Here is a 70,063-nt window from a genome sequence, read left to right as displayed (position 1 = left end):
CAATGTTATTAGTCCACAATCGATAGTCCACAGTAACAGTCCAATAATTCATATATAGTTTAATATACAATATTCGAATTAATTAATACGTGTCGTGACCCGTATACGTCTCAGACTCGATCACAACTCAAATTATATATATTATTGAAATCAACCTCAACCCTGTATAGAGAACTCGATCATTACTGCATATAGAGTGTCTATGATTATTCCAAATAATATATATAAATGCATCGATATGATATGTCAAAACCTTGTATACGTGTCCCGATATTTAAAGTGCGTGAAATAAATATAGAAATTAAATGACGATAAATAAAATTGCTAGAATATAAATTGCGATAAATAAACTGCGATAAATAAATTGCGATAAAATAAAATGTATTACGGAATTAACAGTTAGTTAGAAACAGTTAGCTAGGATCTTGTTAGCGTGGTTTCTTAACAAAATTTCATATTGTTAATTAGTCTGTTTCTAATCAATTTTTATTGTGTCCATTATTTCTTCATTATGCCACTTGTTGGATTCTGATAGGTCAAAATCCGAATATAAAATTGAATAAAAATGGTTATTCTGCGGTGAACGGATACGTATATCGGTGGTTGTAAGTAAGATAGTAAATGACTGTTGAATCGGATTCGAAGAATGTACAGTGTAACTTATTAATGTGAAATCTAAATATTCCTCGGGTATTACCTACCCGTTAAAATTTTTTCATCATTAGCAGTTTGTACGAAAGAACTTTTAATTACAATCCTTATAAAAATATATACATATATATTTTCTTCAGATGTAATCATGGATTTAATGAGTTAACATAATATTAATCTGATCTGATTTTCGGTTGAAACTAGAATGAATAATTTCTAAAACTTTAGAGATTACATAATCGCCATTCGAAGGAAGATAAATGATGTAGAACGATGATTATACTCGAGGTACAGAATAAAATGTTGAGGCATGGATTGTTGATGGTACTGTGTTGTTACTGATGGTACTGTTGGTGCCGGTGATGTTGCTGAAGCTGGTACATTTTGCACCATATTTTCCAAGGCTACAACTCGGGTGCGAAGCTCGTTGACTTATTACTGCGGGATGATTGTCGGTAGGAACGAGCGAATGAATAAGGTTTAGAATTTTAGATAGAATATAATCTTGGCGAGATATTCGGAACATGAGTATGAAAATGGTGTTTCGAATGGGTTCGTCAGTAAGTGCTTCAGGTTCATCATCAAGAGTGCAGGTTGGTGGGTGGAAAGAATCGCCTTCTTCTCGTCTCCATCGGTTAAGTCGACTACGAACCCATCAGATAAATTGGGGATGACCGATTGGTTGTTTCATTCTGGTGACGCTGCTTTCGGAGCTGAAGTGGGACTCCATATCGGAATTCAAGGGACTTGAACTAGTGGTGAGTTCCATTGCGTACGATTGTATAAAGGATTTTTCGATATGAAATGATTTTCGGATATCGGATGATATTCTAATTACATAGAATACCTATACATAGTACATAAGATCCCGTAGATTACGAAGGGAATTAAGGAAACGTGTTAGATAAAATCTACAGTAACAGATACGCTAAGATATGAGTTAGCAGATACGCTAAGATATGAATTTTGTCTATACACTATTCATGCAATCAATGCAGTAAGATATGTTTAGACTAAAAATGATAAGCAGGTAAATTTTGACAAGAATGATAAGCAAAACTTTTGACATGCAGACCAAGTTCAAGTCCAGACTCATTAATATAACCTAACAACTACTAGGTCGAAGTCCAGACTTCACTAATGCATCCTAACAACTACCTGTTAGACACACTAATGTTGACCTGGTTCGCTAAGACCACCGCTCTGATACCACATGTCATACCCCGTCCTAATCTATCTGGACGAAGTCACCAACATCTGGTTCCATTGCAATGATCGAATCCAAATAATGTCTTTAAAATGAGCAAATGCACAGCGGAAGGTTTCTTTCATACCTGAGAATAAACATGCTTTAAAGTGTCAACCAAAAGGTTGGTGAGTTCATTAGTTTAACATAAATAATCATTTTCATCATTTTAATAGACCACAAGATTTCATATTTCCATTTCTCATAAACATACGTCCCATGCATAGAGACAAAAATATCATTCATATGAATTGAACACCTGGTAACCGACGTTCACAATATGCATATAAGAATATCCCCATCATTCCGGGATCCTCCTTCGGACATGATATAAATTTCGAAGTACTAAAGCATCCGGTACTTTGGATGAGGCTTGTTGGGCCCGATAGATCTATCTTTAGAGTTCGCGTCAATTAGGGTGTCTGTTTTCTAATTCTTAGATTACCAGACTTAATAAAAAGGGGCATATTCGATTTCGATAATTCAACCATATAATGTAGTTTCGATTACTTGTGTCTATTTCGTAAAACATTTATAAAAATTGCGCATGTATTCTCAGCCCAAAAATATAAAGGGTAAAAAGGAAAATGAAACTCACCATACTGTATTTTGTAGTAAAAATACATATGACGATATTGGACAAATGCAGGGTTGGCCTTGAATTCACGAACCTATATCATTTGTATACATATTAATACACATAATCGTAATCGAATACGTTTATATATATAACCTGTTAATGATATTATTTTTATATTAATAATATATTTATTTTTTTTATTTTTATTTTATATAATCCTTTTATATGATAAAATATTTTGTTATGTTATATAGGCAAATTTTATATATTTAGTTTATATGTTTTATATCACTAGTATTCATTATAACCTATTAAATAATACTAATTTATATTAAGGTTTATATATGATAAGATATATACTTATATTAATTGGTATATCTTATATATAGCTTAGTTAATACCATTTTAGTAACAAAAATATGGTGTTAAGTAATTTTAATATTATTGTAATGTATTTTCTAAAAAATATATGTTCGTAATAATACCAACATGATAAGAATGGTAATATTTATGATAGTAATAACAATAATAGTGTTAAATTTTTATTAATGAAAAGATAATAACTTTATAAATTTTCAATTGTAATGATACTTCATTTTAATCATAAAATGATAATAATAATAATAATAATAATAATAATAACATTGTTAATATTAATAATTTTTATCATAACTTCGAATTGAATTTCTAGACTTTTATCTACAGTTTATATACTTAATTTCATAATCATATTCACAGTAATAATAATAATCATACTTATATCAATAATAATATTAATACTGTTAAAATTTGATGATATTACATAATAATAACTAAAATGATAATAATAGAAATCATATTATTAATATAACAATAAATATATTTATTAATGATCATAATAACAATAATAATACTAATAAAGGTTATGATACTTATATTCATGATGATATTAATAATAATTGTAATACTAGTAACGATTATAATACTAGTTGTAATATTGATAACTAATGATAATAACAATAATAACAATGATAGTAATAATAATAATAATAATAATAATAGTAATAATAATACTAATAATAATAATAATAATACTAATACTAATAATAATAATAAATAATAATAATGATACAATTGAAACTACCTTAAAAGCTCAAAAAGAGAGCAAATCGCCCAAGCCGGGAGTTGAACCCGAGACCTCTCACTCCCACTCTACACCCTTAACCACTCGACCAACCTTACTTTTCTGATAAATTCCTGTACTCAATTTTATATAACCCGTAATGTTAGTCTGTTCTTCTTCTTCTCACGCACTAGTCGACCAGTTCAAGTTTAAACATCAGATTAACAATTTCGTTGATTCATTTAAGATTTGTAAACAACAACCAAATTTAGAAAGATTGTTATTAATTAAAGAAAATAAAAATAAAAATCCAACAGCTAAAGCTGTTGCTGTTCGTCGCATATCAAAAAAAAAATATATGATTTTACAAATGAGAACGATTTAGATAAAACTTTCAACACAATTTGTGTTTCAAATAGCTCCTATAAACTATTGGGCATCTCAATTAATCCTAAAACATAACAGAATGATCGAATTTTATCAAGAACACAAACGTTTGACTTTTAACAATCTATCTTTGACTCGAAAATTCGTAATCGTTCTTAGGAATTGAAGGTTGAAATTTTGGAGAAAGTTTGATTACGTCATTCCTAACAAAACTACATTTTTAGTTTTTGAAAATTGATACAAAATCAGACTTTTGATAAAATGGGTTACGAACAGAGGTTACAAGCATTTCTGAATAAAATTCAGTTTAATTTTGCGGACTTAATTAGATATCTGTTGTTGTAATTATTTTTGATAGTGAAAAGAAATTTGGAAGGACCGAATGAATCACCTAAATCCATCGAATATAATGAAAACGTGGGTCGACAAGAATTTCCAATCAGAGGAAGAAAGGACATGAAGCAGAAAAATAAAAAAAAAATAAAATAATAAGGTTTGATGTCGATTGAAAACAGATTTTGTTTATATTGATAATCCAACTTCGACTTAACATCAGATTAGAGACAGGGAAAACAGTTCGGATAGGGATGTTAAACAAACTCAGAATCTCTATTTGATTATATTCAGTATTTTAGTTAATAATATAAATATAAATATAAATATAAATATATATATTAATAATAATAATACTAATTAATAATAATCATATTTATTATTAATAACAATAACAATACTATTGATAAAGATAAATAATAATAATAATATGGTAATATTAATAATAATAATAATAATAATAATAATAATAATAATAATAATAATAATAATATTCTTAATAAAAATAATAGGTTCAATAACAATTAATACTAATAATAAACAAATTTACTGCTTTTTAATAATATTAATAATAGTACGAATATTATAACAATAATTAGAATCATAATTTTATTACTAATAATAATAATAATGAAAGTAACAATAATAACAACTTATATTATAACTTGTAATTAAATTTAATATATTAATATTACACATTATTAATTATGTAACATTTACTAATTATATCTATATTTATTAATTATATCTATATACACTAACATATAATATTTATACCTTTTATATATAATCCAATATATATATCATAATAATTATTTATAGAATCCATATACATTTATGTATAGTTTTATTTTAATTACAAATTAATTGTTCTTATATCCTATTTTACATATTAACTTTTAAATATTTAAATTATATTTTATTATTTTCAATCATTATTATGTATATACTTATATTTATATATTTGTTTACAAACAATTGTTCGTGAATCGTCGGGTACAGTCAAAGGTTAAATGAATATATGAACACGGTTCAAAGTTTTTGAGACTTCAACATTACAGATTTTGCTTATCGTGTCAGAATCATATAAAGATTAGAGTTTAAATTTGATCGGAAATTCCCGGGTCATCACATATATATATATATATATATATATATATATATATATATATATATATATATATATATATATAAAATTTTGTCTTTAAAAAGTATTTTTATTTTTTAAGATTTTAAAATACAAGTTTATTATATTTTATATAAATGTTCTTTAAATATTTTCTATAATTTAAAATCAGAAAATTAATATATATATATATATATATATATATATATATATATATATATATATATATATATATATATATATATATATAAAATTAAGTTTGGGCCGAGTTAGTTAAGAAGTCTAAAACATTTCTGGAAAATTGGGCCATGCGATCGCATGACCCAGAAGGCAAAACTCATGCGGTCGCATGAGTGAATGTGACAGGCCACAAACCTCAGACGCATTAGTTACGTAGGGTTTAATATTTTTATTATTAGGGTTTAATTTAAATATTAATAATTTGTATCCAGTTTTAATTTATATTTTGTAATATTAAGTTTTAATATTATTATTAGATATATAGATTAATACTTTTATAAAATATAATATATAATATAATATATTTATAAAATTTATATTTTTATCATTTTAGTTATAATTTGTATTTTTATCATTTATTTCATAATATTTGTCGTTCGTAATATATAGTTTTAAGTTTATTTTTTGCCATAGTTATTTTTATATTTCTAGATTTTTAGACTTTCCCGTAAAATCCCTTAAGTGCTTTTTCTTTAGAATTAAGATTTAGGCGCTTTAGAATTTTGCGACGCCGTTTATATATTTTAGTGCCTAAATTAAGTTTATTTCCATTTTTTAAATAAAATTCCTTTTAAGCCTTAATACCTTTAGGCGCAACTTTTTAGATATAATTTTTAGACTTTTAAGTTTCGACGTTTATTTTTCGACTTCTTCGACGCGCTTTTTCTTTTTCATTTCTACGCTCTAGTTTTTAGGACATAGATTTTTATTTTAAATTTTCGACGAAAAATTATAAAAAGCGATTAAATTGATAGACATCCAATTTTTTGGTTCATAGTAATAGTTGGATTTGTTAGTGGCGAGTTGTGGGCTTCCGATTTAAAGGGTCCTGGCTACCTGCTGCTTCTATTGGCTATTCAAAACGTGAGCAAAATCAGAAAAGTCTATTAATTTGATAACTTATATAATTTTTATTTTTATAACTAATAGGATATTCAGTGAATGCACCGAGCAAAATGTTCACCATCTTTCATACGTTCACCACCTGTAACTCGATCAAGACATCTAGCCAATATTATCGCCGTTGATTTTTCTTAAAATCATCATCTAGTCGAACAAGTACTCCAATTCAAATTTCCGATAATCCATCTTTTGAGCCCGACTTCACAATTGAGAACCCGGAGGATATTCAAAGACAATTCCAAGATCCTGAACTACTAATCATTCCTCCTGAACCACAAACCATTAAATCAGAATCTTCTAGTGATTCGAATTCAACAAATTCAATTATGGAAATGACAGAACCTCAAAGTATGGAAGACCGAATGAAAGCCACACGCACGGGCCAAGGTCACGCCATTATTAAGCCAGATGTTAATGCGCCAGATTTTGAAATCAAAGGATAAACCCTACACATGGTCACTAATCAGTGCCAATTTAGTGGTACAACAAAAGAAGATCCAAATGAACATCTTCGAACTTTTAATAGGATTTGTAATCTATTTAAAATCCGAGAAGTTGAGGATGAAACTATTTATCTTATGTTATTTCCCTGGACTTTAAAGGGAGAAGCCAAAGATTGGTTAGAATCATTACCTGAAGGAGCGATTGACACATGAGATGTTTTAGTTGAGAAATTTCTTAAAAGATTGTTTCCGGCATCTAGAGTCGTGAGACTTCAAGGAGAAATTGTCACGTTCATGCAAAAGCCAAATGAAACGTTATATGAGGCATGGACAAGATTCGGAAGGATGTTGAGAGGATGTCCTCAATACGGTTTAGATACTTTTCAAATAGTGCAAATATTTTACAAAGGCGTTGACGTCCCCACACTAAAAGACATCAACACAGCAGCTGGAGGTACCATTATGAAGAAAACCGCTACCGAAGCTCACAAAATCATTGATAATACAGCCTCCCATTCTCATGAGTGGCACCAGGAAAAAGATATATTTCATTCATCTAAAGCAGCTAGAGCCGATTCTAGCCATGACTTTGATTCCGTTTCCGCAAAAATAGATGCTTTCGAGAGACGAATGAAAAAGATGACTAAAAATATTCACACAATACGAATCAGTTGTGAGCAATGCGGTGGACCACACTTAACGAAAGATTCTCCCATTGAAAAACCGATGGAACAACGAGAGAATGTTTCCTACATTAACCAAAGGCCGGGAAATAATTATCAAAATAATTATCAACCGCCAAGGCCAAACTTCAATCGAAATCAAAACATTCTTTACAATCCAAATGGACCCAACAATAACTCGTATAACCAACAAGGTCTGAATAACCAACCAACTCAAAACAACACATTCAATCAACAAAGACCTAGCTTGTATAAACCACCACAACAAACCGAAGAGAAAAAGTCAAATCTGGAAGAAATGGTACAAAAGCTAGTTGAATCTCAAACACAATTTATTGCAACTCAAACCCAAATGAATGAGAGGTTTGATCAGTCATTTAGAACTCAACAAGCTTCCATTTTGAATCTAGAAAAACACGTAGGTACTCTTGCTAGCATGATGAGTGAGAGGGAACAAGGAAAGCTACCGAGTGATACTGAAGTAAATCCTCGGAATAAAAACGTTAACATGGTTTCAACAAATTCTAAAAAACCAGCTCCAGAAGATGGAAAGGTTTTAGATGTGAGTAACAATGAAGAAGTTACAACACCACCACCACCCGAGTATGTAAAGCCAGTGGTGGCATCATACAGACCACCCATCCCGTTTCCAAGAAAAGGAGTTGAGTATGAGCAAGTTATAGGTAATAAAGTTTGTGATACCTTTGGAAAGAAGAAAAAGAATAAAAAAGTACAAGAAACAAAAATCGTAAAAGTAAACCCGGTGAAGATAGTTCCACCGAAACTTTCACCCAGGTTGGGTGATCCGGGTGAATTTATTGTTCCTTGTCTACTTAGTGATTGTGTTATGTATGATGCACTAGCAGATTTAGGTGCGAGTGTGAGTGTTATGCCTCTTTCATTGTATAAGAGATTAGGAGTAGGTGAGTTAAGTCCAACGGAAATGAGTGTTCGACTCCTTGATAAAAGTATTAAGCACCCAGTTGGAATTGCTGACAACCTACCCGTTCAAGTAGGTAATTTAAACCTTTCTGGTCGAATTTATTGTCATTGACATAGAAGAGGACTCAAACATTCCTCTAATTTTAGGTCGACCATTCTTAGCGTCCACCGGGGCGTTATTTGATGTAAGAGAGGGTAGAATGACACTTAGTGATGGTGACAAGTCGGTCAACTTTGTGATTCGAAAGTCTAAATCTCCACCAACCAAAACCGTTGAACCAATAAAAACGATTGGTAAGAACCATGTTGTTTTACCAACTCCAACGGTAGTGCTTAACAATAATAAAATGCCTAAGTGTGGGGAAGATGAAGTAACACCTAATGATAACTTGATAACAAAGAACCTCGTTGTTGATACGAAATTAAATGACCCCATTATTAACAGTTCAATGAAAAAACTTTATAAACGGGTTTACGATGCTAGAATTAAGGGGAACTTTACGTTATGTAACCGGTTAGTATCCAATCTGTCGCCTAAAGAAAAGGAGAAACTAGTTAAATTTGTAGATAATACAGAAGAAGACGGCCACTGGCTTAAAGCAAAAGTCACAGATATGCAAGTTGATTATGGTCCAAAAGAAATTGACGATAAAGTTAATCACAATTTCGACACCACAGCTACCTAAGTGTGGGGAGATTCAAATGTTCTAAAAAGAAAATGCTGTCTAGAGTTAGTTGTTCTGTTCTCGTGTAGTTCCGAGAATGGAATCCGATTGGTCTTTTCTACTAGCAGACACTAAAGAACTAGTTTTCTCCCCCATTCTGAATTTTTTTTTGTAGGTTTTGCATGAAATTACTACGCTTTTTAAATTTAAGTTTTGTGTGAATTTAAAAAAAATTACTTTATTTCATTAAATTTAAAAAATGATTTCTAAAATTCGTCGTGAGTTAAACACTATGTCATAGAACTAAAATTGCTTTACCCAAGGACGGGGAGAAAATTTTGTTATCATTATTTTAATATTATTGATTTAAGGTATGCCAAAAATATTATATGAACGTGGGGTTATATACCAAACTTCAAAAATATGTATATATATATTTTTGTATTTTATGTTATATACAAAACAGGGTAAAACAACGCACTTTCAAAGACTGACATTAAGTTCATCAAAAGCTACTAATTTTAACAACAAGACATAAAATATCAAATGTGATATAAAACAATATGTTTGCAAACTCGGTATTTTTAATCATTTTTCTACGCTAATCACCCTCATGAATTTAAATTTTTACTGATTTCTTGCAAATGAGGGCATTGCAAGATCTCAAGTGTGGAGAAGGGTTATAAATTCTCTCGGGTTTACACTTGGTTTAATTGGTTTAATTGCCAAATTTTGTGAAAATTTGAAAAATTTTCAACTAAATGAATTCAAAATCATGTTTATATATATTTATGAACGATAAAACTAGGTGATAATACCGAAATTATTGTTACCTCGGAAAGGACATAAATTGAGAAACAACCCAAAACGTTTGAATTCATTTAAAATGGAATAAAGGAGAATAAAAAGGCAAAGAAAAGAAATAAAATAAAAGCTAAGTGTGGGAAGAATGCACCAAGTTCTTTAAAACATATATAACATATTTTTGTACAAGATTATTTTAGGTACTTTTATTTTGGACTAAACTAATCAGTTTTACCCGATTTACTGTAATATATTTGAAAGAAAGATGGATCTACACGATGAATCAATTCCATCATAGAAAGGAAGTAAAGTCTTCCGAAAAAGACACGCTCTTCTTGATTTAGGTCAGGAAGTTGTCGTCCACACCAGCTTTAGGTTGACAAAAAAGCTAGAAAAGTCATCTCTAAAATCAGCAGGAAATCCACGGACCTCAGCATCAAACAGGGTCGTCAAGTGGTCTGACTTATCCTAACCATGAGAGGATCAGTCTCGTAAAATGGGGAGGGCGCCGTGCAAATTAGCTTGATAAGACTAATGAATCAGACCCCCATAAAAGGATAATCTCCTAAAAGATTAAAAATCAGCTTTTAAGCCTGATATTACTCAATCCTTGAGATTAACCTTAAAGATTGAGATTACAAACTCATGGAATTCGATGATATCTAAACTCGAGCTTGAACGAGAAAATATTTTGATCAAAATTACAAACCGATTTGTTTTCTGAAAACCCATTTTCAATGCGTTCATTACTGTTGAACGTAAAATTCTAAGAATTCACCGGAATTCATTAGGTCACCTGAACTAAATCGGGTGTCAACCGTAAGAACGGTGGTTGCATAGTATGGTCGAATACAGGACCTTGTGCCAGACCAAAAAATTATAGGGTGATCTTTACTATTGCTCCTACAAAAGATAGTAACTGCATCCGACACGTTTTAGACCATGATCATCTGCATGTCATTAGACATCGCCTTGACAGTTGTTTGTTCAACGCTTTCCTTTACAACCGAATGGTAGTTTAACAAAAGGTAATATACGGAGCAAGTATACTGGACGTGTGCTTTCCTAATACAAGGTTAGCAAGTGGGTGACACAAAACCTCAAGTTTTGAGCTAAAATTTTAAAATCTGAAACCCACAAAACCCACAAAAATATTTTGCAAACACCGGTGAAGGGTTATTTCAAAAAACTTATCTAGGGTAAAAGCTAGAATGAATTTTCAAAAGATCAAATGTTTTCATAAAGATCCAATTTCCTTAAAGGATCTAAATTTTATAAGTCATGTGGGACTGTAAACCACATCGTTACTATCATTGTTTATACCGCCGTATCAAAATCACTGATGTATAAAGTGTGAGAATAAAAAAGTGATTCGAGTGAAGTGTGATTTAATTTCAAGTTCTATATTGCTTGAGGACAAGCAACGTTCAAGTGTGGGAATATTTGATAGTGTTCTAAATGAACATATATTTAGTATCAATATCCTTCCAATATGTAAAGCTTTTAGTTGTAATTGTTCTATTTTCAAGTAATATTTGTTTAAATAAATAAGTGCGAAGACAAAAGAAGAAAACAACGATTTGAAGACGCAAATGACCAAAAAGCTAAAACGTACAAGTTACAATCCAAGTGGTTCAATTTATTGATGAGAAACGTCTAAAAATTACAAGAGTACAAGTCGCGGAACGCAAAGTACAAGATATCTAAGCATGCGAAAAGGCGTTCAAAAATCCGAAACCGAGACATGAACCAAGCATCAACGCGCGAGTCAACGGACCTAAAGTTACAAGTCAACTATGCACATGAATATAATATATATATATATATGTATATATATATATATATATAAATTATATATATTATATTATATTATATAATTAAATATTATGGCGACAAACTAAAAAACAAATCAATGTTAGCTGGCCAGCTTGCCCATGCGAGTGCATGGGAAATACACTGAAATCTCATGCGAGTGCATGAGCTTCAGGATCCAAAAAAGTTGTATAAATTGGCCAGTTTTCTGACGAGAACAAACACCTTTTTCAATCTTTCTTTCTCTCTATGTAATATATATTTATAATTATAATATTAATTATAATTAAGATTAATAATAATTTATGGTTTAGTTGGGTTATTGTAAGAAATGTTTTACGGGTTTTAAAGTCGAAACTCTGTCCGTGTAACGCTACGCGATAAATAATCACTGTAAGCTATATTCTTCCTTTTTAAATTAATGTCTCGTAACTAAGTTATTTTTATGCTTATTTGAGATGAAGTAATCGTGATGTTAGACTAAATATTAAGACGGGGTTATTGGATTTTGTACCATAATTAGGGTTTGGACAAATGACCGACACTTGTGGACATTGAACTATGGACCATTAATAGATGGGGGGCATTGTCTAATCGAATGACAACTCATTGGAATCTGTCGAACCTATCTTCAAATTAGTTAATCTAATTATTATTAAGATTATGTATGTCCTATTTAGTGACGTTCATACGACATCCTTTACAATCATTTAATTAATTATTCGGGTTGAGTAATCGATTATTCAAACTGATCAAGTGGGTAAATTAATATTCATATCTCATTAAAACATGGGTGGATTACATACAAGGGTAATTGGTGTAATTGTTAACAAAGTATTAAAACCTTGGATTACACGCAGTCGATAACCTGGTGTAATTATTAACAAAGTATTTGTGACGATCGCTCCAAATCCATATGGACGAACACGTCATTCATTGATTTCATTGCGAGGTATTTGACCTCTATGTGATACATTTTGTAACATTGCATTCGTTTGAAAAGGTATTTCATAAATGAATATATAAATTCCAGGTTTTTTTACATCTGATGATTCCTACGTATAGACATTCACCATTTAAATGGTTTACAATAATACATCTGTTGACAATACAGTCAAAATAAGATACATGGTAATGGTTTGATGAATGCAAGTTTCTTGTATATAGCATGTATGACTCCAAGCACATAACTTGTATCACGTATGAGCAAACAGCGGAAGACTTCTAGAAACCTGAGAATAAACATGCTAACAAGTGTCAACACAAAGGTTGGTGAGTTCATAGTTTTAATATTACACATAATCCGTATATCAATGTGGATTACAAAAGTTCAGTTGTTTTATTCAAAACGTTTATCAATAGGTTTTACATAAAAGGTGGATCACAAGATTTCAGTTGTTTCATTCGAAACGTTTATCAATCGGTTCTACAAAATTGAGCACCCTGGTAACTAAACTTTAATGCTTATATAATTTGTACCCTTTGTATAATCATCTTAATAATACACGCAAACCAATGTGTACGCTTCTCAAATAGCATACGTCCGTTAAAAGGCTAGTGCTCTAGCTCGGATGGGGATATCAAGCCTTATGGATCCATATACTACTACTCGCGCCCACCAGTTCTTATAACTGGCAGTTACTAGTTACCAAAGCTAAGGGATTTTCGGTTCAAACTCAGTGTAGAATTTAGTATGTACTTGTATCCATTGCGTTTAAAATAAAGTGCATGTATTCTCAGCCCAAAAATATATATTGCAAAAGCAATTAAAAAGGGAGCAAATGAAACTCACGCATATAAATATTGTAAAACGGTTAATAAAGCATTTGCATGTATTCTCAGCCCAAAAATGTAATGAGTAAAAAGGGATCATATGAAACTCACGCATATAAATATTGTATATCGGTTAATAAAGCATTTGCATGTATTCTCAGCCCAAAAATGTAGAGAGTAAAAGGGATTTTATGAAACTCACAGTTTAATATTGATATACAATATTGCAGGAAAGCACGTAGACGCATCGGAGATGATAAACACGAGGTTTGATTCACAAAAATACCCCCGAACATTACCCATAATTTCCTTGGCAATAACTCATATTTTCCTTAGCTCTTTCCCGCTTTAAAACATATTTTGAAAATTACTTGGACAGCACTCCGTCGTAATATTTTTTTGTACATTATTATTTTTGTATCGCAAAAATAATAACACTAATAATAATAAAAAAATAATAAGATTAATAATAATAATAATAATAATAATAATAATAATAATAATAATAATAATAATAATAATAATAATAATAATAATAATAATAATAATAATAATAATAAATAAATAATATTACGGAGTATATATATATTTGTGTATGTGTGTGATTTAAATCGAGCGAAAATACTGAAATTTATAGATGTGGCCTGAAATCTGGAGTCATGCGACTCGCATGGAAATGGCCTTCTGGCCATGCGACTCGCATGAGGACCAGGGACAGCTCACATTGTTTTGGCTCCTAGCTTGTCGACATAATTAAATATTAATATAATATATATAATTTAAATAATTAATTATATATTATATTAAATTCACGTGCATAGTTGACTTGTAATTTTTGTTCCGATAAGTCGTACGTCATCACTCGACTTATGTCCCGGTTCTGGTTTTTCGAATGTCCTTTCGTACGCTGAGAAAACTTGCATTTTACGTTTCGTGACACGTACCTTTGTCAAGATATAGCCTTAAGTTATCCATAAACTATACCACTCATAGTATATCTTAAACTTTCGAGTATTTTGGTCATTTACTTCTATAAATCATCGTCTCGTTATTTGTTAAAAATACATTTTAAAATAGTGTTTTACTGTAGCAAAGTTACTGTAGCAAAGTCAAATTTTACTGTAGCAATTCACTGTAGCAAAGTCAATTTCGCTGTAGCAAATAGTGATTTTCGAAAACACTGTAGCATTTTGAGTAATGTGGCAATTTGAAAACACTGTAGCAAATTAGTGTTTAACTGGTTCATCTTAAACGCTTTAGTTAACTTATCTAAATATCAATTGAATCAATAAACGAATGTTACTATCGTTTATTATATATATGTATATATCTTTTTAATATACATAAATCAGTTTTTAAATACACATTGGACGTTATTTATAAATAAATTTTAATAATAAATATTTCAACTTATCATATACATTCAAATAGATATTTAAACCAATAAGTTTAATGTACGGTATCACACAATTAATACATTGTTACCTTTTCATGTTATAGTATATATGTATCTTTTTACATATAATTGTTCGCGAATCGTCGAAAACAACCGAAGGTATTTAAATATATAAAAGTAATTCAAAAATTTTGAGATTCAGTTTTACAGACTTTGCTTATCGTGTCGGAAATGTTAATCATACAAAGATTAAGTTTAAATTTAGTCGAAATTTCTGGGTCATCACAGTACCTACCCGTTAAAGAAATTTCGTCCCGAAATTTGAGTGAGGTCGTCATGGCTAACAATAAAAATGTTTTCATGACGAATATGAGTTGATAAATAGAATTTTATTACCGTTGAGTAATATGGATAAAACAATCCAATTACTCGAAGCGTATAAGAGAAGTTATCGTAATAGAGTGAAATGGAGAATAGAGATTCGTCTTAACTCTTGACGTATTAATGATTGATTTCCATAATTTAAGGAATAGAAAATCTTCATAATCTAAATAAGATTTGATTCTTCGGAATTTAAGGAAATTAAGATTTCTTTTGATTAAATGCGTAATTTGCTTCGATTGCTATGTTTGATATTTCGCTATAAATTGACCTCTTCCGTTTCATTATTTTCATCACTCTTACATCTTCTTCCTCATTTCCTATTTTCAAAAGATTGTAAAAAAATGCTTCATCCAGTTCTGATTCTTGATATACTCCTAACTTTCATATCTGTCATTCTTCTTTTTCATCTACCACCGGAGGAAGTTATTTTCTTCTACTATTACCTTGGGGTTATAGTGTTTTTCATTCTCCCGTGTCTTTATATTGCTATACGCATTGATATACATGGTTTGTAATTTCGGGGTTGTTTTCGGGCTTTATATTTTTCTTTATATTTCGGAGCTTCATGCTTTCGTTTTCTTTTCCCGACTTTAAGTCAAGCGAATAATGGTCCAAAATTCGTAGGTATGGATTTTGAAATGAACATAATTAATATTCTAAGAAAGAAACGGTAATGGCACAATCTGACTTGTCAAATTACCAGAATACCTCGAAAAAGACCTAATCATCAAGAAAATATTTTCTTGATATGTTTAGAGGTTAAATAGAATAAAAGAGTTATGTAACATGGTTCATTATGAGGGTGGGATCTGTGAACCTTTATCACGTTCCATTAGAAACTCAGCATGACTTACTGTAATATAATCACGTTGATCAAGTGTCATTATATTATACTAACTCATGCTTCAGTTCCCAACACTACTTCAAAAACATCCATTTTTCAAAATTTTCAGAAATTAGAAACTAAAATAGTTTCTTTTATGATGTAACACATATAGCGTGAAGAGATAAATAATTTCGGATGATAATAGTTATGAAGATATCTTCAGATATATCGAAGATATTTATAATGAAAGATATGATAATATCTTAGAATTTCTAATATCGAAGGATGATGAAGAATATTGTCCGTAGGGGTTTAGTATCAGGAGCAAGGTATTCGTTAATGACTTCAGCAGATACTGAATCATTTGTATTCTTTGAAGGTAGGTTTAGTCTTTGTGATTTATCCACAACCCTCCTTCATACTTTGCTCAATCCGTTTTCCAGTTTCAAACCTTCTCTTTTTCTCAGCTTTACCACCATATTATTCTTTATCATCAAACTTTTGACTGTTAAGGTCGTTTACAGTTTTTGCTGCTTCATCAGCATTGTTCCAATTTCAGAGAACTAGTTTCATAGTTTGGGGTGTTTTTCAAAAACTTCACATTCGAAGTATGTAATTCGAGGAGGTAGACGTTATATGTACACATATAACTGTTGGCGTAGACGTGCTGCAAGATTTCAAAATACTGATTGCAAATTCCCGATAGTTGGAATGGCAACTATTGTTACAAGATGTGGATGAGTACATGATAGGGTTTCAATGTATATATAGTGATTTCCGGAGAGTTTCAAATAGCAGAGTGATGGAGTCGCTGGTACATTTACTGCTAATATGGTGGAACATAAAAGGTTCCCCAGTAACAAAAACGTATATGCCAAAGTTATAAGTCTGAAAGGTCGTCGTTGACTAGTTGAATGGGTGATAATACTGGATACTTTTAAAAAGGAATTGCAAGGTTACTTTCAGTAATAATAATGCCGAAGGATTTATCACAGATACGTGTTAAAGTTTTACTTAGGTTTCGAGAGCTTTCCAGATATATGATTATAAGTACAAATCTTTCTTCTCGTAGATATCGTGTAGTTGGTTTGTCTTCTCGTTTGTTCATTAGTTGAAGTGTTTCCAAGAATTTCGATGGGTTTGAACGCAAAATATAATCATATGATGTTCTAGTACTGTTCTGAATTCAAAGCATGGGTTTCGAAGCATGGTTTTGAAAGATGTAGGAATCTAAGAGTGATGTTTTTCGTTTAATCTTGACTTGGATTCTGATATATCGAAATTAGAATATGAAATTGAATGAAAATGGTTATTCTGCGATGAACAGATACGTATATCTATAGGTTTGAGCAGTATAGTTAATGATTGCTGAATCAGAATTGAAGAATGTATAGTGTAACATATTAATGTGGAATTTATATATTTCTAGGGTATTACCTACCCGTTAAAATATTCTCATCATTAACAGTTTGTACAAAAGGATTTTCAATTACAATCTTTATGAAAATATATGTATGTATATTTCCTTCAGATGTAATATAGATTTAATGAGTTATTAAACTCATTTGATTTTCGGTTGGAACTAGAAACGAATAATCTCTTCTATATTAAAGATTACATAATCGTCGCAGGATATTTCTCCAATGAAGTTATGAATCAATACTTCATCGTTTATGGTTATTAGTATTCTTCGGTGCCTACGGTGCATATGAGATTGATACTCGTGGGACAGATTATGAGGTTAAGGTTTACGGTGCGGATGTTGTTGTTGGTGGTACTGGTACTGTTGTTGGTTGTGCTGCTGGTTCTGGTGGTGCTACCGGTGCTGCCTGTGATGCCTGCAAATTGTGCATCATATTCTCCAAAGCCACAACTCGAGCGCGAAGCTCGTTAACTTCTTCTATTATTCCGGGATGATTGGCGGTTGGTACGAGAGGATGAATAAAGTTTAAAATTCTAGTTATCATATAATCGTTGCGAAATATCCTGGAAATGAGGGTAAAGATAGTGTTTCGAACGGGTTCGCCGGTAAGTGCCTCAGGTTCCTCACCAAGAGGTGAATTCGGTTGGTGGAAAGGATCGCCTTCCTCTTGTCTCCATCGATTAAGTTGATTACGAACCCATCCCCAATTCATCCAGAATTGGTGGTGACTGATTGGTTGATTCATTCCGGTTACACTGCTTTCGGAACTCAGGTGGAAACTCATATCGGAATCCGAAGAACTCGAATTACTTGCAGAATTCATCTTACACGGTTAGATAAATAATTTTCGATGTGAAATGATTTTCGGATATCGGATGATATTTTAATTACATAGAATACCTTTATATAGTACAAAGGATCCGTAAATTATGGAGAAACTTTCGGAAACTGTCAAGTAAAGGTAACAGTAACAGATACGCTAAGATATTCATTTTGTCTATACACTAGTCATGCAATCCATGCAATAAGGTGTGTCTAGACTACAAATGATAAGCAGGTAATTTTCCACCCAAGGAATGATAAGCAGGTAATTTCTAACAAAAAAATTATAAGCAACAACTTTTATCATGCAGACATGGTCGAAGTCCAGACTCACTAATGTATCCTAACAATAACCGGTTAGACACACTAATGCAAATTCTGGTTCGCTAAGACCAACGCTCTGATACCAACTGTGACGATCGCTCCAAATCCATATGGACGAACACGTCATTCATTGATTTCATTGCGAGGTATTTGACCTCTATGTGATACGTTTTGTAACATTGCATTCGTTTGAAAAGGTATTTCATAAATGAATATATAAATTCCAGGTTTTTTTACATCTGATGATTCCTACGTATAGACATTCACCATTTAAATGGTTTACAATAATACATCTGTTGACAATACAGTCAAAATAAGATACATGGTAATGGTTTGATGAATGCAAGTTTCTTGTATATAGCATGTATGACTCCAAGCACATAACTTGTATCACGTATGAGCAAACAGCGAAAGACTTCTAGAAACCTGAGAATAAACATGCTAACAAGTGTCAACACAAAGGTTGGTGAGTTCATAGTTTTAATATTACACATAATCCGTATATCAATGTGGATTACAAAAGTTCAGTTGTTTTATTCAAAACGTTTATCAATAGGTTTTACATAAAAGGTGGATCACAAGATTTCAGTTGTTTCATTCGAAACGTTTATCAATCGGTTCTACAAAATTGAGCACCCTGGTAACTAAACTTTAATGCTTATATAATTTGTACCCTTTGTATAATCATCTTAATAATACACGCAAACCAATGTGTACGCTTCTCAAATAGCATACGTCCGTTAAAAGGCTAGTGCTCTAGCTCGGACGGGGATATCAAGCCCTATGGATCCATATACTACTACTCGCGCCCACCAGTTCTTATAACTGGCAGTTACTAGTTACCAAAGCTAAGGGATTTTCGGTTCAAACTCAGTGTAGAATTTAGTATGTACTTGTATCCATTGCGTTTAAAATAAAGTGCATGTATTCTCAGCCCAAAAATATATATTGCAAAAGCAATTAAAAAGGGAGCAAATGAAACTCACGCATATAAATATTGTAAAACGGTTAATAAAGCATTTGCATGTATTCTCAGCCCAAAAATGTAATGAGTAAAAAGGGATCATATGAAACTCACGCATATAAATATTGTATATCGGTTAATAAAGCATTTGCATGTATTCTCAGCCCAAAAATGTAGAGAGTAAAAGGGATTTTATGAAACTCACAGTTTAATATTGATATACAATATTGCAGGAAAGCACGTAGACGCATCGGAGATGATAAACACGAGGTTTGATTCACAAAAATACCCCCGAACATTACCCATAATTTCCTTGGCAATAACTCATATTTTCCTTAGCTCTTTCCCGCTTTAAAACATATTTTGAAAATTACTTGGACAGCACTCCGTCGTAATATTTTTTTGTACATTATTATTTTTGTATCGCAAAAATAATAACACTAATAATAATAAAAAAATAATAAGATTAATAATAATAATAATAATAATAATAATAATAATAATAATAATAATAATAATAATAATAATAAATAAATAATATTACGGAGTATATATATATTTGTGTATGTGTGTGATTTAAATCGAGCGAAAACACTGAAATTTATAGATGTGGCCTGAAATCTGGAGTCATGCGACTCGCATGGAAATGGCCTTCTGGCCATGCGACTCGCATGAGGACCAGGGACAGCTCACATTGTTTTGGCTCCTAGCTTGTCGACATAATTAAATATTAATATAATATATATAATTTAAATAATTAATTATATATTATATTAAATTCACGTGCATAGTTGACTTGTAATTTTTGTTCCGATAAGTCGTACGTCATCACTCGACTTATGTCCCGGTTCTGGTTTTTCGAATGTCCTTTCGTACGCTGAGAAAACTTGCATTTTACGTTTCGTGACACGTACCTTTGTCAAGATATAGCCTTAAGTTATCCATAAACTATACCACTCATAGTATATCTTAAACTTTCGAGTATTTTGGTCATTTACTTCTATAAATCATCGTCTCGTTATTTGTTAAAAATACATTTTAAAATAGTGTTTTACTGTAGCAAAGTTACTGTAGCAAAGTCAAATTTTACTGTAGCAATTCACTGTAGCAAAGTCAATTTCGCTGTAGCAAATAGTGATTTTCGAAAACACTGTAGCATTTTGAGTAATGTGGCAATTTGAAAACACTGTAGCAAATTAGTGTTTAACTGGTTCATCTTAAACGCTTTAGTTAACTTATCTAAATATCAATTGAATCAATAAACGAATGTTACTATCGTTTATTATATATATGTATATATCTTTTTAATATACATAAATCAGTTTTTAAATACACATTGGACGTTATTTATAAATAAATTTTAATAATAAATATTTCAACTTATCATATACATTCAAATAGATATTTAAACCAATAAGTTTAATGTACGGTATCAAACAATTAATACATTGTTACCTTTTCATGTTATAGTATATATGTATCTTTTTACATATAATTGTTCGCGAATCGTCGAAAACAACCGAAGGTATTTAAATATATAAAAGTAATTCAAAAATTTTGAGATTCAGTTTTACAGACTTTGCTTATCGTGTCGGAAATGTTAATCATACAAAGATTAAGTTTAAATTTAGTCGAAATTTCTGGGTCATCACAGTATTAAAACCTTGTTACAGTTTGTATCCCTAATTAGTTGGAATATTTAACTTCGGGAATAAGGTTAATTTGACGAGCATTTTATAATTGTGACCGATGGACTATTATGGGCAAAAACCAGATAGGTTTCAAATAATTCCAAGACAAATGACAATTAACCCAGAGTAATAAATTAAAATCAAAACGTCAAACATCATGATTACGGAAGTTTAAATAAGCATAATTCTTTTATTATATTTCTCATCGTACTTTTAATTATTGTCATTTTATTATTCACAGTTTTATATATCGCCATTGTTATTTATTTTACGCACTTTAATTATCGTCATTTATCTTTACGCTTTTTTAAAAAATCGACAAACCGGTCATTAAACGGTAAAACCCCCCTTTTATAATATTACTATATATATATATATATATATATATATATATATATATATATATATATATATATATATATATATATATATATATAAGTTGTTAAAATATAGTACGTAATCACTAGCTCCCTATGGAACGAACCGGACTTACTAAAAACTACATTACTCTACGATTAGGTACACTGCCTATAGTGTTGTAGCAAAGTTTATGTATATGCCATCTGTAAATTAATAAAACTTGTGTAATATTTCGTCGTATTTCGTAGTAAACAATAATAGTATTTTGTACCCCTTCGCTTGCACATCACCTATATTGATATATGCATATTTTATCATCAACTGGTTAGACAATTTGTTGGTCCGGTTAAGGATCAAAAACAACCATGAACGAGCAAAATCAAAGACGGAAGAGATAAACACGATGAATCAAACATAAATCAATATTATTATTTTGAACGTTAAACTTACAATTGATTTAAACTGAGAAACATCGGTGGCCAGGGGAGATCGAGCATGATCTCCCCTATGCACAGGATTGCCGAATGCGGCTCTCCCAAATTAGGGTTTAGACTCTTGATCTCTTAACCCTAAAGAAACACATAAACTGATATATATATAGACGACATAGACTTAGGTTGCCCTAATGGGCCTATCGACATGAATAGCCCAACAGTTACATATGCTCCTATAACTGATCAGTTTCACGCGTGTATATAAACTAGGTGTACAATGTAAGGATAGACGTTATTCGCCCAGTGACGTCCATACAAAATATGCATCAACAATTTCCCCCTTGGACGTTGCTGGCGAATGATTGTAAACACCTCTTGCAATCTTCAGTCAATCTCTGCTGTAGTACCATAAACTTGTTAATCACAAGCTCCATCAAAAGTCTTCTAGAATACATGAAAACCCAAACTTCGAACATCAATGTTTCCGCTCATTGAGGTCGAAATGCTAATTGTCATCCTGTAGTTTCTTTTAACTCGTACGTGTTACTCATAGTACAAATGCAGCAAGAATCCCCCTAAGACTGAGCTGAGATCCCTATCGATATCTCTGATAAACTCTTCAAACAAACTGACTCTCTCAGAATCATAAAATGTAGAATCTTCTCCCTCACTGTTAGTTGTATCCTATTAGACATCGTAGCACTAATGTTCATCCTGACTTGCTTCTTATAAAGGCAAAATATGTAGAGGAGTCCGTTCCACAATTAATAACTCAAATAAGTCTTTATTGCCATCAAACTACCAATGAAAATCAATTTTGTATCTCATGATCGTGAAACATCAACCTCAGTTCGCTCTACTAGACGAAACTGGAACAAACGTATTCCCTCTAAAGCGGAATATTGAGAAGTGCGAAATAATAAACGTTGTAGGCTCATAAATAGTCGTATGCTCCCGACTACCCCATAATACTTCTCAAAAACAAGTGTTTACGTACTCACTTACTAAATAAGTCTAACGGACAAGGAGGTTGTCCACTTAAACTTTATACATCAATACTTCAGTGAATAACATACTAGAAAGGTTTCGAAAAGGTTTCATGTGAATAATAAACGTTAAAGACCTTGGGTGAAAATTTTACCAAGTTAGGACCAAAGATGTAAAACTTCACAAATATAGGGACCAAACTTATAAATTTTTCAATAGAATAAATTACAGCAAAATGAGTATGGAAATAAATCATAATAGGAATGTGGGACCTGCAAGGAAAAGTCAAATGAGAATAACAATAGTCCACCGAATTAAAAATGTACTAGGCTCCTATAAGGGTGAATCAAGAAAACCAAAGGACAACAAGTGGGACCCAACTGTCAAAAGTTCACCAAAATTACAATATTTGCCATCGTCACTTTCATCAGATCTGTTTCTATTTTCTTCCCAAACGCAAACCATATAAACCCAAATTTAAACATACGAAATTCATTAAATCTTCACCAAAATTCATAAAAATTTGCAAGAAGCACCATTAGGACCCGGTAAACATTAACCCATTCTCAGATTTTTTTAAACAAACACCCAAAATTGCATAATCAATCGATCTCAGATCCAAAAAATTCGTAATAAGAAAAATTGATAACTTGATGAATACTACGAATACGAATATGAGATTTTACATACGCATCCACGAGATGATTTTCAACCTTTCTATTTAACTTTTCTTTAATTCGATCTAGATCTCAAAAACCCATAAAAAGTCAACAAAAGTCAACTGCGAGATCTAAAAACGAATTTGCAGCAAAATTAACATCTTTAACATTCAATCTAATCAAGAGCTCGGTTGAACCAGCTCTGATACCAATTTGTTAGTCCGGTTAAGGATCAAAAACAACCATGAACGAGCAAAATCAAAGACGGAAGAGATAAACACGATGAATCAAACATAAATCAATATTATTAATATGAACGTTAAACTTACAATTGATTTAAACTGAGAAACATCGGTGGCCAGGGGAGATCGAGCATGATCTCCCCTATGCACAGGATCACCGAATGCGGCTCTCCCAAATTAGGGTTTAGATTCTTGAACACTTAACCCTAAAGACACACATAAACTGATATATATAGACGACCTAGACTTAGGTTGCCCTAATGGGCCTATCGACATGAATAGCCCAACAGTTACATATGTTCCTATAACTGATCAGTTTCACGCGTGTATATAAACTAGGTGTACAATGTAAGGATAGACGTTATTCGCCCAGTGACGGCCATACAAAATATGCATCAACACAATTTACTCCAAATAAAAGGAGAATTCAATCCTCGATCACTTCATGCTAAGTAGCGAGTATAATGAAGAGATTAGAAGTTAGTAAAAAGAGTAGAAAGGAAGGACGGGTGATTGGGATTGACCTGGGAACAACATACTTGTGCGTTGCAGTATGGAACTATAGCTGAATAGAAATTGTACCCAATGAACAAGGTAACAGAACCACACCATCATGTGTCACTTTCCTTGATGGAGAACGGCGCATTGGTGATGGTGCCCTAAACCAAGCTGCCATGAATCAAGCTAATACCATATTTGGTCAGTTTACTCGCTTTCCTACTTTTCATTCGATATTCATAACAACTAATTATGCAATACCATTTATAAGATTGTCTTTAAAAAAAAATACCATTTATAAGATTCCGTTGTATACATAGGTTACTAGTATTGTATTGTCCACCCCGACCCGGTTAGATAATGGGCGGGGATCCATTTAGATTTCATGTAATCACCCCTTCCCTTCCCTTCTTCTTATTAAAAGATGAGCTAAATTGAGTAATAATCTTTTGAAATAATTAATCTTTGTTAGTAACAAGTCCCTAACTTATGAAAATAAAACTATGTACAGAAAGAATATGAGACTGTGTTTGTGGTTTTTCAATATATTGTAACAGAAAGGAACAAAAATTAATAGAAGTGGTGAAAGGGAACTGCAATTTATTCACTAAGTTACGGCTAATTAAATAGCCAAGAGTATTACAGAACGTGCACTTGAAAATAGCCACTACTACATTTTCAACATGAATAAACGGCTACTCACCCAACTATCCTTAATACTCAGTCATCCTCATTTACTACCAATACCACTTCCAAGTGACATAAACAAACTAACATTTAAACAACCAAAACTAAGATATTAAAATACTCCGTACTAACGAAGATATTAAATTAAACTCATAACAACGCACAATTATTTATTTTGCAATATAACCAATTAGCACCAACAATCACCACCCTAATTGGTTAATCATAGTAATGCATGTTCTTCCTCAACCAAATCAGCTTTCTTTTTACGTGTAGGACATTCGTGACGGTAGTGACCAAGCTCTCCACACCCGTAACATTTCACGCGGCATTTATCCCGGATCCGTTCACCACCTTCTCGACTCTTCCCGGACCCCCAACCTTTTCCCCGGTCACGTCCATAATCATCTCGGTTAGAACTCCCGCCGCTACAATGATTACACCCGTGTGTCTTTTCATGACTAGCCAACAACAAACCACCTTGAATACCCTCCATTTTATCGGATCCTTTGATTCGTTCTTCATACGCCTTCAACCTTCCAACCGCTTCATCAAATAACATCTCATCCAACACGAAACATTGCTCAATTGAAGCCACAATTTGGAGAAATGACATAGGCATAGAATCAAGTAACCTTTTCATCAAGTCTGCCTCTTCAAGCTCATAACCTAGACTCCTTGCTTTTGAAGCCAAACCGGTTAACTTTGTAGCAAAATCATCAATCGATTCTCCCTCTTTCATCTTCAAACCTTCAAGCTCCCTTTTCAAGGTTGCAAGTTGAGCCGATCTCACTCGATCCACCCCCAAGTAAAGCATCTTTAGACCGTCTCATACTTGTTTTGGATCGGTATAACTCGCCATTTGCAACACCATTTTCTCGGGAATCGCTTGAAATATGAAGGCAAGTACTCGCTTTGATTTTTCCGGATCAATTTCCGCACCTAGCATCCTTGGTTCCACCGTTTCCAATATTCCATAAGCATCCATGATTGCCTTCACCTTGACAGCCCACACAGGGTAGTCTGTAGCTGTTAAAATTGGTACCTGATATGTCAAAGAACTTCCATCTCTGGCCGGAACTAACGCTATATTTTTTTCAGCCTTTTGAGAGCTTAAAAAACGGCACCTTAACACCTCAATCAGCACCATCTTGACAGCTCCCAACAACACCCTTGACAGCTACAAAAGTACAATCTTAGACACCTTTCACAACTTCAACTTTGTGATCAAATTGCTCGACAAAACTCTTCTACCACCCAAGAAAACAACCCTGGCCACGGGTTCTACCGATTTCTCGTCTAGTTTCTTATCACGAGCAACAACATGATCTAAGTTGAAGTTGCTACCAAGCTCTTGATACCAAGTGTTAGTAACAAGTCCCTAACTTATGAAAATAAAACTATGTACAGAAAGAATATGAGTTGCTACCAAGCTCTTGATACCAAGTGTTAGTAACAAGTCCCTAACTTATGAAAATAAAACTATGTACAGAAAGAATATGAGACTGTGTTTGTGGTTTTTCAATATATTGCAACAGAAAGGAACAAAAATTAATAGAAGTGGTGAAAGGGAACTGCAATTTATTCCTAAGTCACGGCTAATTAAATAGCCAAGAGTATTACAGAACGTGCACTTGATAATAGCCACTACTACATTTTCAACATGAATAAACGGCTACTCACCCAACTATCCTTAATACTCGGTCATCCTCGTTTACTGATTCCAAACTACTACCAATATCACTTCCAAGTGACATAAACAAACTAACATTTAAACAACCAAAACTAAGATATTAAAATACTCCGTACTAACTAAGATATTAAATTAAACTTATAACCATGCACAATTATTTATTTTGCAATATAACCAATTAGCACCAACAATCTTGACCATTAATTCTAAAAGAAAACTTCAATCCAACTGTTGATTTTAGTTTTTAATGACAAAGACATAAACTTCGAAATGTAATTAATTTAGGAATTAAATTATAACTAGTTAAAAGACGCGTAAATTCACGGGTTTGTTTAAATCAAATATATCAAAAAATAGAAAATGACATTAGTACATTCACTGTATACATTACATTTGAAATTAGGTTGATTTGAATTTAACAACATAGATAATAGAGTACATATGTATATAGGTGACAATTAAAAGAAAATATAAGTAATGCATTTTAAGATGTGAAAAATAAACAAAATTTAAAGAAAAAATAGATTCATATACATAACATTAGAAATGTCCTCATATCCTCCTTGATACGCCAAGTATTTACAACAATGGGCACTACACAGAAAATCATGTAGACAATATTATGTACTTAATACATAATAATTGATTAACATGTTAAAAAAATGGGCACACGTGAGATCCCTTCACTTATTATGAAACATGGTCATAAAAAACATAAATGAGTCCAAATAATATGCAATACCCTAAACCCATTACGCCACTCAGCACGCTACCCGTTATCTACCAGTTTATCAGCACGTCTATCAAGCACCCAACTCCCACCCACCAACACGCCAACACGTCTCGAAGGGTTAAAGATGTGGGTAAACTTACGGAGTAAACCCAAAACACTAAACCCTAATACCTAAACTCTAAACCGTTCGTATTAAAAACTCGTTCCAAACCCTAAATCTAAACTCAAAACCTAAATTTCTAAACCCTAATCAAAAGTCTTTTTTTTTGTTAACATACATCTGATGCATGAAAAGTAGTTAACATGCATCAAATAGGAGCTAACATGCATCAGATGTATCTTAAGGATCCAGTTTAAAAAAATATATATTTTTTTTCTGAATCTACACAATGAAAATAGATACCAGCATTTAAAATCGGAGCTGTAGAGCTAAAGATATAAAAATCACAAAATCACTTATCCCCTTATCTGAAAAAAGTTGCTTAGCGCTGGATTTTTCCCCTATAGACATTGTTTAAGAGGTGCTAAGTTATAGACATTGTTTAAGAGACGGAACGGACGATAGATGTGGATGGTGTTTGGAGTACGTGGAATCGATAGACCATTTATTACTTCATTGCTCTTGGACACATAAAGTAAGTGTGGATGGATTTATGTAATTGGTGGAATTTGGTGTGGATTATGCCATCGAACATCATCAAATTCTCAAAAGATTGGTGTAACGGGATGGGGATAAAGGCCGGAAAGTTTTGGAGGCTAATAGCGGTCCGACGGCTATTTGGGCTATATGGAACGCTCGAAATGAGGTTATGTTTAATACTAAGTATATTTGTTGGGCCTCTATTGTTGAACGACTTAAGGTCAAAGTGTTCCAATGGCTAGTCAATGCAAAGTTTTGTGAATATTTCCATGATGCTACTGTGATGTCTAGTGATCAAGAATATTTCCATGTTATTTTTGTTTCATGTAGTGTAATGTTTTAAGGTGGGCATAGTTTTTGACTTAGCATTTGGGTAAGATTCACCGTAAGCCCAATATGCATATGTAATGGATCTATCTGTAATCTCCAATTTTCACAATTTCGTGAAAATTGATGTATATTTAATTCTTGTTTTTGCCAAAAAAAAAAAAAAAAAAAAAAAAAAACATTATAGAAGGCTTTATGTGCATGCTTATACACTTTTTCAAACTTTGACTTTTTCAGTTCTCAGCATTAGAGATTATCACTTAATTTCATGTCTATTTCCTTGTCATTTAGAAACAAACCCAAAAAAATATAAAACAAAATGTCAACGAAATAATAATGGACTTAGTTGAGGTATAAATATATAATCAATTTTATGTGGTGTACTTTTAGTTTTCAGCAATTCTTTAATGAAATTTGCTTTATTCTATTTTTATCATCAAATGGTTAGACAATTTACTCTAAATAAAAGGAGACTTCAATTCAATTCATGATCACTTGATGCTAAGTAACGAATATAATGGAGAGGTCAGAAATGAATGAAGATAGTAGAAAGGAAGCACAGGCGATTGGCATTGACCTTGGAACAACATACTCGTGTGTTGCAGTATGGAACCGTGGTCGGATAGAAACTGTACCCAATGAGCAAGGCAACAGAACCACACCATCGTGTGTCGCTTTCCTTGATGGAGAACGGCTCATTGGCGATGGTGCCCAAAACCAAGCTGCCATGAATCCAGCTAATACCATATATGGTCTGTATACTCACTTTCCCACTTTTCATTTTCGATATTCATAATTCAGTAACAAGTAATTATACAAAACCGTCTATAAGATTTCATTATATTCATAGGTTACTAGTATAGCATGGACCATCCTGAACCCGGTTAGATGATAGGCTAGGATCCATCAGATTCCATTGTTATCATTATACCATAAATAGTACTCCTTCACATACTTATTTTTCTTTTTTGTTTTTGAGTTATCCCAAATTAATTATATAATGTAATTCCATAAATAGATAAAATGTTTTTCTACTCTATGCCATGGTGGTAGAGGTTAATTAGTATTAAATAACTTAATATTTCCTTTTCACATATTACTCCATCATAAATGGCTTTTACTTTTTATTTTCTGCCCATTTTACCTTTTCTATTTTAATTCATTCCATTATTTTCCTTCTATAAAATCTCAAAATCAAAGATTCTAAATTTATATTTGTAACTGTCACGATATGATTTTATATGTCATAGAAATATCACCATCAATATTTATAATTATTATATAATATTTTAAGGGATTTTTCTCAAATCATTCAAATTTAATTACAAAATAAAATAGATATGGATTAAAGATTTGTGAATCACACTAGTCACTGTGAAACTATAATAAGAAAATATATTATAAGATTGAGTTGCAATATACGTAATTAAGTATGTTAATGTCAAGGATGAATATAAAATCACGTTTTACTATTGTTTATGCATAAATGATTTCATAAGCTTCAACTCCCATTTTGTTTTCTTTCTTTTCTTGCTTTGTTGATAAGAGTTATAATATGCAAGTCTCATTTTAGTGTCTAAGTATAATTTCTATCTTTGATTTTTATATTTTGTGTTAACAAAAGATGTATAAGAAAAACTTGTTTGATTTGAATGAAACTCCTATGGAGGAAATTTTTATTAATCTTCATGAAAGTGAAATTGCTTATGATAAAGATGAAATATGTATGAGTGAAAGTATTCATGAACCCTTTCTAGGTCAATGTTTTCTTAGTGAAGAAGAGGTTTTTGTCTTTTATCAAAATTATGCAAAACAAAAAGGTTTTTCAATTCGAAAAGGTCGATTTGATAAAAAAAAATGGAGAAGTAAAACGACGTGATTTCTTTTGTCACCGCGAAGGAAAGCCACAACCTAAAATGGTTGACCATTCTAAACAACAAAGAAATCGAGGGTCCACTAGATGTGAGTGTAAAATATGTAGAACAAGTAAGACGTTGCAAAATATGTAGAACATTTGGTCATTATTTTACAACGTGTCCAAATAAAGAACACTTGGCGGGTGCCAATGAAATTGTTTCAAAACACGCCATCAAGAAACAAAAGAATGTGGTAGAAGATGAAGATCTAAATCCAATTTTTTCTTATAAATATTAATTTTTGGTAATATTATTCGTTGAACTTTTGTTATGAGATAATATCATTGCTAATTTTATATGGGATCCCATTTTATATATATATTGATATTGAAGTGTATTTGTAGTTGCTGATCTTTGCTTAACTAGTACGTATGATTTTTAATTCATTAAGAATAATTTTTTATTCTGGTAATTAAATAGAATCGTACGAGAGTAATACAACATTTTGTATGGTTAGTTACAATTGACAATTAGGATATAACATCTGATTTTAGATTCATTATTATAAAAGGGATAGAATGAATTAAAATAGAAAGGGTAAAATGGGTAGAAAATAAAAAGTAAAAGCCATTTATGATGGAGTAATATGTGAAAAGGAAATATTAAGTTATTTAATATATATATATATATATATATATATATATATATATATATATATATATATATATATATATATATATTAACCTCTACCACCATGGCATAGAGTAGAAAAACCCATATATATATATATATATATATATATATATATATATATATATATATATATATATATATAAAGTTCTTTTTGAACTCTTATTTTATTCATGTAAAACATTTAAAAAATGTGGATAAAAAATAACGGGTAAAGCTGGAAAATTGGCACAAAAAGTATGTATATGAGACGTCACTTTTTCTTGAACTATAATTTTTGTGGGTGACCATAAAATTCAGTCGGAGGGAGTACTATATAAAAATAAACCCAATACCTCATAGATTTACTACCGACACTGACTTTTCAGACAGTAAAAGGTTGATCGGAAGAAGATTTAGTGATTCCAAAGTGCAGCATGACATGAAGTTGTGGCCTTTTAAGATCACACGAGGCCGTGGCGACACGCCAACAATTGTAGTCACCTACAAAGGTGAAGAAAAGAAATTTGTTGCCGAAGAAATCTCATCATTGATTCTGTGCAAAATGAAAGACACTGCTGAAGCATACCTTGGAAAAATTGTGAAAAATGCTGTCATAACGGTCCCGGCGTATTTTAACAATTCACAGCGTCAAGCAACAAAGGACGCGGGTACAATTGCTGGATTAAACATCATTCGTGTGATTAATGAGCCTACTGCAGCTGCAATTGCATATGGGCTGCACACCAAGGATGATATTATTCGCAAGATAAATGTGCTAGTCTTTGATTTAGGTGGGGGCACTTTTGATGTCTCAGTTTTGAAGATTGACGGAAAGGGTAATTTTGAAGTGAAAGCCGTCGGTGGTGACACTCATCTCGGAGGTGAGGATTTTGATAATCGAATGGTGGATCACTGTGTTCGAGAATTTAATAGGAAATGGAATAAGGACTTAACAGGGAACCGAAGAGCATTTGGGAGGTTGAGATTTGCTTGCGAGAAAGTAAAACGAATTCTCTCGAGTGCAACTCAATCTTCCATCGAATTGGATTGCTTGCACGACGGGATTGACTTTTCAATGAAATTTACTCGAGCTAAATTTGAAGAGTTGAACATGGATTCATTCGATGAGTGCATTCACATTGTAGAAAAGTGTTTGAGTGATGCTGATGTTGAGAGATTTTGTGTAGACGAGATTATCCTCGTTGGTGGCTCGACTAGGATACCCAAAATACAGTCTATGTTGCAGGAACTTTTTGATGGAAAGCAGGTATGCAAAAGCGTGAACCCGGATGAAGCTGTTGCATATGGTGCGGCCGTTATGGCTGCAAAGTTAACTAATTTTGATGATGACAGTTTTCAGGATCTGATGTTATATGATGTCACTCCTTTGTCACTCGGTGTACAGACAGCAGGATGGAGCAGCATGGAGGTTATAATCCCAAGAAACACTCCAATACCAACAAAGATGTCCAAACTTTTTGATACTCATAAGAAAAACCAATATTTCGGCGAAATTGCTGTGTATCAAGGTGAAAGAGCAAGATGTGTTGATAACCATTTGTTAGGGAAGTTCTATATTTTCGGAATACCACCTGCTCCCCTAGGAGTTGAACAAGTCGAAAAACACTTTGAAATTGATGCAAATGGCATCCTCACAGTTACCGCTAAGATATTATCCACCGGTAAGATGGAGAAACTTGTAATTAAAAGTGAGCATGCTAGCAGACTCTCCAATACAAAGATTGAAAGGATGGTAAAAGACGCTGAGATGTACAAACTAGAAGATGAAGAATTCGTTAAATAAATGGATGCCTACAATGAATTAGAGAGTTGCATATACAGGATGAAGAACGATCTTAACGAATATAACAAGATTAAGAACCTCGAATTAGGAGAGAAAATGGATATCGTGGAGTATATAAAGAAAGTCATTGATGACAAGACCAACTGGCTCGAGGACAATCGTGGAGCACCTGTTGAAGAGTATCGTCAAAAAAAGTATACTTAGATTTTATTTAGTTAACCCTGTAATCATTCTACTTTTCGTTGAATGCTCCATTAAACAAACCATTTTATGACCCTGTACATATATCTCAATTAAACATCCATTTACCAATGTAGCGATAGCTCAGTGGTACCCGGTACCTTTGAAGCTGGGACCCACCATGTGGAAGCTTGGACCAAAAACAGGCGCATGTTCAATCTCCACTCGCGGCAAGAATTTACAACTCTTGTGGCAGTGGGATGATGATTGCTCATGTCACATGTGTGGGGACCCGGTGGAGGTATTTTTCCGGCATCCGACTCTTTCGGGGTGGGTATATTGGGTTTCCAATAGGAAACCCAGAGTCGGGGTGTCCCTGCCAATTATACACCTTTTTGGACCTAAATTAAACATCCATTTGTACATTTCGATTTATAAAAGACTGAATTGATTTATATAAATGTTTAAGAGATTTACAATGGTTAGTATACAGATGGGCGAAACAACACAAGTAACTTCTCAAAGTGAAAGAGGTGCTTCCGAACTTTATATATGTGTACGGTGTACAAGAGCGCTGCAATGGTCACCAATCCAAACGACACCAATATCAACTTCCAGAAATCCTAAAAACCGTACAAAAAAAAAAAAAAAAAGATGATGGTATCACTATCACAAGTAAATCGCATAAATGAACTATGATCACCTGAGGATTGGAGATGATTAAACCCATAATGTATGTCATCAAGTCCCAAAAAGACTGAATCGAGTTTTGAACACCACCAACCACAGCTCGGTCAGATTCTGAAACTTGATCCTGTTTCAGAATTAAATCTTTAATCAAGAAACAAAAACCGATTTTTCACCTAAAATCGTATTTTAAATAAAAAAAATCACCTGCATTTGTTGAATGACTGATAGATCAAAAACCCATAGCCCCAGACGTGACACTGCTACTCCTGCCATCAACAAATACGCGGATTTGGTGTTGTTTTTAACCCATATCGACCCAACACAAAGTAATAGGCAAGCCCACTGCATATTGAAAAGGCAAAACTTTATGTTGTAGCGTTGCAGATTCTTTATCATGAAGCCGAAAAAAGAGTCGTGAATTACCTGTGACCAGATTGACCAAAGTCCTGTTCGAAGCGTTGACATTCGAGCCTCCATGAACGGGTACAAAAATGTAGCTGAAATACCCATTATCGCACTTAGTCCTCTGCCTGTTCCAATTATGTAAGCTGCTATTCCATCCCATTCCAGCGTTGCAGTCATCAACGTTCCAAAACTGTCGCAAAAACATAAGTAAGGATGAAAAACAGCATTCATTTTCTTTGCAAATGAACGATTACTATTTCAACACATTTACTTTTTTCAATAAGCTGATTCTTATTATATTCTATCTCCAATGCTTAATAAACATGTCAAAAAAGGTTATAAAACGGGTTGCTTACTGAGACGGATCTCTTTTGTAGTTATACTTTCAGAATTTGCTAAAAACAACTGGTTTTGGTTAACTATAATCCTTTCTTTTTAGCATTTTCAAAAGATGGTTTTAAGACGGAAACAACAACAGATCAAGAATTAACCGCACCTGAGGACTGTAAAATAGAGGATAGCTAGAGATAGTCCAGGTAGAAGGACATCTTGTTGAAGGTACACACGCCAAGCTCGAATATACGGATTCTCAGATACCTTTTTGACCAGAAAGTTTACAATCGTGTTACCATAAGAAGAAGCATCGTCAGAACGATCATACGTGTCATGATCCCGGCTAGTTTGTTCGTATGAAGTAGAAGGATTATGTTCTTGATCATTTGTTATGGTTGATTTTAAATCTCTTTTTCGGCTTCTTTCTGAGAGAGCTGGGATCCCTTCATATACAGAGTTTAGGAGCCAATATTGCAAGAAAACTGATATAATGTTCCAGATTGCTAAACTTGCAGCTGATGCAAGTAACGAGACGAAAGTGATGATGAATCCGGTGATAACCGGAGCAAATAAATTGCTGATTAGATCGATTCTTCGGATTATTGAGTTCATCTTGGTTAATAAGTTTGAAGAATGTCCTTCTGATATCACCACCACCCTGTTAAGAATTTGATTCATTCAATCTCATTCTAAATTTAGGACCAAACAAGAATATTAATTTGATTTGTGAGGTCCAATATGATATCGGATTATTGACAGAATTCAACGTTAAGGTACATATATTAGTGTATATATATATAGCTAAATTAGTCTATAAAGGTTGATACAGAAAGTTTGACCTCAAAAGTCAAACTCCGAAACTATGCTCTATATATCAGAAAAAATGTAACTGTTCAATCTAACCATTGACATATTTCAAAATCGGGTTATTCGTCACTTGGTAGATGATTACAGAGCTTAATAGATCAATTAACATCTGAATAAGAACTGTTTGACCCTCAAAGTCTACTATCTATTTCGAGTAATGATCAGAAGGTTAGAAATATATAACATCTTGAGGTCAAATAAGGAACTTTACTTCGATCTTACTTTCTAAACTAGACGTTCAAGTAATTCCCGAGTATATCAATCTATGAAGTTGTTTGACTTCGAAAGTCAAAAGTACTTGGGAGTATTTGTTATGCTCTAGAGGTCGGGAAAACGGTATAGATTGACCTTAAAGGTCAAACATCAAATTTACAGGCTTGGCTACATTTCTAGACTACTGATTATCCAATTTCACAAGATGTTTACACAATAAGCCCAAAGGTCAAAAGGGAGCAGTTTGACTTCAAAAGTCAAAGCTGAATAGTCATGTGCAAATTTACCATTCTCTCTCAATCAAGATAGTTCCAGCTAGAGACGAAAGAACTGCAAGAGCTCCAGACAGATTTATCATCACAATGAGCAAACTAAATATAGCAACGTTTGTGGTCCTCAAGTCTGGCGATATTAGAAGCCCAACAACCGATATTCCAGCAACGATAAATGACAGGTTTTGTGTTACCAACCAAACTCGTAGAACCTGTAAAATAAAAGAACCTGAATATCTGGTTTACAAACTTACAGTCACATATTTAGGCACTCTATAACAAAACTTATAGGTGATTTAACTTGATTATTACTATTCTTTTCTCCAAAAAGCAAAATGATTATGTTAAAATTCCAACTAGATACTATATAATCACCTAGATATTCTATTATTGTTACAATTGTAGTATATGTTTTATATTACATAACCAAAGTATCAATAACTACTTCAGTCATAAAGATTACATAAGGTGTGATCATAAAGTGAGGTAGGCATGAGTTCAATGTTTTAAAATTTGCTAACCTCAAACTTAAGCTGAGCCTACTATTTAGGTACAAGTTCTAGCTAACCACAACCACGGTGAAACAAATACTTTACTGTATAAAATGAACATAAAAAACAATAATTTAGAGAATAATATGACATAGGAACTAATTGGTTTTCACAAACATACAAAAAGATAGAGGAGTGGGTAGTGTAATGTCCACCTCATATTTTTGGCCATGAGTAAAAAAAATTCAGCTTGCAAGTAAGATTGTTCTATATTATTATATATGATTATATATACTAAACTGAGATTTCATTGATAGATCTAGTTTTACTTAATGTGTTTTATGTCGAACAATATGCATAAACTCTTTCTTCTGAAATTGAATACACATATATAATGATGGACGTTAAACTGTATTTGGAAATGATCAAAAAACTTGTTTTATCACTTTTGTAAATAACAATTAAAATGTACCAAAGGATAAGATGGTGGTATGTGGACTCTATCTAATTAGTCTCCTGTTTTCATCGACGTTTAATTATGTGACAGAAGATCATGATACACGCTTTGAATAACAAATACGTAAAGAAAGATCGAACCTTTGGATATGTAGAGTTATCGATCCATTGGCCTACTAACGCACCAAATAAGGTGGTTGACGCCGATTCGACCACTCCATAGGCTGCAGCCATAAGCAACGAATCTGGCCACACGTTTATCATATACAACCCTACCGAAAACTCCCATGTCCTATTGAAATCAACAAAATTAATTAATATGCTACAAGATCAACATAACTAAAAAGAATATTGTATCATCCAACCTATAGAATTGAGTTAAGGGGAGTATATATTATATATTATATATATGCTAATTAAATTAAACTAAAAACTACCTAGAAGTTCATATCATATGATTAATGTAAGGGCTAATTATACTCAATGAAACATATTCTTATCAAGAACTAATAGTTCTGCATGCAATTGCGATTATAGGATTTGGAAATAATCATGTAAGATAAATTAAAAGGTTTTCAACATTAAAAAGATAGGGCAATCTGCATAATGGTTTTAGTAAGAACTGTATAAATTTGAGGGTTTGCAAAACATAAATTTGCCTAATGCTTTAAGAACTGTTACTTATGCATCAATTATAATGAATACCGGCCCTAAATCTTATTAAAAAACATAATTTTGTAATAACATAGATGATGACATATACACAAACGCAAATATATGTGTATGTGTATGTGTATATATATATAGATAAGAGGTAATACCTGGCACCCCATCTGGCTAAGAAGTGGCCAGCATAAAGATAAATAAGAAGAGTTGCAGAGATATGATCTTGATGATCATTATCAGAATGATGCCGATGGTCATGACCATCTTCCAATTTTACATAATATCCCTCCTCCATTTTATTTTAATTTTAAAATTTTAATTTAATGTAATGCAGTAGGATGTATATTTTTTCCCTAATTTTTTCTCTCTCTTTGATTGATGCAAGAATTATGATGGACACATACATATATATTTGTAGGAGGAAGAGAGGATGATTTGAAATGACATTAATAACATTGCAGATGTTGCCAACATGAAATATGACAATATAGTTGGTGTTGCATGTAAGCTTGTTGTTCTGTAAAAACAAATTTAAAATAGAGATTAGTGGGTGTCAATTGGGTAACTTTACCTCTGTATCTAATTTTTATGTTTGTGTATTTTATTTTTTTTTTTCCTTTTATCTTTTATGTTTGTGTATTTTATATATCTAATTTAAAATTATCCCTATTTTCTCTATATATGATAATACTTTTGATGATTTCGCAACTTATATGGATGTCCAATACTGATGGCAAAAATACTAGTGTATTCGATATCGATGAACAAATTTAAAACCTTATATTTTTAGGCCGAGTTTAGGTCTGGCTCTGCGGGTTTAGGGCCGGATATTAGGATGATTTTAATATATTTCCGAGTCCGGGTCCGGTGACAGTTTAGAATCAAACCCAACCCGCATACCCAATCCGTTTACTAGGAAAATACCCAATATACCCGGCCTCTTTATTTAACAATAATAATAATATTTGTATTTCCTACCACCTTCTACATCTTCTACTTAGATGGCCAGGTTAGAAAAAAATAATAAATAAGTAAAAAAAGACGTGAACTATTACGTTAGATGTAAAAGTCACATTGCTAGCTCTAGCAAAAAAAAAAAAAACTACGTATTTGATTACTTTACAAACCTATAATATAATCAGCTTAAAAACACACATTCAAACTGCACATTTTGAAGTACTATTTACATTCACATAACGTCACAAATTTATAATTAATTGTTACTCGTAGTAATTTAATCAGTATCGTTCCTGAATGCTTTAGTACGCTACGAAAATATGCATGTCTCAGAGAGCACATATACCAAATTGACAAAATTTATATACAAAATTAAAGCAATTGAATTTACAAGTATAAAGAAAAAGCATCCTACACCCAGTTTCAGTTTAACGAAAAAATTGAGAGCTTCTGAAATACCAATGAAAAAATTTCAAAGAAACAAAAAAAAATAATAATAAAAATAACAGACTTCAATCTAACATCGTTCGGGTTCACAAAAATGCCTAAGAATTCACAAACTGTTCATTAACATAAAAAAGACAAATATATATTTCTCTAAATACAAAAGAAATTAGAAAGGGAAAATATTTCTTTTCTTTTTTCTTTTGTTTTTTGTTTTTTTTAATCTTTTTGGAAGTAAGCAAACAATATGATAACCCAAAATGCATCAGGTCCCCAAGTGCATTTCGAGGTGAATAGAAGAACAAATCCAAGAGCCCTGCAAAACAAATATAAAGTAAGACGAGTTTAGTATCATGCATCCATAAATCTGCTCATATCAATTTCTCCAAGTGATTCATCATTCATTTTTCTTTAAGTGGAAGATACTATTTGGTGACTTTCAATTCAATTCATTCTTGAACCAAATACCCTTTACGGAATGGAAATGAGATTTCAATTCCAGAGCTGGCTAAATATTGAGATAAGTGTAAAATTGCACAAGTATTCTTAATTTTAGTTTTTGACACTGTTATCTCATACTGTAGATCGTAGATAATAGATAATTCGGTAGTAACTTTGTAAACTTTGTTACACTTTTTCTTTAGCTACACGTTAGTGCTACCTTTCATTAATAAGTACGATGTAGAACTAATAGTGGTAGGAACTACTAGGCCTTCACCAATACAAACGAATAAAGCAAATATTATTTTATATATTAAGAAGGTAAAACGGCCCCACACCGACCGGTCTCACGGCCAACATGTGAGAGGAAAATCGCGTAACCCATGCTTAAAGGGACATGAGGCTGGGATTGAACCCACAACCTCCGCTTTATGTTGCATGTCCCCAACCACTAGGCTACCATCGCGAGGACTAGTTTAGAGATGAACATGGTACTGTACCGATACTTAACCATACCGTACCGGTTGTTACCACTATTTTTTTATCCAAGTATGAGTCCAGAATACCGTACCATTATTATCGGTTAGATATCGGTACGGCAAAAATAGGTACTATACCTATATGGTATGGTAACGATTTTTCTTTAAAGCAAGTAGATATGTTTTACTAGTATGCAAAGTGATGAATATAAGAGTATATACAGTGCATCAAGACATTACATGGAAATATACCCACGCACATCAAACTAACAGTCTATGCCAATTACACATAATGGTTGGCTAAGAAAATTAATTTGACAGGCTTCAGAGTTTGTAGAATTGTAGCCTAGGTGCGTTTCTCGAACATGATTACGAAGCTGTTATCTAATGTAATACGCTATATCTATATCTATAAATAATAAGATACATCGGACCGTACTATATCTTTGAATAACTTACTTATATATGTTTGTAATGTGGTACAAGAACTAAAACGGGAAAATACCGGTAGCGTACCGAAAGTACTGCATTCAAAAATTTTGAATATATAATACCGTAACAATTGTAGCGGTATGGTACACGTACGTTACGAATACGGTATCGGGATTCAAGTACCAATGACTATTTTATATATTAAGGAGTAAGGATCATTGGGTCAGTTTCAATTTCTAAACTGTAAATAGTGACGCCAGCCAGTGATATAACTATCAAGGGATAATGTGCCCTAACCGTATAAATATTGAGTACATAAAGAAGAAAGTGAAGTAAAATAATGTACTTGAGTAATTTATTTGGCAGAAAAGTCAAGACTTTACTCTCCTTCATTAATTACAGAGAGAAGATGGGTAGATGGTCCTCATACAACAATCAGTGGCAATTATTCTAAAAAAACAGATAGTATAGGTCCTATTGAAGTAATATTCCAAAAAAAAGTGTAAAGAAGAAGTGGTGAGATGCAATTTTCATAGCGAATGAGCCAAATAAGCCTAAAAGAGTCCATATAATATAATTATAATAAAGATTTAAACGAATTTGAAATGCATTACCTTTCATCCTATCAGGAATCATCCAGCAGTTCTTCTGAATCAGAATCACTTGCATTATAACCTGGATAACAAAATAGGGATGACTTAAATACAAAAATAGTGCCCAGTCATATAAAACGCCAAAACACTCTTACACGGAGTTTGGAATTATATTTTGGAACTGATTATTATCTGATTGTTGGTACTTTAAGATAATTAGCTTCCATTGTTCTGTTAAGAAGTGGTGAGATGCAATTTTCATAGCGAATGAGCCAAATAAGCCTAAAAGAGTCCATATAATATAATTATAATAAAGATTTAAACGAATTTGAAATGCATTACCTTTCATCCTATCAGGAATCATCCAGCAGTTCTTCTGAATCAGAATCACTTGCATTATAACCTGGATAACAAAATAGGGATGACTTAAATACAAAAATAGTGCCCAGTCATATAAAACGCCAAAACACTCTTACACGGAGTTTGGAATTATATTTTGGAACTGATTATTATCTGATTGTTGGTACTTTAAGATAATTAGCTTCCATTGTTCTGTTAAGCAGGATCTGTTTCTCAATATATCTCAACTTAAGGGTCCAGATGATCTTTTTCATACTAGTTGCCATGAAGTACATTTCATGTTATACAAATATACAGTCACACATATTATATACACATGATCTTATGTGAGAATCAAACATCTGATTATTATAACTTATAACATTAAAATCACATCTAAAAAGTATCTTATACATCCAGTTTTATCACAGTCGATGATTTGAATTTAACACCACCATACTTCACTTTCAAAAGATAAGTAAGAGAAAAAAAGATCCTAAATATAATAATGTAATAAAATAATAATAACCTGGACGCTTATCGCTAACTTTCCAAACTGAAGATCGGACTCTTGCAGCTCTTGTCATCCATAGTTTTGCCTGGCACATGAAGTTTGTGAATTACACGAGATAAACCAGCCAAAAATTATATCTGAGGCAAGGTTGTCACAATTTACTTAAAGCATTACAGGAATTAAAAGAGAAATTATATAACATGAAATGTGAGGACTTAATCTTCACCACCCACCAGTGCAGTAGTCTGTAATGAAGTTACTTTAACAACTAATAAACATTTATCAAATTCGAGAGTCACCCAAGAAAATATGAACAATCTGGTGACAAAAAATGAACACCAACAAAAAAATTGTGCAATCAAGATTGAAGCACAAAAGTTTGACAAAACTTAAATTACCTTTAAGATGCAAAGAGAGGTTATGTAACTTGAAAATTCCCTAAAAATATACATATCCCAATTTCATACTAGTCAACCAATAGAAAGTTCAGCTTCTTGTGTATGATCATTTTTATGATTCAAGTCACAAAAAAACTTATTAAAACAGAAGCAATAAACTAAGCACACATTTGCAATTAGTTCTTCCAAAAGGTCATTCCAAATTCAATTGCAAAAGTCAAAAGTATCTCTACACCAATCAGCTTGACCATTAATCATCCGAAAAAGTCAAAACTACAAAGGGTTTCTTGAAAATGACAGAAAAGCCCCAAAATTGCATCTCATAATATTCCCAACTAAACATGCATATCAAAAGTCAAAATCAGAATTTAAAAGGGTCAAAATCAAACCTTTTGATGATCTTTAGGGATCCCATAACCATTAAAATACATCTGAGAAACTAACACCTGCATAGACAGATCCCCTGCTCTTGCTTCTTTCAAGGTATCTTGAAACCATCTTCTTAAACAATCAGAGACCACATCTGAAAGAGGAAGACGATGGCTCTGTTTCTCACTGCTACCACCACCACCACCACTGTTATTTCCATTTTCCATCTAATATCTAATACGGAGAACTTTTTTAAAAGATGATTTGACCTAAAATTAATAAATTTATCAAGATTTGATGTGGGTTACTTAAAATTCCACAAAATTTTCAAGACTTGTTGTGGTTTAATGTAAAGTTTAAATCTTTATTCGATAATTAGGTTTGTTTTTTAAGAATATGAAGAAAAAAGAATTGTAGAAATAAAAAAAAATAGCTGAGCTGGGTTTGGCTTGCGGACGGTGAGAAGCTAGCACACGTAGTCACGTAGAATGCAGTAGTAACACAACAAAAAAATATATATATAAATAAAGAAATGTACTTACTGTTATAAAATATCTAGATTGTGTTATAAAATATCTAGATTGGATGTTAATTTTATTATTATTATATTTCTTGCATAGTAATATTTTATACTATAAATAGACATGTATGGTAACCATTTAAGGTGCACCATTTCTCTTGAAATATCAATATCAATATTTCTTCTCTCCTTCTTCTCTCTTTTTCTCTCTTTTTCTCTCTTTGTTCTTATAACCATTAAAGGTAGTTATAAGCCTACTGAATTATAACACGTTATCAGCACGAAAAGCTTAGTGTAATTAAAAGATATCTCAAACGATCACGAATCACTAATCAAGGTATGAAATTATTAATAATTTTCAGACTCGAATATATCAAATTTTGGACTACTAACATTTATATTTATGTTATTTAAGTTATATATGGTCGGTTATACCACCTGAATTATATTTTCTGTAATCTAACTCTTACTAACTTCACTAACATTTATATTTATGTCATTTAAGTTATATATGGTCGGTTATACCACCTGAATTATATTTCTGTAATCTAACTTTTACTAACTTCACTAACATTTATATTTATGTTATTTAAGTTATATATGGTCGGTTATACCACCTGAATTATATTTTCTGTAATCTAACTCTTATTAACTTCACTAACATTTATATTTATGTTAATAAGACCTCATGATTGTACGCAACACGTCATTTGACAATACGGTACTTTATGTACGCAACACGTCATTTGACAACACGGTACCATGGGTCGAGATTAATTCCGATCAATACGAATACGATGGGATCTTTATATGTTATCTAACATTCATGATTACTTATGCAATTAATCATTATTTATTTCATGCATACTAATGTTTATTCTTAAATTTATAATTTTAAAAGTTAAAATAAAAAAATAGTTTGTATTTTTATTAAAAGTAAATCTTAAAAGTTTAAATAAGAAAAAGTAGTTTGTATTTTTATTAAAAGTATATCTTAAAAGTTAAAGTAAAAAAAAAGGGAATGGTAAAATGGAATAGTTTTTTGTCAAAAATGAAGTATTGAAAATGAAGTGGTCTCCTTCTATAACTAAAAAAAAAATATATATATATACTTTTATCAAATGAATTTTTTTGTGGCCGACAATTTCAAACACGAGTCCGTGTTTAGTTTATCAAGAATATCTCTTGCTTTGGTGAAAGGTCACGATCACGATATCAGGTGTTGTGAAAGAATTAAAAAATTGGTCAAGTGGCCTTTTAAAAACTAAAAAAAAAAAAATTAAACAAAAAGTTTTTTTTATATATTTATAATTTACGGGTAACATAAAAAAAAAAGAAGTTTTTTTTTTAAAAAAAAAAACAAAGAAAGTGTTTAAATGAGTTTTACAGAAAGGGGGAAAGCAAAGTAAAAAAAAAAACTTTTTTCCAAACAAAGGTAAATGAAAGTAGGACTTAATACAAGAAAAAAGTAAACATCTCCTAGACATGATAAAATCTATCAATGATAAGTATTAAACTTGATGAGCTAAATGTGACAAAAATGTTTCAACATGTCTTATGTTAATTTTCTAAAATAAGTTATTATTATTCCGAGTTTAACACATATACATATGTTAATTAAAAACAACCTTTTTGTTCTTATGTAGTGTTGGGTTGCAATTTTGGTTGTATGCCATAATTCCATCCAGTAGAGTGACAATAGAAAACTTTTGATGATAATCAATAAAAAACTTTTTTCCAAACTTGTCAAATGTTTTGTTAAAAACGTGACCGTTGAAAAAAGGAGGTTGAATAATAAAACTTAAAAAACAAATTATTTTTTTAAGAGTGTGCATCAAAATGGCCCGTTTAATAATGGGGAGTAAAAATATAGTCAAATTGTTTCAACGAACAAGGGTTCAATTGGATGTCTCTTAAAAAAAAATCCATTTAACTTTTATAACAAAATATAAATAAATATACATAATATTCTTTATTATAGCATAAATAAAACACATATAAGTTGTTTCAGGTTAGGTAACCTCACATCTTAACAAACAAGATTCCATTACCATGACTTATGAGTAGATTACCATACATATAGATCCAATAGTAGGTTGTACTTATATTATTGTTGAATGCCTGTGCATCATCAAACATGATGTCGAACTTAATTCGAATTCAAAATTCACACCAACTGTAAATCAAAATAAACGAGATCATGTCAAATAAGACATGCTCATTGATTTGGCTTTTTAAGTAGCTAAAAAGATGTTTTTTTCATATTATCACGGACTAATTATTAGCATACATTTAGCCTACTTTTTGTGTCACGCGTATATAATAATTGAAAAAATTAGGATTAGACACCAAGAGGGTAGGCAAATGATCAACAAATGACAAAGCTAATTATTCAACACATCAACATCTTGATTAACAGAACTATTTCTTGAAACTTAATACTGTCTAATTTATTTATTAAATTATAAATAAGAAAGGTTCAATAATGTAAAAATTGTGACATTTCAATTGTATCCAAGCTTAAAAATTCAAATATGATTGACTTATAAATCAAGTTACAATCTAGTTATTAATCTGATAATTGTTAATTGTGCATTATTTGCTTAAACTTAAAAAATAAATGCTCTTATAGGGACCAAATGTTCACAATAATTGCCTAAGCTATATATGAAACAAATAGTTCATAAAAAAAAAAAAAAAGGTCGTTGTGCGTTTTTGGGATGATAGCCGAAATACACTTACAAAAGTAGGTCAGCCGTCAATTCTTTATGGCCATATCAACGTAGATCAATAAAATCATTTATGGTTTTGATAAAAGATTAATTAAAAATTAATTGTTTTTTGGTCTTGGATTCTCGGTAACAAAAGCAAAGGTTGTTTTTGGTTGCCACAACAAACAAGACAGAGGTTGTTGACTTTTGTTGTTAAACATGGCACAAGTGAACAATAACAATAGATTATTGTTTTTGAAAAGAATAATGATACGTTAATTTTATTGTATAAAATAAAATTAAAGAAAATGGTTTTCATTGATGACTATGAACAAACGCAAACAAAGTGTTTGTGGTATTTGGTGATTAAAAAAAAAACGCATCGCATATGATAAGCGCATATGATAAAAAGCGAATATGATGAAAAGCACAACACATATGATGAAAATCGCATATGATTAAAAGCGCATATGGTAAAAAAACGCAGCGCATATGATTAAAAGCGTATATGGTGAAAAGGATATATGATAAAAAAAAACACATATGGTGATTTATAAAAAAAAAACACATATGGTGATTAATGGAAAGCACATATGGTGATTAATGAAAAGTATATTGTGAAAAAGAATCACAAATGTTTCTTGAAAGAATTCAAGGTAAGATATATGAACCAATTCATCCATCATGTGAACCATTTTGATATTTCATGGTTCTAATAGACGCATCTAGCGGATGGTCTCATATTTGTATGTTATCAAGCCGTAATATGGCATTTGCAAAGTTTCTTGCACAAATTATTAAATTGAGAACACATTATTTTGATTACACCATTAAAAGGATGAGACTTGATAATGCTGGTGAGTTAACATCTCAAACATTTAATGATCATTATATATCTACAGGGATTGTTGTTGAACATCCAGTTGCTCATGTGCATACACAAAATTGGTTTAGCTAAATCAATAGATAAACGCTTACAGCTAATAACTAGACAATTGATAATGAGTACAAATCTCTCAATATTTATATGTGGACATGTAAATTTACATGCTGCGACATTAATTCGCATTATACCATGTGGAAGTCGTAAATATTTTCACTTAATACTTGATTTTGGCCAAGAGCCAAATATTTTCTACCTTAAAACATTGGTTGTGCAGTGTATGTTCCAATTGTATCACCACAACACAATAAAATAGTTCTTCAAAGAAAGATGATAATATATTTTGGATATAAAACATCTTCAATCATAAGATATATTGAACCCATGATGGGTGATGTTTTTACAGCACGTTTTGCTGATTGTCATTTTAATAAAACATTGTTCCCTATATTAGGGGGAGAAATAAAAATAAAAAATAAAATGATGCTTCATGATGTGAACATCAATTAAGGTATATTGAACTCGCACAAAAGAATGTGAAACGAAAGTTCAAAAATAATGCATATGCAAGAACTTGCAAATTAACTACTTTATGCATTTACAGATATAAAAAAGTGACTAAATCATATATACCAGCGATAAATGCTCCAGCTCGAACTGAAATTCCAAAAGCTGGCAATAATGTCACTGTTGAGTCTTTGCCACGCATCAAACGTGGAAGATCAATTGGTTCCGAAGATAAAAATCCTCGAAAAAGAAAATCAGCTGATAATGAGGTAAGAGAAAGTGTTCAAGAAGAACCACAAATCAATATTCCTTCTGCAGAGGATATTGATAAATGTAAATACTAAAATTGCGATAAATTATGCAATATTATGGAACCGAAATGAAACTAAAATCTCTATGAGATATTTTCATATAATGTTACAATGACATCATGAATAAAGATGATGATCTGGAACTAAAATCTGTCATTGAATATACAAAATGGACATGATTGAGCTCAATGGAAAGGAGCAATAAGAGCTGAATTAGAATCGCTCGATAAAAGAAAAGTTTTCGGATCAATCGTTATCACTTTTAAAGATGTGAAACGTATGGGATACAAATGAATTTTTATCCGAAAAGAAATGTGCAAATGAAGTTACAAGGCAAAACTAGACTTGTAACTCAATATTTCCCACAAAGACCAGAAATGAATTAGGAGGAAAAATTATCCTCCTGTAATGGATACAATTACTTATTAGATACTTAATCAACCTGGTAGTTATTTAAATGCATCTCATGAATGTTGTTGCTACTTATCTGTATGGATCACTTAATAGTGATATATATGAATATACCTAAAGGGTTAAGGTATCATAAGCATCTAATGTAAAACCCAAGAGAATATATTCCATTAAATCACAAAGATTTCTAAATGGGTTTATACAAACGGGACGTATGTGGCATAACCGATTAAATGACTACTTGATAAAAAAAATGGGTATACTTATAAACTTATTTTGCACGTATGTTTTATAAAAACAATGTTCGGATATCTGATCGTAGTTGTTTATGTCAATGTTCTTAACATCATATGAACAGATAAAGAAATCTATGAAATTATTCAACTTCTAAAGAATTATTTTGAAATAAAAAATCTTGAAAAAACCAAGTATTACCTTGGATTGCAAATTGAGCATATGCCTAATGGTCTACTTGTACATCAAACAACTTATACTGAAAAGATTTTAAAACATTTTTTAAAGATAAAACCAATTGGTTGTTAGATCACTCAATATTGACACTGATCCATTTCATCCCCAAGAAGATCATGAAGATATTAACGGATCAGAAGTTCCATATATTAGTGCAATTGGGACTGTTATGTATCTTACAAATTGTACAAGACCTGACATTTCTTTTGCAGTTATTTTGTTGACAAGGTTCAACCCAGCCCTTACAAAAAGACATTGGAATGGGACAAACACATATTTTGATACCCTTGAGAAACTGCTGATTTAAAATTATTTTATTCTAACGTTTCAAAACAAGATTTGGTTGATTATGTATATGCAGGTCATTCATCAAATCCTCATAAAGATAAATCTCAAACTCGATATGTACTCCTAAATGGAGGTACCACAAAATCATGGCGTTCTTAAAACAAACACTTGTTGCAACATCATCAAATCATGGCGAAGTGATTGCATTATATGAAACTACTCGAAAATGTGTTTGGTTGAGATCAATGACACAAATCATTATTGATTCTTGTGGACTAGAACGCTATAAAAGACTAAAAACTATCTTCACCAACAACTATATATGAAGATAATGCAGCTTGCATAATACAATGAAAGAAGAGTATCAAAAGTGACTGAACAAAATATAAATACTGACGAGGCGCCAAAGCCATAGACGGTCTTAACAGTCATAAGTTTGATGAAAAAGAATGGTATGTTGGTAAGGCTCAGAAAAGACTACAAGGGAATAGGAATTGAAACAAGGGTTTGAGCAAACCATGGAGGAGACTGTAGACAAATCACAGGGGCTAAACTTATACATAAAAGATTTAGATGATACAGTTTCAGATGAAAACCTCATATTTTTCTTATATACTCAAGATCTCGTAAAAGACAACCAGATTAAAATGAGATACGTTCAATCAACAACCCTGCTGATCTTTATACCAAAGCACTTCCAACCGCTATTTTCAGAACACACGTTCACAATATTGGCATGAGGCAAGTTCAAAAGATGTGACGACTCAGCAATGTCTACTTGAGGGGGAGTCAACTCTATGCTGCACTCTTTTTCCCTTAGCTAAAGTTTTATCCCAATGGGTTTTCTTTAGCAAGGTTTTTAACGAGGCAGTACTAGTTATTCTCTAATAAAATTGTCATCCAAGGGGGAGTGTTATAAAATATCTAGATTGTGTTATAAAATATCTAGATTGGATGTTAATTTTATTATTATTATATTTCTTGCATAGTAATATTTTATACTATAAATAGACATGTATGGTAACCATTTAAGGTGCACCATTTCTCTTGAAATATCAATATCAATATTTCTTCTCTCCTTCTTCTCTCTTTTTCTCTCTTTTTCTCTCTTTGTTCTTATAACCATTAAAGGTAGTTATAAGCCTACTGAATTATAACACTTACAATAATTTACTGATTTTTTTAAGATTAATGTGAATAGACTAAAATTGAGGATTTACCCATAGACTCATAGGTTTTTGATGAGGATGAAATGATCCGTTGGAAGACAAACGCTCCTCGCAACAACAATTAAAACACAAACGTGTTTAATTAATAAAACAATTACGTAAAACTCTTACGTAACAAGAAAATGGAGTATTAAAACTCAAGCTTTTATTAATTCAAAGAGAGATTGCCCCTTTACATATGTGGACGAGTATATATAAATAAGACATAATTACGCTCCTCGTCCCTGTGGTTTACCTCAAATAACACTCCTCGTCCTTTTACTATTTTTTTTGCATTCCTCGTCCCTATTGTATGTACTTTATACATCTCTCGTCCTTCCGTTCAACAAGTGTTAGTTTTAGACTTTAATTTATGACATGTGACATTCATGTTAGGGTATATTCGTCAATTTATCATATTTTATGTGATAGGCTTCATCTTCATTCAATCATCATCTTCACAAACCCCCCAAATTAACATATCAAACCCTAAAACTAATCCAAACTTATAATATCATATAAATAACATGAAAAACACTATTCGTGTAATCATTTCTATATTAGTACATAAAAAACACTTTAAAAAAATAAATCGATCAAACTTATTGAGAAAAATCGATCGAACTTATTTGAGAAAAGAATTATTGTACGAATATATTATGAACTTTCAAGTTTCTGCTTTCGCTCATCATACAATTCAATATAATTAGTTCTTTGATTTTTTATGTAATATAATAATATTTAATAATAATATGTCCAAATATTGAATAACACATCTTCAACTAAATTTTACAATCGGTGAAGGTTAAAAATGCAGTACTGTCAACAACATCAACCTATGATATGAAGATCTGGTAACCTCCCAAAATCCGAGAGCAAAAACACCCAATTGGACGTCAACATTAGCAGTACCATCGCCAATGCACCCGCCTCCGTCGCAATCGATACTCGAATCACCACCACGAATTCAACATTTCAGATCTGGTGGTGTTCATCTCGATTTCGTCGGACGATGAAACCAGGGGAGGTTGAGAAACGGTTTTGATTGCTTCAAAACCGGTGGATTTTCCTTTTCAGATCCGATTTAATAATGACGAGGTAAACAGATATGTGAAGTTGCAGGGTGAAGAACAGATACGTTTGTTCAGATCTGGGTATGTGATTCGACGACTAAAATACAATTTTGACGATGGTGGTTACAAACACGACTAAAATACGATTTTGATAATTTGTTACAATTTAACAAGAAGATAGGGTTACAGTTTGGATTTGTTTTAGGGTTTGATATCTTAGATCTAGGGGTTTGAAAAGATGAATATTGAATGGATGAGGATGAAGTCTATAAAAAAGATATATTGACTAAAATACCCTCACATGAATGTCACATGTCATAAATTAACGTCTAAAACTAACACTTGTTGAACGGAAGGACGAGGGATGTATAAAGTACATACAATAAGGACAATGAATGCAAAAAAAATAGTAAAAGGACGAGGAGTGTTATTTGAGGTAAACCACAGGGACGAGGAGCGTAATTATGTCTATAAATAAAGACAACACAAATTGAGTAGGACTTTCCTAAAGAAGCAAAAGCAAACTCAAAACTTATCTAATAACTCAATATACGTAAACTTATCTAAATATTTAAATAACTATAACTAATAATAATAATAACTAATAGATAACTATCCAGACTCTTAAATCTCGTAGGACTTCAATCTGGTACCACATCAGTCTTTCCCACCTGAAAAGAACTCGCCCTCGAGTTTCAACTCAAATAGGATGATTTACCCGGATCAAAGATAAACCAATCAATGACAACTCGGTGAGCAGCGCGACTCACATAAAAGGATATGCCCGGGTCAAATATAAACACACCAATTACAAATTCATCATTGCCACTCCAAATAAATTTGCGACAACCTCTTGCAAAATTCGTATCCTCTAAAACCCTTTGACCCTTCTCTCCTTCTTGAAAAGAACTCGACCTCGAGTTCTCAATGCACGGTTTATACACGAACAAATCTCCTTTATTAACACTCTTACTTGCATCTATGGAGTTATTCAAATAAGCATATGATATTTTCTTGCCTCCATAATCTTTTGAAATCTCTACAACTACACCTTCATCATGGATACCTTCCGAACTCGCGGCTAAATTACATATGGATAAATTCTCTTCTATTAAATTAGAGCCTAACGAATTTGGATCTTCTTCAACACTAACAACTATATCATTCTGCATCTCCTCCAAAATAATTTCTTTTTCTGGACACGAGGATATATTTTCTGCCTCAAGCTGACTTTCCTTAACAGGTTGTTGACTCTGCTGGTAGAGTTGCGGTTGATAGTATGGATGATAGTAGGGCAGTGGTGGATAGTATGGTTGATGGTAGGGTTGTGGTCCATAGTAAATGGGGCATCGGTGGTATTGTGAGAGTTCATATTGATAGTATTGTTGTGATTCGACTGAAGCATCATAAGTAGCTCTTCGAGTTTCTTCTTCAAGCCATCGTTGTTTTGCACGTTCGTTGGATTTGTTAACTATATCTAACGTGTTCTTGAGTCTTTGTTAACTATATCAAAGGATCTGTTGGAAGACAAACGCTCTTCGCAACAACAATTAAAACGCAAACTTGTTTAATTGATAAAACAATTACGTAAAACTCTTACGTAACAAGAAAAGGGAGTATTAAAACTCAAGCTTTTATTAATTCAAAGAGAGATTGTCCCTTTTTTTTTTTTTTTTTTTTTTGAAAGGCAAACTCACACACCCACCTAAATCTAACTCGAATATATACACCACGAATTGTCCTAAGCAGGACTCAAACCCTCAACCTCAAGGTTGTAAGGGTGACCTCGATACCGCCAAGCTATTGGCTCTTTACATATGTGGACGAGTATATATAAATAAAGACAACACAAATTGAGTAGGACTTGGACTCTAGCTAACTTCCTAAAGAAGCAAAAGCAAACTCAAAACTTATCTAATAACTCAATATACGTAAACTTATCTAAATATTTAAATAACTATAACTAATAATAATAATAATAATAATAACTAATAGATAACTATCCAGACTCTTAAATCTCGTAGGACTTCAATCTGGTACCACATCGTAGTAGTATTTTTTATATTTTACCCGTATGATGTGAATTATAAATTAATTATTACTAGTTACTAGTTATTACTACTAGTATATACTATATATCTAAATAATTAATAATTATAATGATTTTTCAGAAGTTATTATTCGATTTTATATATATTTGATTATTTAGTTTAATTTAAAGCTTAGATTAGAATTTTAAGGAGGTGGTTCTCAAGTGTCAAGAGTCAAGATGATATCACAACGAAACCGTATAGCACCAATGCAACCTCATATCTTTAAATTAAAAGTGAAAATGAGGTTTGAATAATATGCAGGAATTATGATGGCCCTATCTAACACTAGAATACGACAATCTGCTCCAACTAACCAACCATCTAACCATCTTTATATATTTTAAATGATCACAAGATATTTTCACTAGTAATTTTGATCAATCCACTATTATCATGTTTCATTAGTATGTATAAGTGGATTTATCAAAATTAAAAATAGATATATCTTTCACAATTAAAATTTTCAAATAAACGATCCACCATGAAATACTGAAATCAAGCTCTCCAAGTTCCATCCATTACACTTCCTCATCTTCATTTATCATAAAAACCCTATTAATCACACTCATTAAGATCACGCGCATGTTATTGTCCTATGCCAGAACATCACACATTCACTAACGTGGTGACCTCTACATACTTCCAAAAATATTAATTCAAGATTTCAAGTATTTATTTTTGGTAAATGAAAACTACAAAAATTTGCGTCCTTAAACAGTTTTTGGTGTTACCTTAATACGTTTTGCTCATTTGGTAAAGACTGATATGTTGTTCGAATGAAAAGTAAAAAAAGTAAATACTTTTTGGTGATTTTCCGTTTCAGGGTAGAATCTACTAAAACAAAAATAAAAAAATAGGTCAAGGACTCAACCAGTTGACCACAACCAGATAAGTTTTTTTGAGCGGGCTGAGAATATAAACCCAACCCGTTTATTTTCATCTAAATTTCAACTCACGTTTCAAATTACACACACACACACACAACGGACGCACAACGCACACACACACTTGCATATATTTTACATAGATAAAATAAGACAAACAGAAAACACAAGAGTGCAAGTAGTATCAACTCGTACAATGTAACCTTGTAAATAATTCTTTGATTCAATTTGAGCACAAGCATGCAAAAACCTCCACATACAACAATACAACAATATAGTATACAGTAAAGAACCTGAACAATAAATTACACATTTGCACCTATTTAGTATATATAGCCCAAGTAGTTTCCATGTGAAGAACAAACAAGTATGATCATGGTACCCAAGAGGAACAAATCTATACAAGATACAGCAATAAAACAGACCTATAATACAGTTTACTGTAACCTCCTATTAATAAGATATTAATATTATTAATACCCCAAAAAGCATGGTGATAACTACAATGGCGTGTGAATTCTTCTTCTTCTTCTTTTCTTTTTTTTTTTAATTAATTAGATGTTCATGAGTCACTCCAACTATCATCATCGTCCTCATCATCATCACTTCCGGCAAATGCATGACGAATTGCATTTGCTTTCTCTAGAATTGCAGCTACCCTCAGATTCGTTGAAGGACCCTGAATGCTAGGTCTTGTCTGGACAGCTGGTTTTAAGTTGACCGACTAGTAGTATGACAAAAGAAAAGTTGTTATCAAATGAGCAAAAAAGTAAACAATTAATCAGTAAATTGTCTGATACTCAAGTTAATTTGGATATAGTTTGTGGGTCAGTATGGCTTTATGCACTGGAAACACATGTGGTGCTACTTTTAACACACTTCTATGTTAATTTCTTCATTTTTTTTTTTATTTGAGCCATTAGATCTTAAACAGAACCCAAACGGTCGATTTTTAAGTATATGGGTCAATATTTCACCTCTATGAATATAAATAGGGGCTTTAAAGTGTGAGAGAAACAAGAATCGCAATTTTTTACCTTGGCCCGTATCTGCTCTAGTAAAGTGTCTCTTTCCTCCTCCTTTGGGAAAAGAGGCACTGCTCGTTCTGAAACCTTCTTTAGCTGCAAGAACAGAAAATATTTGAACGAGACTGATATAAACATCCTAATTCTCCCCGTATCATATAAACACAAAATGAAAAAATATAGAAGGACAAAACAATCATAACCTAATGTTAATGCATAGAGATGGAACAATGGGTGGTTGAAGTGTCGAACAGTACCAAGTCAAAGCAAGTAAATATTTGTGTGGGTGAGACCAGTGTTGACCCGAAAACACTTCATGTCCAAATGACCAAAATTTAAAAAGTATATTGTTTCAACAATAAGAAATGTTCAAAAAAAAAAAAAACAATTATGAAGTTTTATGCGTTTAAAAAATTGACGTTATAATTTAATACTTAGCTATTTTTCAGGTTACCCAATTGAGATAAAATTTTAACCCAAATTGACCCATGGATATACTATACTAAACCTTCTTGAGATCACTCGGAAAAAAATTAAAACTTACCAAGCTTTTGTCATGAGCAGCAACTGCACTTATGAGAGGAGTACGAACCCGCTGAATTTTCATAGGCCGGATACCATTTGGTCCTTCCTCATTAATAAGAGGAAGTGAAGATGTGCTTGACGGCTTAATAATTTCTCGCCCAGACGTTGAAGTATTTGCATATTGCTCCCTATCAAATGGTGGTGCCTGAATAACTCCGTCTTCGAATTTCACTGCATTATGTTCTGATGATACAGCTAAGCTATCATTTTCCTCTGCGATTGAATCATTATGACCATGTTCGAATTCATTGTTTGTTGCATTATCATTTTGACTGCCATCTGGTCCTGCAACCAAAGAAGAATTCGGAAGCTTTCCCATTCTCCATTGCATAGGTGGAAGAGGTGGCAATGGTGGCATCTCCTCCATGTTGATTGGTGCTAATTGTGGAAGCATGTCAAGACCGGAAAGGTTAAATTGGCTGTTCAATTGTGATACTTGAGCCATAGATGAATCTTGAAACACTTTGGCCTGCTCTAATTGATAGCTTTCTGGGTCAATTGGCTCAGACTGAGAAACATGATTTACATGTGTTTCATGATCTACATGGTTCTGAGTATCAACAGTTCCCAACTGAACTGACGGCATATGAGGTTCGTCAGCCGTATGTTCAAGTTCATCAGTTTGACCATCTTGATCTGGAAATTCAGATTCTACATGTTGGTCAACCAACTTTGAAGTTTTAACACCTTCGTCATCAGCTAACACGTCAAAGCTAAGAACCCTACTGTCCAGAGTCTGGGCATTAGATTGATCCTTAGGAACACCTTGATCAATATTTTCCGTGGAAAAAAGGGATTCATTATGCAAGATTTCTAAATTTGCAGATGGATTGTCGTCGCCATTTTCATTCACAACACATCTAGTAGATGGGAATGATGATGTAAAAGCACTATCGACATCTTGTATGTTTGAATGATCATTAAATGCAGCAGGAACAGAGTCTATTTCTGGAGAAATAACTGATTGCCCATTAGATCGCTTCTGTTCACCAAATTCATCTGGTTTCTCCTCTGCATACGAGTTATCAACATTCTTTTCGATCCCGTTGTTCTGAATGCTATCAGGAAATTGTACGTTTGAATGATCACAAGACGCAGACGAGATGGAGTCTAATTCTGGTGAAATGACTGATTGCTCACTCGACTCCGTTTCAACAGACTCACTGGCATTCTGCACAACACCTGACTGCTTGATGACCGACCCATTTTCAGCATGTTCCTCAGCAGTAGAGATTTCAGTACATTCATCTTCTAATTGTATGTCTTCACAGGTAGAAAGAACCTTACTTCTATTATCATCGACACCATTTGTCACTAAATAAACTGATTTGGATTCTTCCTCCATTTCTTTTCTGTCCTCCGGGGTTTGAAGATTCTCAAGTCCATTTCTATCATCAGCAGGATGATAAACATTAGCATTTGCATCTTCACTTTCCAAGAACACTGATACTGTTCCTCTATCTTTGTATTCTAGTTCATCTTCACTAGAATATGAAACCTTAAATTCAACCGGATCAAATTTACTCTCAACAATATCATCTGATATCTCTTTGACTGCTTGCACATCACCACTGGTACTAGATTCACTATCTTCATCACAAATGTCAGATTCCTCTGAGTGCCCAAAAGGATGTTTTTCTACATGTGACATCACAAGGGTAGAATTGTCATTATTATCCTCATTATCTGCCTCCCATTGAGGAATTTCTACATATGACGAAGATGCTATAATTTCTTTCGGGTCGATTTCAATTTCTGTAATTCTCTTGGGACTATTAACATCTACACAATTATTAGATAGCATTTCACTCAAAGTCGATTCCTTCGATGTACTTCCGTTGAAAATTACACCTTCATCCAATGGCAAAGCTTCATCCGCTGCTGACTCATCAAAGGATTGGTTGGGTGAAACTCGTGGACGGAAAGGGATTTCAGTAGATGCAAAGGCTTGAGAAGAGATCACACCATGCGGAGATGTACTCTCAACTGAAATGCTTGTACTATCAGAATACGAAAAATTTGTTATATTCTTCGTAAGTGGGCTACTTTCATCATCTGATGCAGATTGAGAATCTGAAGAATGAGATTCAAGCTGCTTTGTGGTTGGATCAGAATTAGCTCTAAGTTCAGCAACTGTTTCAACTTCTGATTCCATCGTAGCAACAGCATCCATGAAGTTATCTGTCTCACTTGCAACATCCTCATATTGATAACTATTTTCAATACCGTCTGCATTGTTTTCCTTATTTATAGATATGTGCTTTTCTTCTACCTCCTCCTCCTCCTCCTCAAATCCAGAATGGGCCCCATTTGCTTGAAATTCGGGCTGCAATTCAGGTACTGAATCCGGCACGTTATCCATGTGCTCCCTAGAGACCGTCTTATCCACAATTGGAGATTCATATGGACTTGCTAAGGGCGAATTTACCATTCTACCCTCAAGTGGTTCAAGCCCTGATTCACCGGGACTATTGGTAGGCAATCTTGGAGGTGAGTAACCCACAGGGACCTCATGGACAAGTTTATCCTCAGGTGGAGAACTTAGCAGTCTCTCCATGTACCCTTTTCCGGTTTCTGTGTCAAATGGAAATTTGAGTTCCCTTTTCTTTAATTTCACTCGGCGTGCAGGTTCACTTGCAACATTTTGTACACGCTCCTCGAGAAGCAATTGATGGAGTCTACAATATAGCAAATGGAAATAAGTTAGCACTAAACATATGACTTGATAAAACGAATCAATTTATGAGAATAAGTGATTAATTAACAAGTTACTTGACATGTGCCGGCTGGAAAACATCAGGAGTATCTCCATTTTTCCATTGTGCTCCCTTTTTCTGTTGATATCAAAGGGTATTACAAAATTTTGTTAGGTCTATGGGTATAATCATACTTGCTTTTTTTTTTTTGGAGAGAGGGTATCTCACATTTGTATTAAATCACTTCAACAAACTAACCTTTGTTTTACGTATCTTTTTGTCCCTTTGAGTTTCTGCACTCATCATTTCATATGATGATGATGTTTCCACTTTAAAAAATGATGGATCGGTGTAGCGCTTTAAGCATGCCCCAGCACCAGCAACATCAAACCTGTTGAAGGCCACATATGATTTTTAGGTTTCAAATGAATTACATTGTTATTTTCCAACTTCAACTATTTAATAAAAGGTAAACTAATTGGGGATAACATCATAAGACTGTAAAAACCTAGAATGTCAAGTTATATATTTGAAAAGGTACTGGCTATGAAGCTTCAACTCAAATTATGGGATTTACATATACTTATGTGAACATATAGTTTCGTACTTGTCTAGAAGAAATAACCGAGGGGGTCCACGACTCTCTTCATAAGAATCCATGACAAACCGAGGTAGATCTCCCTTGGTGATAAGATTCTGCTCCACTTGCAGGTTAGGATGCCAACTAATACCTGTAAAATTAATGGTGATCAAAATATCAAATAAGGCTTTTACAGTTTTACTGTAGATATGATTCGCACAATCCCAAGGCATATCTTATCTACTTTAAAATAAGATAATGTTCAAATGAATGCGAATAGTCTCCGCGTTAAAAATTGTGTGAAGCAATCAACCCATATGAATGTGTGGGGCTTAGGTTACATGAAATTCAAGTTCTTTGAAACAAAAAACCTCAAACCAAAACTATATTACTATTACTATAGATAAAAAAATAAATAGCATAAAGTAAAACTTAGAAACAAATTAGGGAGAAAATTTTTCAACCTGAACTGGAGAAGAATGGTGAATGGCCTGTTTGGGATAAGAATGCCCTTTCAATTGAAGGGAAATCCGACTCAACCTGTTGAACACGAACCAATAGATCATGTCCCCTAGCGGCAGTAACCATCACTTCTTCATGCAAGCCATGGAAAATCTCCGCTGCAAACCTTTAAAATCGGATACAAACTTTTATCAACATGATCATATAGTAACAATCACACACACACACACACTATAAAGTTTTAGTTAATCAAACTACATTATTAATCAATTCATGAAATACATTATAAAGAGAAGCGCGCAAACATAATATATAGTATAATCAACAAAATTAATTCAAATTTGACACCTAAAGCTTCAATATGTATTTCAATAAATAAGAATTTATATTGTCTAAACATATACACACAAAGATCTTAAACCCTAAAGCACACATATTGTACACACATCAACTCGTATTCATCAATCAAATACATTACAATTCCACAACATCATTCTTAAACAGATACAATATAATCAGTTACTCGATTCAATTTGAATCATAATCATAATGCTTCAATTCTAATTTCAATAACAACAATTAACAACTAACATATATATTAATTAATTAATTAATAATACTACATATGTAAATGTAAATATATATTGGAAAATTGAGAATACTGACTCGGCTAGGTCACCAAGTTGACGGAGAACACCGACGAGACCAGCCATGGCAACACCTTCAAGTAAAGCTTCGGGATCATCTTTATCAGCTGATTTGTATAATTCTGGATCAGCTAAACTGAATTCATTCCTTATCTCATATCTACTGAACGGCATTTTATATATATATAATAAATCAAATCAATTTAATTTGAAATTAAACTAATTTTATACTTGTGATAGAAATAACAATTGTTGCATCACTGTATTGCAAAACTGAAATTAAGGAAGGAGATTGAATTTTTAGAGAGATAAAATAAAATGGTGTTGTTTTATGAGTGGGAGGTGTTGAATTGAATGTGATGAAAGAAATGGGGACGACTCGGTGGTGGCGTGTATATGTTTCGTTTTAAGCCCTTTACATTTGTTTATTGTTTCATATCAACCCAACAACATACGCGACAAAATTTCTTTTTTATTTATTTATTTTTTCGGAAACAGAAACTCACACTTAGAAAACAATCATCTAAGACAAAAGCTATCTATAAACGAGTCTCCACTAACAACCCGAAAAAAACCTTAAAATAAACTAAACAATTCTATACCGACCCAACACGATAGAAACATGATCCAAACCAAGTGATCTAAGTAGAAATCAACAAAAAGAAAAAATAAACGAAGGATCACGAGACAAGCACAAGTTCTCAACCTGTAGGTCTCGCCCTATGCAACTTACCACTAACCGTCTCTTTCAAAGTGTTCTTCCCGGACCGTTGGAAATAAAAACACATGAGACAATGAAGACAATACCAACAAAACAACGCATCGAGCTACGAAACAAAATGAAACCTACCAATCTACATCGAGCCTTCAAACCCAAACAAAACCGAGAGCCACAAAACCTAACTATGCCATTTTCAGCATCTTCCAAACTCGTGATCACCCTTTTCATTTTCATTTTAACCTGCTCGAACCGTCTACATTGATCATGATACTTTTTTCTTCTCTTACATTTTTTGTCCATAATGTAATTAAATAGGTAGCCTTTAAATACTAATGTACATATATACATTAGAGATATACATTAAGATTAGGCGAGTAATAATTCCTCTCTTAAAGTATTAATATACATAAACATTAGAGACAATATCAACATAAACTTCTTAAAATATATATTTCCTCTCTTTGTTCTTAAATTACTAGAAGTCTTTAATTAGAGATTAGGTCACTAGTGATTATTAATAACTAAATTATAACAAAAAAAACAATTAATTAATTTATTTTTTTACTTTTCCTTTTGGAACTGCAAAATTTTATAAAAGAAAATTTCTTACCAAGAGATATGGAAGAAAATTGCAAGGGATTAAATAACTAATTGTGGCATTAATGTTTACAAATTATCGTTGAATGTAATTCTTCCAAAACTATTACTGAAACTCTTTCGAATCGAAAAAATTCCCTTACTAAAATTCTTCTAAACAGGGAAAAAGAGAAATTACAAAATCATTATTCATATTACACTTAAATGGATGAGTATTTTATTTGAATGTGTGCTAATAATCGATTTGTTTTATAAATAAATAAAAAGATATTCATAAAACATATGTGAGTTGATAAATTATAAGTTGAATGATTTTTGTGAATTTATTAATTAAATGATTTTTGGCCGGAGGATCACTCGGAAGCAATTTCTCTATTCGTCGAATAGAGAGATGGATGAATTTCTCTACTTTTGAGAGTGTTTTCACTATGAGTAGAGAAATGACTTGTATTTATTTTCGAATAGGGTAAAGATTGTCTACATCTCACCTCTCCATACACTATTTATGTGATATTGGGTGTTGTTGTTGTTGTTGTTGTTGTTGTGTTGTTATATTTATATTTACATTTGTATTTATATTTATATTTATATTTATATTATACTTGTTGACTAGTTGTAACTAATATTCCTTCGTCATCTTTTGCCCCTTGATGTTAGTTTTTCACCTAAAACCTAGCAAATTTTCTAACAAATTCCTTTAAATAGTATTTCTTTCAACAATAAAAATAGTAAAGTAGTCAACCTCTACGATACTTGGTTAAAAAGGAGTATTTTTTCTTTCGTCCGTATTATCTTAAAGATACTTTCCAGGTGCCAAAAATACAATTGTACGTTACCATCAACTTTTTTGAGCTTTCTTATTATATAACCAACTAGCTTAAAACCCGCGACGGGATATTTTTAAGGACGAATCAATTGAATTATCATATTAATTATATTTTATGTTATATTTGTTAGATTGTTAAGAAATCAAAACAGCTTCAATAGTAATGTTGAATTACTGATAATAAAGCAAGCAATTATAACCTGAACTGAAACAAACAAATAACACAAAGTTGAAAACTATAATACTGAAAAAAGGTCTAGTTTGTATTGTAGTTAATTTATTGGTTAAGTTTCCCACCGATTACTTAATGATTGTAATCTCTTAACATGTTAATAAATTGTATAGAGTGCGAATGTTGGATGTTTTATTATGACTTATGAGTATACTCTGATTCGCCTTCAAAGCAAAAACACGTAATCTATGTGCCTGCAAAAAATTAAAATAAATATCATTAGAACATTTCATGAAATAAATAAATCACATGTGTAAATATCAAATAATGTTGAAAGATGTAACATCGAATTATATTACAATCATAATTGCCAATTTACTCAAACATGTTATTTTTATAATTGGAAATAGCAACATGATATCCTTTGTTAACAAATAACAACACTGTAAATATGCTAGTAAAAAAAAATTAGTACAAAGTACTAAAGTCATAGTTTCCTTAACAAATAGCAACATGATCTCATTTTTACAAATATGCATATGTATATAATAAAATGAATAAGACCTTACAGTTTAGTACTAAGGTCATAGTTTCTTATCAAATGCTATTATCTCATTAACAAAGATAATAAGCACCAACAAAATCCATACACTCTTTACCGTATGATACATTCATTCTCAATATCTGCCAAAAATAATCATCAATGGGAATATTTCAAGCTACATACCTATAAACACTTAGATTTGAACTCATATTTCGGCTTAATTCCAACCACCTCGATATCATAACATTTCTTAATTACTTTCACTAAACTTGAAACAGAGAAAATAATGAACATGGATAAGCACTTAAGATAAGCAATCCCAATTACCCCATAATTCGATCTGATTGCTTCTACACAACTGTGGATACCTGAGTAATAAAAATATGTGGAAACTTGTGATGACCCGTCCAAATCTACTTGAACGAATACATCATTCATTGATTTCATAGTGAGGTTTTGACCTCTATATGATACGTTTAGTAAACATTGCATTCTTTTGAAAAGGCACACCATAAATGAATATATAAATCCAAGGTTGTAGACGTCTGATGATTTCTACGTATAGACAATCACCGTATATAATAGTTTTTAACAATACATCCGTTGACAATACAGTCAAATAAGATACATGGTGATGATTTTGTGAATGAAAAGTTTTCTCGAATAAAGCATGTATGACTCCATGCACATAGCTTGTATAACGTATAAGCAAACAGCGGAAGACTTCTAGGAACATGAGAATAAACATGCTTAAAAGTGTCAACACAAAGGTTGGTGAGTTCATAGTTTTAATATTGCGCATAATCTGTATATAAAGGTGGATCACAAGATTTCAGTTGTTTCATCTGAAACGTTTATCAAAATATCCTACGAAGTTGAGCACCCTGGTAACTAAACTTTAACGTTATAATAAGTACCCATGTTTTAACATACATGCAACCAACATGTACAATACACGCAATCCAACGTGTACTAAACTCAAATAGCATACGTCTGTTTTATAGTTCAGGCTAGGGTTTCTATACCTGGAACAGACGGGGATGTCAAGCCCTATGGATCCATATAACACTACTCGCGCCCACCAGTTCTTATAACCGGCAGTTACTAGTTACCAAAGCTAAGGGATTTTCGGTTCAAACTCAGTGTAGAATTAAGTATGTACTTATGTCCATTACGTTTAAAATAAAGTGCATGTATTCTCAGCCCAAAAATATAGATTGCAAAAGCAATTAAAAAGTGAGCAAATAAAACTCACCTTAGCAGCACATAAGGTCATTCATCGAAATGTAACCGAAACTCGGAATGCAAAGTAATCATAGATTTCAACCTAGAGAACATATGTTGGTCAATAAATGTCTAACAGGCTAGGTCGGGTCATAATGTATCACAATCCTAATGCTTGAGACCGACATACAAAAGTTAACAAAAGTCATCTCAAAAGTTAACCTGACCCAATATGATCTTTAAATCTCTACATGTTTATTAACATAGTATAAGTCTTGATAATTGAACGAATTTATAGTTTATCAAACTCAAAATATTATTTATTTCAGGAGCTGTATTATATTTGAATTATCATGGCAATAGAAAATATTTTATTATTTCACGTAGTTTTCCAATATTTGTAAAATCAGATTATAGTGTTTATAAAGCTTTAAAACATGATAAGACAGTAAACCTCGACAATTGTTCAACAAAACGAGACGTGCTTTATATAGAAATTCATTTACTCGATTAGTAATATTTGAAAATCCAATTTATCAATCTCATAGACAAATTGTTTAAATATTAATTTACAGTTTTAAACACAATTTCAATTAACGTTAACCATAATTAAGTTGACCATATCTTTTAATCCGTTCATCGAAATCACGCGATTTCTAAATGAAAAGTTAATAATTTTTCGCCATCTTTCCAAAAACATGCATATCATATACTTTATATGTAGTGACCCGAACTTTTCCATGTTTATATATATTAATTGAGATTGATATTTACATGACTAAATGTTTCCAACGTGTTAAGCAATCAAACTTGTTAAGACTTGATTAATTGAAATAGGTTTCATATAGACAATTGACCACCCAAGTTGACCTGTGATTCACGAACGTTAAAACTTGTAAAAACTATACGATGACATATATATGGTTATATATATAGTTAACATTATTTTATTATAAGTAAGTATCTCATTAGGTATTTTAACAATGAGTTATATACATGAAAATGAGACTATTAAATTAAGAAACTCGAAAATGATATATATAACGATTATCGTTATAACAACGTCTTACTAGGTACATATGAATCATATTAAGATATTGACACACTTGGTTAATTATGTTAAATGATAAGTAATTATATCATTAAGTGTATTAACAATGAACTACATATGTAAAAATAAGACTACTAACTTAATGATTTCGAAACGAGACATATATGTAACGATTATCGTTGTAACGACATTTAACTGTATATATATCATACTAAGATATATTATATATCATAATATCATGATAATGTAATAATTTAACATCTAATTTGATATAATAAACAATGGGTTAACAACATTTAACATGATCGTTAACCTAAAGGTTTCAAAACAACATTTACTTGTAACGACTAACGATGACTTAACGACTCAGTTAAAATGTATATACATGTAGTGTTTTAATATGTATTCATACACTCTTGAAAGACTTCAAGACACTTATCAAAATACTTCTACTTAACAAAAATGCTTACAATTACATCCTCGTTCAGTTTCATCAACAATTCTACTCGTATGCACCCGTATTCGTACTCGTACAATACACAACTTTTAGATGTATGTACTATTAGTATATACACTCCAATGATCAGCTCTTAGCAGCCCATGTGAGTCACCTAACACATGTGGGAACCATCATTTGGCAACTAGCATGAAATATCTCATAAAATTACAAAAATATGAGTAATCATTCATGACTTATTTACACGAAAACAAAATTACATATCCTTTATATCTAATCCATATACCAACGACCAAAAACACCTACAAACACTTTCATTCTTCAATTTGCTTCATCTAATTGATCTCTCTCAAGTTCCATCTTCAAGTTCTAAGTGTTCTTCATATATTCCATAAGTATAGTTTCATAAAAATCAAGAATACTTCCAAGTTTGCAAGTCTACTTCCAAGCTTTCTAATCCATTCCAAGTAATCATCTAAGATCAAGGAACCTTTGTTATTTACAGTAGGTTATCTTTCTAATTCAAGGTAATATTCATATTCAAACTTTGATTCAATTTCTACAACTATAACAATCTTATTTCGAGTGAAAATCTTACTTGAACTGTTTTCGTGTCATGATTCTGCTTCAAGAACTTTCAAGCCATCCAAGGATCCTTTGAAGCTAGATCCATTTTTCTCATTTCCAGTAGTTTTATCCAGAAAACTTGAGGTAGTAATGATGTTCATAACATCATTCGATTCATACCTATAAAGCTATTTTATTCGAAGGTTTAAACTTGTAATCACTAGAACATAGTTTAGTTAATTATAAACTTGTTCGCAAACAAAAGTTAATCCTTCTAACTTGACTTTTAAAATCAACTAAACACATGTTCTATATCTATATGATATGCTAACTTAATGATTTAAAACCTGAAAACACGATAAACACCATAAAATCGGATATACGCCGTCGTAGTGAAACCGGGGGCTGTTTTGGTTTGGATAATTAAAAACTATGATAAACTTTGATTTAAAAGTTGTTCTTCTGGGAAAATAATTTTTCATATGAACATAAAACTCTATCCAAAAATCTTGGTTAAACTCAAAGTGAAAGTATGTTTTTCAAAATGGTCATCAAGATGTCGTTCTTTCGACGGAAATGACTACCTCTTTAGTAATTGACATGTAACTTAAATTTCTGACTATAAACCTATACTTTTTCTATTTGGATTCTTAAATTAGAGTTCAATATGAAACCATAGCAATTTGATTCACTCAAAACGGATTTAAAATGAAGAAGTTATGGGTAAAACAAGATTGGATATTTTTGATCTTTTTAGCTACGGGAAATGTTTAACAAATCTATACAAATCATATCCTAGCTAACTTATATTGTATTATACATGTATTCTAATATATTATGTAATCTTGGGATACCATAGACACGTATGCAAATGTTTTGACATATCATATCGACCCATGTATATATATTATTTGAAACAACCATAGACACTCTATATGCAGTAATGTTGGAGTTAGCTATACAGGGTTGAGGTGGATTCCAAAAATATATACACTTTGAGTTGTGATCTAGCCTGAGACGTGTATACACTGGATCGTGGATTGATTCAAGATAATATATATCGATTTATTTCTGTACATCTAACTGTGGACAACTAGTTGTAGGTTACTAACGAGGACAGCTAACTTAATACACTCAAATCTTTAAAACATAATAAAAATAGTTGTAATTATATTTTGATCATACTTTGATATATATGTACATATTTGTATAGGTTCGTGAATCGATCCGTGGCCAAGTCTTATTTTCGAGGAAGGAAATATATGTGAAAGTGAGTTATAGTCCCACTTTTAAAATCTAATATTTTTGGGATGAGAATACATGCAGGTTTTATAAATGATTTACAAAATAGACACAAGTATGTGAAACTACATTCTATGGTTGAATTATCGAAATCGAATATGCCCCATTTTATTAAGTCTGGTAATCTAAGAATTAGGGAACAGACACCCTAATTGACGCGAATCCTAAAGATAGATCTATTGGGCCTAACAAACCCCATCCAAAGTACCGGATGCTTTAGTACTTCGAAATTTATATCATATCCGAAGGGTGTCCCGGAATGATGGGGATATTCTTATAAATGCATCTTGTTAATGTCGGTTACTAGGTGTTCACCATATGAATGATTTTTATCTCTATGTATGGGATGTGTATTGAAATATGAAATCTTGTGGTCTATTGTTACGATTTGATATATATAGGTTAAACCTATAACTCACCAACATTTTTGTTGACGTTTAAAGCATGTTTATTCTCAGGTGAATACTAAGAGCTTCCGCTATTGCATACTAAAATAAGGACAAGATTTGGAGTCCATGTTTGTATGATATTGTGTAAAAACTGCATTCAAGAAACATATGTCGATGTAATATATTTCTATTGTAAACCATTATGTAATGGTCGTGTGTAAACAGTATATTTTAGATTATCATTATTTGATAATCTACGTAATGTTTTTAAAACCTTTATTGATAAAATAAAGGTTATGGTTGTTTTAAAAATGAATGCAGTCTTTGAAAAACGTCTCATATAGAGGTCAAAACCTCGCAACGAAATCAATTAATATGGAACGTTTATAATCAATATGGACATTTCATTATATCAGTAGCATATGTATCAAATTCGCGATTTATCATAAACTATCTAACGACAAATTAAAGCATACAAGCATGCATAAACATATATACTCGATCATTAGACATGGATACACTATTAATATATAAAAGATAAGATATGAATGCTCACGTATCAATATTGTGATTCAATATTGTAGGAAAGTACGTAGACGCAACAGAGATGATAAACATTAGTTTGATCTCACGAGCAATACCCCCGAACCATACACATCACCTCCTTAGCTATAACCCATAATTTCCTTAGTTCTATCCCGCTAAAAAAAACCTGTTTTGAAATAATACGCTCATGACCTCGTCGTAGTATTTTATGTATAATACTAATAATAACGGTAACGATATCTAATAATACTAATACTAATAATAGTAAGATTAATATTATTAATCTTAATATTATTAATAATAATAATAATAATAATAATAATAATAATAATAATATAAATAATAATAATAATAATAATATAAATAATAATAATACAGAGAGAATGAGATAAGAATATGTGTATGTGCCTGCAACCAGAAATCGACGAGCTTTATAAACTTGTCCTGAAAATCAACCCCATGCGATCGCATGGGTTTCATGCATGGCACCCAATATGTTTTGTTTTCTCGTTTGTCGACATATTTTTCACTGCAGAAAATAGTGTTTTACTGTAGCAAATATTGTTCACTGTAGCAAACAGTGTTTTACTGTAGCAAATAGTATTTACTGTAGCAAATTAAGGGTATTTTAGTCTCATTATTCTTAAATTTAGAGATTATGAGGTCATAATCGTGACATGACTTTTTTTAAAGGTTTAGATTAAATGAGAGCTTATGAATGAATGACTAAGATTAAAAGTTGGAGATTTAGATGATTGTTTGTTATAATATATAAATAAAGAATAAAGATAAAGATAAAGATAAAGATAGAAATAGAAATAGAAATTGTAAGCTTGAAACGTAATTAAGCAACAGTGTAGGGTGTTAAAGTGCATCGGGCACCAAATATATTGATGTCAAGTTAATATAAAATCATTTCAAGTATATCATGCTTAAAATACGGGAGGTGATACTCACACACCAGTTTTTGATTCATACATTTTTTACCATAAAACTTACAATTATATCCTTAAATTTATCTTGAGACTTGAAACTCTATGTTTATAAGTAAGAACATAATAGTCAATTAGGTGTGTATAGATCAATATTGAGTGTCTGAGTATCATCTCTATTAAAATACTCCTTTTTTCGGGAATATTGAAGGCGATGGAATGGAATAAAATGGTTGGGGTGCGTACAAACCGCCAGTTAGGGCACTTTCGGTATATAATTTAATTTACAATTTAAATTTATTTTTAATTACCAATAAACAACGTAAGTACGTAACTACAATTTAATTTAAATTTAAATTTTAATTACCCATATCAAGTTCTGCCAACTATGTTGTTATTGTAGCAGTTTGTGTACGACGATTGAAAATGACTACAAATACCTTAAATATTCGTGGAATAAGTCCTTAAAGTTCAAACTTTTGGATGTTTTTTTCCAACTTCGGATGCTATGTTGAAGGCAATGGATTTTGAAGTGGACAAATTTTTGAGATTTAGCTTGTAGTAGTTAGATGACCCTGTGAAATTACCGGTTTATTAATAATTCAAGTTTGAACATACTATTAATGAAAATACTTAACAAACCATTAGGAAAAATAACCAAATTATTGAAGTTTATAAAAAGCATGTAACAAATAACTACAACGAAGGCGTACCACAAATATTTTGTCC

General features: G+C 31.9%; 3 protein-coding genes and 1 pseudogene across 5 annotated transcripts; 1 reads left to right on the top strand and 3 right to left on the bottom strand.

The window, feature by feature from the left end:
• Positions 1-29,297: 29,297 nt before the first annotated feature.
• LOC139902732 (heat shock 70 kDa protein-like) lies at positions 29,298-33,383 on the top strand (annotated as a pseudogene).
• Positions 33,384-33,698: 315 nt separating this feature from the next.
• On the bottom strand, positions 33,699-38,109 carry LOC139899509 (solute carrier family 40 member 2-like). 2 transcript variants are annotated; one of them, XM_071882347.1, is made up of 8 exons: positions 37,841-38,109; positions 37,161-37,311; positions 36,088-36,284; positions 34,884-35,378; positions 34,406-34,577; positions 34,187-34,324; positions 33,996-34,106; positions 33,699-33,866 (listed from the first exon to the last, which is right to left on the bottom strand). In XM_071882347.1, the coding sequence occupies exons 1-8, from the start codon at positions 37,978-37,980 to the stop codon at positions 33,699-33,701; spliced, it is 1,572 nt and encodes a 523-aa protein (XP_071738448.1). In that variant the 5' UTR covers positions 37,981-38,109. The 2 variants fall into 2 exon arrangements, with proteins under 2 accessions (XP_071738448.1, XP_071738449.1); XM_071882348.1 differs by having other exon boundaries at positions 33,699-33,915; positions 37,841-38,107.
• Positions 38,110-39,031: 922 nt separating this feature from the next.
• Positions 39,032-43,123, bottom strand: LOC139899508 (uncharacterized). Of its 2 annotated transcripts, none has more exons than XM_071882346.1 (4): positions 42,672-43,123; positions 41,900-41,969; positions 41,374-41,434; positions 39,032-39,402 (listed from the first exon to the last, which is right to left on the bottom strand). In XM_071882346.1, the coding sequence occupies exons 1-3, from the start codon at positions 42,876-42,878 to the stop codon at positions 41,385-41,387; spliced, it is 327 nt and encodes a 108-aa protein (XP_071738447.1). In that variant the 5' UTR covers positions 42,879-43,123; the 3' UTR covers positions 39,032-39,402; positions 41,374-41,384. The 2 variants fall into 2 exon arrangements, with proteins under 2 accessions (XP_071738447.1, XP_071738445.1); XM_071882344.1 differs by lacking the exon at positions 41,374-41,434 and adding an exon at positions 41,053-41,113.
• An 11,096-nt stretch (positions 43,124-54,219) lies between these two features.
• On the bottom strand, positions 54,220-60,322 carry LOC139899507 (protein SCAR2-like). The gene is made up of 8 exons (XM_071882343.1): positions 60,026-60,322; positions 59,362-59,525; positions 58,925-59,048; positions 58,576-58,708; positions 58,394-58,455; positions 55,581-58,299; positions 55,049-55,132; positions 54,220-54,735 (listed from the first exon to the last, which is right to left on the bottom strand). Exons 1-8 carry the CDS (start codon positions 60,178-60,180, stop codon positions 54,574-54,576), a joined length of 3,603 nt encoding a protein of 1,200 aa, XP_071738444.1. The 5' UTR covers positions 60,181-60,322; the 3' UTR covers positions 54,220-54,573.
• Positions 60,323-70,063: the final 9,741 nt, after the last annotated feature.

The sequence above is a fragment of the Rutidosis leptorrhynchoides genome, chromosome 3 (assembly GCF_046630445.1).
Source record: "Rutidosis leptorrhynchoides isolate AG116_Rl617_1_P2 chromosome 3, CSIRO_AGI_Rlap_v1, whole genome shotgun sequence".
Lineage (NCBI taxonomy): Eukaryota > Viridiplantae > Streptophyta > Magnoliopsida > Asterales > Asteraceae > Rutidosis > Rutidosis leptorrhynchoides.
Note: the sequence above shows the minus strand (reverse complement) of the source record. Positions and strands in the feature narration are given on the sequence as shown.

Excerpts from the sequence above, each read along its gene's own strand:
- LOC139899509 (XM_071882347.1), bottom strand. The coding sequence starts at position 37,980 with ATGGAGGAGGGATATTATGTAAAATTGGAAGATGGTCATGACCATCGG. Across the intron at positions 37,312-37,840 it reads TTAGCCAGATGGGGTGCCAG|GACATGGGAGTTTTCGGTAG; the intron begins GTATTACCTCTT and ends TGATTTCAATAG. Across the intron at positions 34,578-34,883 it reads CTCTATTTTACAGTCCTCAG|TTTTGGAACGTTGATGACTG; the intron begins GTGCGGTTAATT and ends TTTTTGCGACAG.
- LOC139899508 (XM_071882346.1), bottom strand. The coding sequence starts at position 42,878 with ATGGAAAATGGAAATAACAGTGGTGGTGGTGGTGGTAGCAGTGAGAAA. Across the intron at positions 41,970-42,671 it reads TCCCTAAAGATCATCAAAAG|GCAAAACTATGGATGACAAG; the intron begins GTTTGATTTTGA and ends TTCATGTGCCAG. Across the intron at positions 41,435-41,899 it reads AGTTAGCGATAAGCGTCCAG|GTTATAATGCAAGTGATTCT; the intron begins GTTATTATTATT and ends TTTGTTATCCAG.
- LOC139899507 (XM_071882343.1), bottom strand. The coding sequence starts at position 60,180 with ATGCCGTTCAGTAGATATGAGATAAGGAATGAATTCAGTTTAGCTGAT. Across the intron at positions 58,456-58,575 it reads AAAAGATACGTAAAACAAAG|AAAAAGGGAGCACAATGGAA; the intron begins GTTAGTTTGTTG and ends TGATATCAACAG. Across the intron at positions 55,133-55,580 it reads CTGCTCATGACAAAAGCTTG|CTAAAGAAGGTTTCAGAACG; the intron begins GTAAGTTTTAAT and ends CTGTTCTTGCAG.